This window comes from Antechinus flavipes, chromosome 5 (genome assembly GCF_016432865.1).
Source record: "Antechinus flavipes isolate AdamAnt ecotype Samford, QLD, Australia chromosome 5, AdamAnt_v2, whole genome shotgun sequence".
Taxonomy (NCBI): domain Eukaryota; kingdom Metazoa; phylum Chordata; class Mammalia; order Dasyuromorphia; family Dasyuridae; genus Antechinus; species Antechinus flavipes.
In genome coordinates, this window is record NC_067402.1 from 240,719,089 (window position 1) to 240,791,177 (window position 72,089).

A 72,089-nucleotide genomic window follows, 5' to 3' on the forward strand; every position below is an offset into this window, starting at 1 on the left:
TTGCTGATTCTAGGAAGTCAACATGAAAAGAACTGGCTGCCTCCATCATTTCCCTTTCCCCCAACTTACTACTTACTTTTTAGGTGAGACCTAGAACTCTCTTGGTTACCTGAATTACCTCAATTCCAATGGGGGAAAAACATCTTCAATGTTGCATTGTCTGGTCTATGCTCTCCTATGTATATTTGATTTCTATTTTGCTACTTTCTTGAACAAATGAGTTTTCTTGAGGAGGAGGGGAGAGGAAAGTCAGCTAATTGACATAATTGGCTCAAAGGAAAGTCACTTATTAATATGCATAATAATAATTCTATGAAACATTCCTCTTCATAAACCTAGGGCATACTCTCCCATAAATACACTTGGCTTCCATGTCAAAAAAAGGCATAAATTTAGAGTACACTGGCCCTATTATCAGACCTTGATACTACTTACCATTGTGGATAGGCTTATTAGGTCTGCTCTCACCACAACTCAGTTCTCAATTATCAAGGCTTTTTTTCAAATTCTATTTTCTTTTGGGAAAATCCTTTTGTCCTCCTCTCTGGATCTCTCTTGGCCCCTTCCTGGATACAGTCTCCATTTGGGTGAGTATATCTGCTTCAATCCAATGTCTGATGAGGGCATGGAACCTTTACCATTTACACCTGTGTTGCTGTTAAGAATTATAGGGGTCACATGCCACAAAATTGCTCATATAATTATGTCAACTGGCTCCAGAGCTAGCAAGCAAAACTTTTCAAAAGCCATTAGAGTTATGGCCTATATTCAGCAACCAACTCTGCCCTTTCAACTCCATCAGGGAGTTGTGAAGGGATAACAGAGTATAGGTTTCTCTTTATAATTCATTTTAATGAAGTAATTATTTTGTTACCTGTGCCTCTCCAATTTCATTAGCCACCATTCCTTTTCTACAAAATGTATCTGTGTATATGTGGCCAATTTGTTGAGTCTCCACAAGCAACTTAATGAAATTTCAAGATGCTGATTTTTTTCTGAAAAACATCTTCCAAAGAAGTAGACAATCATTCAAGACACTTTGCTAACAGGCCAAAGGTTCTTAAAATGTACAGGGTGTTCAGGAAAGACTAGTACTTTTGGTATGAAGGCTACTTTCCACTTTATTAACCACCTGCTACCCAATTCATCTATGACTATAAGAAATGGTAGCATGCACAGCAGCCAAACCTTGGAAAAATAACTTGTCATTGAGCTGGGTGGGGACTGTATAACTCAAAGCATGTGAAAACTTCCACAGTGGAATAAGATGGTATGAACAATTTATTCCATATGGAATGAAGATAATGGAAGCAGGTGCCATAGAACTTTTAGAGCTTGGGTAGACAGCAACACACACTAGTGTCATTTATTGCATCCTAAATGTTTTGACTTTGGTTTTTTCCACTGGACTCCAGGGACTCTGGAAGAGAGAGGTTAACTATTTCTCAAAACTCTCTCACTTAAATACATTTTATGCTCAAAATATAGAAAAGTAAAGATGGAGATTTAAAAGATTGCTTCTTCCTCTATTGCTTGCTCTTCTACTTTTAAACTCTTAGTAAGGGTATCTCCACTCAAGAAGCAAATCCAATCACTCAACCCAATTCTTAGTCCATTTTCCCTACCAGTGAATCAATCAAGAGTCTTCAAAGGGGAGCCTCCTTTTGTTAGGTCCCCATTACTTCCTATAATTTTGTCAAATGAATTGGAGTGTGGAGAAGGAAAAACTCAACTGATCAATGGCTAGCTCTCTAAAAATTTCCTGTGGTTAATTATATCTGACTTATTGTGACCCTATTTTGGTTTTTTTCTTGGCAGATACTAGAATGGTGTGCCATTCTCTTCTTAAAGAAAATAGGGTTAACTGATTTTGATTTAATTCTACTTTTAATGATCTTTTTTTTTAGCAATCAATAATCAGTGTTAGAGGACAGTGCCTTTAGTACCATAACTAAAGAAGATCAGGCTTAATAAGGAGGTCATAATAACCATTAAGGATTTGCAAAGCTATTAAGTGGAAATGAGTAGATTTGTTTTGCTTTCCTCTACTGGAGAGAATCAGCTGCAATGGATAGAAACTGTAGTGGGGAATGGTACTTCAATTAGCTACTTCTCAGAGTGGTTGGAAATAAGAGTACTTCCTATATCTTAAAGGGTTATGTGTTAATGTTTGCTATGTTATTAGAAATTAATGTTCTCAAACTTTCTATTTTTTGTTCTAACTAGATAATTTAGTATTAACATATGGCTTTTAAGCTTTTCATACTGTTTCACATGTTATTTCATGTGATTCCCACCATTGCTCTGTGAAGTAGTAGTAATAATAATAGTAATAGCATCATCAACAACCTTCATTCTTGAAGTGGACCATGATATAAGAAAGATGATACCATGACTTACAAGTGAATTGGATTTAAGTAAGGTAAAGCTGTGCAAAGTTACCAGCCTCACTCTCTTTCAGAGACATCTGGATACAGTGGCAAGATATAGATTATCATTCCTAGAGATGTCCCCAAATGCAGTGGGAGAACTTAGTCTTTTTAAGCTAAGGTCTCAGGTTTCAGTTTAATTGAGGTAATACCCATTTAGTGATTAAAAGTAGGTAAGAGATGAGGCCAAAAAAAAGTCAATCTAGAAATAGGTACTTTTGCTAACCCTATTTTATAGATGAGGAAACAAGTTGAGAAACTTTAAGTGACATGCCTATGCTCACATGATTAGTATTTAAGAATTTAAATTCAAATCATCCTGATTTCAAGTCCACTCATGTTATTATCTTTCCACAGAGAGATGTTTTGTTTTGTCCCATTCCCATTCTTTAGTCTCAAATTGTAATGAAAAGAACTCTTCATTTGGAGGCAAGACAATAGGTTTGGAATCTGGATCTGCCACATATTAGCTATATGTTTACCTTGAAACTCATTTATTATTTAAGATTCAGTTTCCTTATTTGTAAAATGAAAGAATGTACTGATGGCTTCTATATGTCCTTCAGACTCCCAATCATCTTAAGAATCAAAGAAATGAAGAGTTCCCAAAAACCTCTTAGCCTCTGGTTTATTGAATACATTTGTAGTGTATTGACAAGAAAGTCAAGATGCCAAATTAAGACCTAAGGTTGTGATTTTGCAAGTCTCTGAATTGAAAGGTAAAGAACCTGAAACTCTTAGAATTGAAAGTGTTTTGCTCTCTAAGGTTTTTTTTTCCTATTCTTTATGCATTTTGAATGTACCTCTAGACCATTAAAATGTAAGCTCCTCGAGGGCATGGAGGACTTTTTCTTTGCATGCCCAGACATTTGGCATATTTCCTAGGACAAAGTATTTAATTAATATATGCTTAACTGTCTATCAGTAGATAAGTGGAAAATCTAAACCTATGTCACAAGACCACACATTAAGAACTTAATGAGACTTTTGATACCATTTAGTCCAATCCTTGCATTATACAGAGGCACAGAGAGATTAAGTGAATTGTCAACTGTCGTATCATTAATAAATATCTGAAATAGAGGAAAGCAATTCTTGAACCTATTTCCCTATCCTACCTGTTATTAAGACTTGCGTTATTGGCAGAGATTCCAAACATGGCTACCATGTGAGGACCCTCTGTCCACTGGACCCTCTGTCCAGTGCCCTCCTTATCTCTACCTTTGCCTATACTTTAACTTTGCTTACCCAATAATAAACCTCTTTTATCAATCTAAAAAAAAAAAAAAAGACTTGCGTTATTGCTGTTCTAATTGTCATTTAGGAAGATCCAAATTCAGATGCTGTCCCATATTATTACTAGCTGTATGACCCTGGGTAACTCATTTAACTTCTCTCAATTTCTTTCCTTTGCCATGAAATGATACAAAAGCACTTATCTTACAAAATTTTTTTATAAGAAACTGTGATACCAAATATGTTTTGCAAACCTTTAAATGTTTATATACCACCTAGCTATTGTTTTGTGTTATTTTTATTCTTCTTCTCCTCAGGGCTTTGTGTTGGGGTTTCAGTTTCTACCCAGCTCAGTCCTTAATCATTCTGTCAAACTGCATCACTTCCGAAATCATTTCCTGCAGAGCCCTGGAGGTTCCAGGATGGGGATTTGGGAGTAGAGAGGCCATAAGACTTTAAGGAAATGAGAAGCGTGGAGATGACGTAGGTATGAGGCTAGAACTATGAAAGAGTACTGGAGAAACAACCAGAAGTTGGATTTCAATGTTAGATATGAACAAGGCTCCAAGACAAGCACACGAGTGCTGAAGCTGGAACCAACGAGAGGGAGAGGAAGCCATAAAAGCCAGAGATGAGGCCGACAATGGGCAGAGCCTAGCAAAGCCTGGCTGAGACGGAGTCAGGGCGTGGAACTGGGGTGGGTGATGTGAGGGGCGGGACTAGGGTGTGGTCAGGATGGATGGAATGCCGTTGAAGGGCAGTTAGTGGCTGTTGGAGCTTATGGAGTTGTTCCAAAGTTGGTCCAAGATCTCAAATACTCAATTCCCAACCCAAATTGCTAGCCATGATGTTGGATCAGACACTTCCCTGGCTATGGGCCCTGATCTTGAGCCATATTATGGTCACACTACCATCCTCTGATCTGCAGTACCAAGTTCCACTCATCACGGATCCCAAATTTATCGAGGATTGTGTCAGCAGCCACAATGATGTAAGGAGGAATATATCTCCGGCTTCTGGAAACATGAGATACATGGTGAGAAAGAATCCAGATGGGATCATAATTAATCATAGCTAACATTTATCTAGGATTCTATGGTTTATTTTGTTTGAACTTCAAAACGAACCTGTGAGGTAGGAGCATAGATATTCTCAGCTTTGTTTTACAAATGAAGTAACCAAAGCCTGGAAAGAAGCAAAAGTTAATAATTTCATAGACTTTGAGCTGGAATAGACCTTCAAGGACATTTTAGTATAATTGTTTTGTTTTGTTTTTTCAGATGGGGTCAAGGCTGAGAGTGAATGCTTTGTCAAAAAAATCACACAAGCAATAAATTATAGAACCAGGATTCAAACTTGCCTCCACCAGGTCCAAATTTAGCATAGTGCATCACACTATATGATAATATCTATGATAGGAAGGAATTTTTAATGTTCCCTATTAATGCAGCCTCTTCATTTTTAAAATGAGGACACTGAGTCCTCCCAAGGTTGCACAAATAGTGTCAAGTCTTTGTATTCATGCCTTGGATTCCTGATTATATATCTACTGTTCTTTCCATTATATCAAAGTATCACAGGTATCTAACTTAGATGGGTTATGTACTCTTCCCCCTTCCACTCCCATAATTTAATTGTATCATCACAGTTATTTTGCAACAACTATTATATATATATGCATAAAGTGGAAACACTTGTCATTTTTTTTTTGTTTGTTTTTCGAGTTTCACACTTAAAATTTTTTTTTTCAAGAGTATGTTTAGTGGCTCTCTTCAACAATGAAATAATTCAGATCAGCTCCAATAATCTTGTGATGAAGAGAGCCATCTACACCCAGAGAGAGGACCGTAGGAACTGTGTGCTTCACAACATAACATTTTCAAAATCTCTTGTTGTTTGTTTGCATTTTTTCCAGTTTGATTTGATTTTTCTTGTGCAAGATAATTGTATAAATATGTTTGCATATATTGGATTTAACATATATTTCTACTATTTTTTAATATATATTGGACTACTTGCCATCTAGAAGAGGTAGTGAGGGAAAGGAAGGGAAATTAGAACACAGGGTTTTGCAAGGGTTAAGTTGAAGATCCATGCATGTGTTTTGAAAAATAAAAAAGCTTTAATAAAAATAGTATGTTTAAATAATTGACTACTAATCTTGATTGTATGCCATATTTTTTTTCCGATATTATTATACTTTCTTCTCATTTATCATAAATTCTGATCTTTGCTCTGTGGATGGTTGGTCTAAAAGTTTATCTTTTAGACATCTATCAAGCCAACTTAAAAATTGCCATTTCAATAATATCTCCCTTTCTTACTTTTTCACATCTTTGCATTGAAATCATAAAATATCAAGAGTGCTTGATAGCTTGTTATCAAAGTGCTAAAAAGTTTATCAAGTTCTTAATCCAATTTCTTTGCTGCTTCATTCTCAGCAACCTGCATTGATAAAACTAAGCTACAGTTATTTTAATGATAGTCCTTTACAAGTACTTATCATTAGTAGTGTAATATTTAAAGACCAAATATCTCATTAGATAATGTTTCTTGTAGTTCGGGGACATAATGATGAGCTTAAGGGTAGCAATTCCTAATTCGAATGTGATATATTAATAATGGTCATTTCCTTTGCTAAAATGTATATTACTTAGGAAAAAATAAGGTAAAATAAACACCAGGAGTGGTAAATACAAAATAGATATGGAAAAGCACTAGGGTTACCAATTTTGGTAAGATTTTGGAATATGCCATGAGGCCTGAATATGCCATTACCTGGCTGACTAAATCCATAGAGGAGTTTGGCAGACTAACCAGAGTTAGTTATATAGTAAGGAGAAAGATGACATTAAAGGGAAGGTACTATGAAGAGGGAGAGAGAGAGAATACCTCATAGTGAGCTTAATTCTGAAAAAAACTTGACCTTCATAGTGGGCAAATCTTTTATAGGGGAAATATAAACTTGGGGTTTTCTCGGGGGATAAGGGGAACTATCAGGAAAGAATTTTGTAGAGTACCTGGCAGACCATGTCCCTGACCTGTCTAAAGATATGCTAATCAATATCTCAAAAGTAGTTTAAAGATGCCCAAAAGATTGAGGGATAGACAATGGAGACTGATAAAAGAAATAAAAAATCATACTATACAAACAGGATAGTCTGGGTCTTAGTTATGCCTGATAATTGCTGGTTGGGTTTCTTGGCAAGGAAAGAGAGTAAACTCAAAATATATATCAATAGGACTAGATCTACTCAACTAATTCTTTTTTTTCTCTTCTTTTTTTGGTCTCTGCAAGAAGTGTTTGAGGGCCATCCTTCCCTTCATCTGCAACTTTCTTCCTTTTCCCAGTTTTGTTGATAGCAAGAATACATAGAATTTAGTTTCTCCAATAATTGTCCTCTCATTTGTCATTGAGTTTCCAAGAGTTCCCAACATTCAAAATTCAAAAAGGATGTGGTTCTCACCTGCCCTTTACCCCTCCATATCCTTTCCCACCAACTCTATGGCCATCATTGCAAAATATCATATATAAATACACAAATTGCAATTATAGATTACTTAAGATTTTCAAAGTTATTATTATCTCTACAGAAGAGGAAATTGAGGCAAAGTAAAGTCAAACTGGCACAGAGTCACATAACTTAATGTGTCTAAATAAAGTAAAACTGAAACACAGATCTTCCTGATTGAGAATTCAGTGTTTTATATATTACACATAGGACTATGTTTATATATATTTTTTCTTTTTTTCATGGGTTGCCATAGCCAAAAAAATTCCATCACTAGTTGATTAATATATTTATGATGTGCCTCTCCATAATAATTTAATGTGGCAATTAAAAATATTCAAGAGACAGAATGAAGTGGCAAAATAGGTACCAGAAGAGGTAATATGAAATAGACTTGGGAGAGCAATAGATTTGGAAGAGTGTAATTATAAAATATTATATAAAAATTGTATTATAGAAATGCAGTTACCATTCAATCAACCTGAGGAAAACCAAGTTAGGCATCCATCACAGCTTAGAAAGGTTTGCTATTTATGTGAAAATACAATGCTGGAGAAACTGAGGCAAGATAGACTTTAGAGAGTTTTTAATATTTTATTTGAAAGGGAGAGATTTACTGGGACTAAATGGATTCATGGTCTGGTCTCAGGGCTGAATGAGATTATCATCTCCAAGAATCCAGCAGTCAATATGAATTCTCAAATATATATATGTATATATATGTATATATATATATATGTGTATATATATATATGTATATATGTATATATATATATATATATATATATATTATATATATATATATATATATATGTATATATATATATGTATGTGGCTCCAAGCTATCAGGAGGTATTCAGAAGCAGGGGCAGAGTCAGAGCATTGAGAGTGGAATGGACTATCAATCCAGTTCTGACAGGGTTGGGGAGAAGCACCAAACATTCTGAGAAGTTGGGATCAAGAAGAACAATGACAGAATGAGGGGAGGCTCCAGACATTCTGATAAGTAGGGATGTCTAAGATAGAAGGTCTTTCTCCTTATCTGGATCATGATGATTAGGAGGGAAGGGTGGTGTTGCAGGATTGAGCAGAACAATTAGGAACTGAGAAAGAAGAATTCAGGGAAATCAAGTCAAGACAATTTAAGGAAACAATCAGGGCAATTAGGGAAACTGAGTCAGGACAACAAAAGAGAACTGTGGCACAATATTCCACATTCTCTCTTCTGAATTTTCAAATCATTGAATTACCTTCCTCTAGATACTTGGAAGGTCTTAGCACCATAATTTTAATTAACCCTATGTGAGGCAAATAAACCAAAAGAAAACTAGAAAAACATAAGGACTTATGGCAAGGACAAATCTCTCCCTGACAACACCAGAGTTAAGAGCGGTACAAAGGCTCCCTGTTCTCTACAGTTGGAGCACCATATCAGCCAGAAAATCCAGTTTGAGGTGGATAATTCACTGTGAATTAGATCTGTCGTCATTTGTGCACTTAACATACCCAAAACTACTGGTCAGGAGAGCTTTGGTGCTAAGGACAGTGGTGTCTGCCAGCCCTAGCTCTACTATGAGGGGAAGGAAAGGCAGAGCACATCTCTGTCTGATAGACTCCAGAGGGAAAAATGGGAATGAAAGTGGCTCCATCCATCCCCTCCTGGGAGAATAGACAGACTAGGAAATCCCACTACAAAACAAAAACAAAACAAAACAAAACAAAACAAACAAACAGAAAGGATCCAGATTTCTAAGCAGAGTTATCAGAGGATGCACAGTTAGACCATCAAGGCAGTCAAAGCCCAAACTTTTAGAGGGCTGATATCAAACTGCAAGGTCCTTTGAGAATGCTGAAATACTAATTAATGGGGTTACAGGACTGAAGAAACAAATCATCCTGCTAGTCCCAGGACAGGTTTCTGTATCTTGGAGATTTCCTTAAAAAACAGGCCCCAAACTGAGTCTGCCAGGACAATTCCAACAGAATTGAAAAATAACAATATTCATCTGAAAGAACAAAAGGGTCAAGACTTTCAAGGGAACAAATGAAAGAAAAATCAAATGAAGGTGGCCTAACTGTACCAGATCTAAACTATATTATAAAGCAGCAGTCACCAAAACCATTTGGTGTACTGGCTAAGAAATAGATTAGTTGATCAATGGAATAGGTTAGGTTCACAGGACAAAATAGTCAATAACTTAAATAAAATACAAAATCCATTCCTAATAAAAACATTTGAGAGGATAGGAATAAATGGACTTTTTCTGAAAATAATCAGGAGCATCTATTTAAAACCAGTAAGCATCATCTGTAATGGGGATAAACCGGAAGCATTCCCAGTAAAATCAGGAGTGCAACAAGGTTGCCTACTATTACATTATTCAATATTGTATTAGAAATGCTAGCCCCAACAATAAAAGTTGAGAAAGAGATTAAAGGAATTAGAGTAGGTAATGAGGAAACCAAATTATCACTCTTGCAGATGATGTGATGGTATACTTAGAGAACTCCCCAGAGATTCTACTAAAAAGCTATTAGAAATAACTCACAACTTTAGCAAAGTTGCAGAGTACAAAATAAATCCACATAAATCCTCAGCATTTTTATACATCCCCAACAAAATCCAACAGCAAGAGATACAAAGAGAAATTCCATTCAAAATAACTGTCAATAGCATAAAATATTTGGGAATCTATTTACCAAAGGAAAGTCAGGAATTATACAAGCAAAATTACAAAACACTTTCCACAGAAATAATTTAAATAATTGGAAAAATATTAAGTGCTCTTGGATAGGCTGAACATATATAATAAAAATGACAATATTCCCTAAACTAATCTATTTAGTGCTATACCGATCAGACTCCCAATAAACTATTTTAATGACCTAGAAAAATAACAACAAAATTCATATGGAAGAACAAAAGGGAATTTCAAGGGAATTAATGAAAAAAAATCAAATGAAGGTGGCCTAGCTGTACCTGATCTAAAACTATATTATGAAGCAGCAGTCACCAAAACCACTTATTATTGATTAGTTTAGTTGATCAGTGGGATAGGTTAGGTAAACAGGACAAAATAGTCAATAACTGTAGCAATCTAGTGTTTGACAAACCCCCAAATCCCAACTTTTGGGATAAGAATTCACTATTTGACAAAAACTATTGGGAAAACTGGAAATTAGTATGGCAAAAATTAGGCATGGGCCCATACTTAACACCGGACACCAAAATAAGATCAAAATAGGTCCATAATTTAGGCATTAAAAAACGAGATTATAAATAAATTAGAGGAACATAGGATAGTTTATATCTCAGACTTGTGAAGGAAGAAGGAATTTGTGATGAAAGAAGAGCTAGAGATGATTATTGATCACAAAATAGAATTTGTACAGATAAAACTAATGCAAACAAGATTAGAAGGGAAGCAACAAACTGGGAAAACATTTTTACAATTAAAGGTTCTGATAAAGGCCTCATTTCCAAAATATATAGAGAATTGACTCTATAAGAAATCAAGCCATTCTTCAATTGATAAATGATCAAAGAATATGAACAGACAAGTTTCAAATGATGGAATTGAAACTATTTCCACTCATATGAAAGAGTGTTTCAAATCACTATTGATCATAGCAATGCAAATTAAGACAACTCTGATATTCCACTACACACCTGTCAGATTGGTGAAGATGACAGGAAAAAATAATGATGAATGTTTGAGGGGACACGGGAAAACTGGGACACTGATGCATTGTTGGTGGAATTGTGAACGAATCTATTCTGGAGAGCAATCTGGAATTATGCCAAAAAAGTTATCAAACTGTGCATACCCTTTGATCCAGCAGCGTTACTGCTGGGTTTATATCTCAAAGAGATACTAAAAAAGGGAAAGGGACCTGTATGTGCCAAAATGTTTGTGGCAGCCCTTTTTGCAGTGGCTAGAAACTGGAAAATGAATGGATGCCCATCAATTGGAGAATGGTTGGGTAAATTTTGGTATATGAATGTTATGGAATATTATTTTTCGGTAAAAAAATGACCAGCAGGATGAATACAGAGAGGCTTCGAAAGACTTACACAAAGTGATGCTCCATGAAATGAGCAGAACCAGGAGATCATTATATACTTCAACAACAATACTGTATGAGGATATATTCTGATGGAAGTGGATATCTTCGACAAAGAGAAGATCTAATTCAGTTTCAATTGATCAATGATGGACAGAATCAGCTACACCTAAAGAAAGAATACTGAGAAATGAATGTGGACTTACTTGCATTTTTGTTTTTCTTCCCAGGTTATTTTTACCTTCTGAATCCAATTCTTGTGCAACAAGAGTACTGTACGATTCTGCACACACATATTGTATCTAGGATATATTATAACATATTTAACATGTATAAGACTGCCTGCCATCTAGGGGAGGGGTTGGAGAGAGGGAAGGGAAAAGTCGGAACAGAAGTGAATGCAAGGGATAATGTTGCAAAAATTTACCCAGGTATATGTTCTGTCAATAAAAAGTTATAATAAAAAAAAGGAAAAAAGAAAAAGAAAAGAAAAAAATTGTAAATATCAGAGATTCAGAGAATCTTGGGACTTCACATCAATGTTCTAGTCTTAGCAGTTTCCTAAAACAACGTTCTATGAATCGTCAATATATGTGTCAGCATCAGAAAGCAAAGACAAACTGGACACATTGAGGAAAGAACATTGTAAGACTCTACAAGAAAAGTCATGTGACATATTATGGGAACTCCAAAAGTACCCTACAAAGCAATCAAGACTGAGAATTAATTTCTTTATCATGTGTTTTCCAAAATTGTGCTCCTTACCCAAACTCTCTTTCTGGGTGAATGTTAAATAAATTTGAAAGGGGAATGATATTGTGCCAACTGTTCTTAAAAAATATTGCCTTTTTAAATCTGATAAAAAAAAAAAAACAATCTAGTGTTTGACAAACCCCCAAACTCCCAGCTTTTGGGATAAAAATTCACTGTTTGACAAAAACTGCTGACAAAATTGGAAGTTAGTATGGCAGAAACTAGACATTGACCCACATTTGACAAATGAAGAAATTGAAACTATTACTAACCATATGAAAAAAATACTCCAAGTCATTATTAATAAGAGAAATGCAAATTAAGAACTCTTGAGATACCACTACACACCTCTCAGATTGACTAGGATGACAGAAGATAAGCTAAATATTGGAGGGGATGTGGCTAAACTGGGACACTGATACACTGCTGCTAGAACTGTGAATTAATCCAGCCATTCTGGAGCACAATTTGGAACTACTTGCTCAAAAAGTTATCAAAATGTGCATACTGTTTAATCCAGCAGTATTACTACTGGGCCTATATCCCAAATAGATCTTAAAGAAGGGAAAGGGACTTGTATGTGCAAAAATGTTTGTGGCAGCCCTTTTTTGTGGCTAGAAACTGAAAATTGCATTTATGGCCATCAATTAGAGAATGGCTAAATAAATTGTGGTATATGAATGTTATGAAATATTATTGTTCAGTAAGAAATGACCAGCAGGAAGATTTCAGAAAGGCCTGGAGAGATACATGAATTGATTCTGAGTGAAATGAGTAGGACCAGGAGATCATTATATACTTCAACAACAATATTATATGGTGATCAATTCCAAATCAGTTCCATTCGTTCAATAATGCTATACCAGTAAAAGAACTCTTGGGAAATGAGAGTGAACCACTACATAGCATTTCCTTTCCCTCTTGTTTTTATCCACTTGCATTTTTGATTTCATTCTCAGGTTAATTTTACTTTATTTCAAAATCTGATTCTTCTTGTGCAGCAAATAACTATGGATATGTATACATATATTGTATTTAAAAGATACTTTAACATATTTAACATGTATTGGTCTACCTGCCATCTGGGGCATGGGGTGGGGGGAAGGAGGGAAAAAGTTGGAACAGAAGGTATTGCAAGAGTCAATGCTGAAAAATTACCCGTGCATAAAAAGCTATTAAAAAAAATCAGGGGACAAAAAAAAAATCACAGTTCTTTTCAGCAAGGGCCAAGAGGCTGCAACTTGACAAAAAAAATGTGGAAGGGGAATCAGATAACATCTTGACAAGGTTCTTTCTAAGGCCACCCTTCCACCCTTCTTCCCTTTAGCCCTTCCACCCTTCCGCCCTTCCCACCCCATGTGGCATTTCTTCTAACTTTGGAATCCTACTCAACATTTTCTCTTTCCCTCTTGCTACATACTTTAACCAATTTCCAACAACCTTTCTAATTATATGCTCCATTGCTGAAGTAGCAGAAAGCAGTGTGTGTGTGTGTGTGGGGGGGTGAATTTAAATCTTCACCTTTGAAGACAAAAGATCCCATTTCTCCTATCCCACCCAACTTCTTTTCCACATGCAAATTTTCTTTCTCGTCTCTCTTAAATCAACTTCATTCTCCTTTCCCTTAAAAATTTTTAAGATTCACAATACAGTGACTATCAGCTCAATGACTCCATAAAACCCACATGTACGGCAGAGCTTGATTTAAAGCATAATTTATGTTAACAAATTACCCAGTATGTTTCAGAAGGTAACATACTTTATCTAATTAGAGGCATTTGACCCTTTTCAGGCAAATTAACAGAACTTCAAGTTAAAAACCCATCGTTAAACTCAAGATAACTAAATCTAGCCTGCACAGGCAACAGTAAAATTATTTTCCATCATTTAAAAACTTCCCGAAAGTATACATTTTCTTTTTCACTAAGTTTAAACCATCAATTAGCATAAACTCCTTTGTCCATCAGAGGTATTATCTGCCCAGCCCAACCCAAGCCAAGCTTTTCTGTTCCTTTTACTTACAGATCAGTGCAACAGGTTAAGGAGTTAGAAATCACAAGCAATTTCTATACTAAGCACAGTTGCAACTTTGAAATAACTAATTCTTCATCATTGTTCTTAAAACTTTAACACAGCTCTTTAACCAACAAAACAGACAGATAAGTTACACAGAATACAAATCACACAAGACATAAACTGCACAATTACAACCTTAAACAAAACATTTAACGCTTATAACCAAATAGTGCCTTAAAAAGGCACTCAGAATCATATCAGACCAGATATGTATCATCCAGCATCCTGGAATGATATCATTATCAGAATTTAATGCTATAGGCATTATTATTCTGAGAATGCAGATGTTGGCACAGACAGAACAGATCAGATTATACCCTAAGGCACTCAGATTTACTCTCCTGTGACTGAAATGGAGGTGTCCACTGTTGGCCTTGGGTGCAGCTGAAAACTGCTCTTTCCTGGAGATTCTGAAGAAATCAGGAGGGCTAAACCTCCACCTAACAAAGAGCCCAGATCCTCAGCTGCCCCAAGGCCCAAGGCAGAGACCTGAAGGTCTCTAATCTCTAATCTTGCTCTCATTTCTAATATCTCACTGGGAAGCCTCCAAATGTAATGCTGGAGAAACTGGCCCAAGATAGAGATTAGAGAGTTTTTAACATTTTACTTGAAAGGGAGAGATTTACTGGAAACAAATCGATTCATCATGGTTTAGTCCCAGGGCTGAATGAGACTATCTTCTCCAAAAATCCAGCAGCCAATATGAGTTCTCAGGGATATATATATATATATATATATATATATATAATATATATATATATATATGGCTCCAAGCTAGACAGAGGTAGGACAGAGTCAGAGCATTGAGAGTGGAATGGGCTATCAATCTGGTTGACAGAGTGGGGGGAGGCACCAGACATTCTGATAAGTAGGGAAGATCTGGGGTCATGATGTCTAAGACAGAAGGTATTTCTCCTTATCTGGATCATGATGATTAGGAGGAAGGAATGGTGTTGCAAGATTGAGCAAAACAATTAGGAACTGAAGCAGAACAATTCAAGGAAACCAAGGCAGGACAATTTAGGGAAATTGAGTCAGGACAATTCGGGAAACTGGGTCAGGACAATAAAAGGGAACTGTGGCACAATAAAAATAGTTTCACAGATGAAAGCAAATAAAACTAGGTATGGCAGTCATCCAAAATGAGCAATTTGCATTTTAGGGACTATCCTTTTTAAAGTCTCAGGCGATCAGAGAAAGGATCTAGGAAGTAAAGGGAGGAATCAGGGAAGAGTTTGGGGAGATAAAATTAGGATCAAAATGGAACCAGGTGCAATGCATCCAGCTTACCATGTTCCAGACCTGTCTTAAAGATCTCAAATCAAGATCTCAAAGGTTGTTATGGCTATCTTTAAAGATGCTATAACCAGACAGGTTGGAGTTCTAGACAATGAAAAAATGGGCCAAGAATTTCAGCTTCACATCATTCTATGCAAACAGGACAGTCTGGAAAACTGACCTAATTGTAGTAAAGAAGCAGGATGGATTTATCCTGAGAATAAATTAGCTTAGGATTCACATAAATAATTTCTGGGTAATTTAATCATTTTATCGATAAGGACAGCATGTTTGTTAATAAAAGGATAGTCATTTGGCTGTCTCACTTAAACCAAAAACACCTGGTGGTAGATTCAAAGTTAAGTACTCCTAAAGGGTGAAAATCTCCTCTTATTGGTTAACACAATGGGAGGTAAAATGAGGGTCCTAGGATATATGACTTAGATCCCCCAAATCTTGATCAAAGAGATATCAATTTCCTTATCATCTGTCTGGACAAAAAGGAGAATCAACATTTTGAGCAAACACAATGAGCAAGAATACACCCATTAGCCCTTTAGAATTTCTTTTACTGTCTTTTAATATCTTGGCCTGGGTACATTGTAGAGAGATTTCCCACAGTGGTTGGGTTCTGGGTAAGAAAGTACAAAACGGTAAAAACCTCTGTCCTAATACAATAACTAGTTATTAAATACAAGAAAGAAATATTCATTTCTTTAGGTTCGATTTATTATCAGACTTATACTCAAACTTTTTTCAGCAGGATAGAAAATCTGTTTGTACTCTCAAAGTTGAATTTTGTGGAGAAATATTGACTAATCTAAACTCTGGGATTACACAGAAGAGATTCAATCTTGGAGTATCACTCCTTGGCCCACTGTGTTTCTTCTGGGAAACCTTAGGATATAACTAGCATAAAGTTTATGTCTTAGCTTCTGTATTAGTGAGTAAAAGGATCCCAAGTCTTTTATCAACATTTGGGTTAATAGAATATGCTAGCTGCATAAAAACTTTCATTTCCCACCTTAGCAAATATAGATAAGAAGTACAAAAGAATTGTCAATCTATAATCCTGAGGGATCCCTCAAGTATTGTTTGGTGGCCTTCATCCAGCGGTCCAGGATAAACTTTACCAATATTTTAATGTACCTCATAAAGAGGTTCATCTATAAGCATGATTTCAATTGCTGATTATTCTCAAATTTACATGCCTAGTCCTCACTTCTCTATATTGATGATTTATATTAGAAACAAAGAAGAATAGAAAATTACTCTTAAATTTGCTAACAAGAATGATGCACATTAAGTTGTAATGGGGAACTTGCTCTTTTGGGGAAGTAGATAATGATTCAATTTTTGTTTATGTATTAGTTAATATTATCATGTACATTGAAAGGGAATAAAAATAAATCTATAATTTAATTTTGTGGGCAAACATGGAAGGTCTAATATCTAAAAGCTTTCGGAGTAATTTAGTAACATACCATTAAGGTTTTGATTTTTGTATACTAGATAAATATCATGTGAATCCAAATTAATATCCTCAGGGAACCAAGCATCCAGATAAAAAGTGAAAAGTTCAGCCATTTGTGGGGACTTAACAAATACACCTTTGTGTATTATATAGATTTGTTATCCTTTGCTCTTGAAGAGGAACAAAATAACATCACTATGTTGGAGTCAAGGTACAGTGTGTCTACCTATAGCTGATCAGACCAATACAATCTCAGAAGGCACTCCCCCAGTTTGGGCACAGAGTCTATGTGAACATTTGGAGTGCTCATGTCTCTAAATTTGTAAATCTCATTTTCTTTTGAGTTAGCATAACATTTCTTGTTGGATATTCCTTTTCCAGTATTTCCCTTGTCACAAATCCAGTCCAAAGTTCTTCAGAGAGACCTTCAGAGTGTCTTTCTTTTCCTTCTTCTGACCTCCATGTGAGCACTGGCCAGTCTATTGTAGTTGTACTCTCTGTAGTAGAGTTTGAATGCTCAGCAGTTTAGCTTGAGAAAGGATCTCAGTGTCTGGTACTTTATCTTCCCAGGTGATCTTCAGAATCTTCCTAAGCAATTCAGTTTCCTGACATGGCACAGGTATTTTATCCAAGTTTCATAGTTATACAACAGTGAAGTCAGCACTATAGCTGTCACCCTTCAGTTTGGAAAGTATACCCTTTTCTTTCACAGTTTTCCTTAGAGGTTCCCAAGCACAGAACTAACTCTGGCAAAAAAGGCTTTTACCGTTTTGTACTTTCTTACCCAGACAACCACTGTGGGAAGTCTCTCTTTACAATGTACCCAGGCCAAGATATTAAAAGACAGTAAAAGAAATTCTAAAGGGTTAATGGGGGTATCCTTGCTCATTGTGTTTGCTCAAAATGTTGATTCTCCTTTTTGTTCAGACAGGTGATAAGGAAATTGATATTTCTTTGATCAAGATTTGGGTGATCTAAGTCACATATCCCAGGACCCTCATTTTACCTCCCATTGTGTTAACCAACCTCATCATCTAAGTGTTCATCCCTAGAAAATATATTATCAAGATAAGTGAACTTATCCATAGTGTTCATAATTTCTCCATTTGCAATAACTGATTGTTTTATATGCGGATGGCATGATGCTAGCTGATGAATAAACTATTTTCTTGGTGTTGATTGTTAGGCCAAAATTAGAGCAAGCAACAACAACACCAACAACAAAAAATATGATTCATACTTTGTTACATCTGAGCCTCAGAGACTGCCAGGAGTGTGTAATCATTTGTGAAAAAAATAATTGTGAACCAACTCTCCACATTTGTCTTGGCTTGTAGTCTTTTCAGGTTAAAATAATTTACTGTAAGTGTGATAGTTGATCTAGATGCCATTTTCATCTTTATTGAAGAAGTCACAACATTGCTGAAAACTTCATACTAAGAAAAAGCATGGTGACTGGGAAAGAGTGAGAAAACATCTATTATCTAGAACTAATGAAAGCATGCCTCCATAAAACAAGTATGTAAATATGATGAACTTATCCAGGCAACCAAATTTTGTAATGATTTTCTATAAGTCATTATGACTGATCACTATGTTATTTGCTGTCTAACAATTCCAGGAGAAATGCCAGGAGCAGAACAGATATATGTATACAACATTTGTCAGTCTGATAAAGGTCTTTGATATATTAGTCATAATGACCATTTCTAAAAGTATATTAGCTCTTGGGTAGATAACCATCTTCTAGGTAAAGGATCATCCTATTAGGGAGGACTCTGGCAAGACTCTTGCCTGCAACAACAAAAAGGGCCCCCACCCCTATATGATTGTTATAGGACAATCTCTTTCCTTTTTCTTTATAAAGATGGACAGTCTTAAGTATCCTTGAATTCCTGGGTGATAATCTCTTCTTGCCTTATAATCTAGAAGATTTTAGTCAATTTTTGAATGAGAAGTGGACTCCCTATCTTGTGAATCTTAACTGGAATAGAGATGTCATCAGGTATTTTGCTACAGGAGATGACCCTAATGACATTCAAAAACCTCCTCTTCATTTGGAAGTTTAGCTAGGTATATGGTCAGTGGCTTCAGCATTTATTGATGATGGTCTACTGAGAACACTATGGAAGTGTTCAGCCCATCTCTTTAGGATAATGTTCTTATCACCAATCAATGGGGCTCCATCAGCATTGAGTAGTTGAGATGCACCATAGGTTTTGGGTCCATAATTAGCCTTCAGAGCAACATAAAAGTACTTTTTATTGTTATTTTCAGCATTAAACTGAATAAGAACTGAATTTTTGCTGAGCCAAGAATTCTGTGACTCTCTTTTAAGTTTTGCTTCCACTTTACCTTTGATGTACTCAAATGCTGTCTTTTTAGAGAATGATGATTTTTACTACTGGTAATCTTTGTGGAGTTTTCAGTTTTTCATTTAGTAGCTTCTCAATTTCCCCATCATTTTCCTCAACCTAACCTTGATGCTATTAACAAGCTCAGACGATATTTCTCGCTCAGATGAGTACATGCAGTTCTATGCACCATACTTCTGAATGCAGCCTACTTCATTTCAACTCCATTGTTGCCAATGGAATTGGCTCAGTTTTCCCTCCACATTAGTAGCAAACTTTCATTCTAGGAGAAACATTCTAATCTGTTGATATTAAGACTTCTGGTAGTCATTCTTCCCTTGGGGCCATCACTTCTGTTGAATACAAATATTTAACTTGAAAAGAAGATAAACTTATTATCAATGCAGCACTCTGTATAACAAACATATCACCTTCATCACTCTTACAAATTATCTGTCTCTTTTCCTTAACATGACATAATCTATTAAATGCCAGTGTTTGCTGGGAGGGTGCATCCTTGAAGTTTTATTGCGTTTTGTCAAATGGAAGATAATGATTGGTGATAAGATCACAAGATGTACAAGTCTTCAATAGTAAATGACAATTGCTGTGCTGTTTCTGCTCTTATTCCTCGCAATGACTCCTTGCTTTATCTGAGAGTCTGTGACTACTTTGGTGTTAAAGTTATCCAGAATTATAAGCTTATCTTCTTCTTCTTCTTTTTTTTTTTTTAGCACATTGATGATGAGGGTTTTGAGATCTTTCTAAAATTTTTCTTTCACTTCATCAGAATTCAGTATAGTGGGAGTACTGATAATAGTGGAATGGCACTTTCCTGAAAATGACAATTGCTTTGTCATGAATCTGTCATTCACTATTTTTGGTAGGCATACAAACTTGTTGACTAGATTAGTTTTGATTGCAAAACCTGCATCAGTTCACAATGCTCCCCATTGCTGTATTCACTCCAAAAAAATGGTATATCCAGCTTCAGTAATCTGATCTCATTGGCCAGTCTTGTTTCACTCAGAACTACTGTTTAGATGCAATACTTGATGACTTTTCTTGCAACAAGAGCTATTCTTTCAGGTCTATTGGATTTCATGTTGTCTATATTGTGTATTTTATGTATGGTCAATGAAATCATCTTTGAAAAAATTATTATACATTTGTGTGTTGTATGTATGTTTACATCACAGGATGGGATTCCCACCTACTGTAGAAAGCCAGGTTGGGTGAAGCAGACAATTTTTAGATCACTTTTTCTATCCCCTTAACCATGCTAAGAGGTGATCAGTACAGTCCTTTGGAAAGATTGCTTAGATACCCAGGAAGTTGCCAAATCCCACTGCTGCTTCAGTCCAGTAAGAAGATGATCCTGTGGCCAACTTGTGTACAAGACTGACTACAGATCACAATGTATCTCCATCAACTATTGCCTCACATGCCTGTTGCCACAAGATTTTGAAATAGATAAAACTGGTAAAATAGTGTGGGTTATGTCTTTTGATTGATGCAAAATTGGATTTAAGAGAGATGAGTTGTGCAAATTTGTTAGCTTCACTCTTCCATTGTTTTTAGAGTCCAGTGACAGAACAAAAGTTAAGATTACTGATGATGGCTTAGTACACAGTGGATCACTTTAGCATCTTCAATGTCAGATCAAAATCTAAACCTGCTTCAGCTGCTCTCATGAACATTCAGAACACATTGTTCTCATCCGCCCATTTAACTAGGGAAGTCTTCATATGTTTAGATTAGACACTTTCTAACTTTTCCAAGGGTTTGTGACCTATTTTTTACCCCAAAATGGCTTAGTCCATTAGACAAGATAGTTTTCCAGAATGTGACCACTGAGCATGCTACAGGTTCTTGGAGCCATAAATGAAAGTTGGGTGAATCTGGTAGACAACAAAGATGGAAAACAGCTGGAAAAGGGGCCTGATAGCTTTAATACCACCCAGGTATTAACTAATTTTTTTAAACTTTCATCAATCTTAGTATGTCAACTAGCATTCATTATGTATCCACTATGTATTAGAGAAAGTTCTGAGAATATAAAGGAAGTCTAAAAGACAGTCCCTGCTCATAAGGAGCTCACTGGTTGGTTGAAAAGATAACATTTAAATAAGCACATATGAACAAGACAAATACAGGATAAATTGGAGATGATTTCAAGGAAGATGAAAGCATTAAGGGGAATCAGGAGATCAAGGAAGTCTTTTTGTAAAGAGTAAGACTTTAGATGAGCCTAAAAGAAAACCAGGAGAAAGAAAAAGTTGAGATGATGAGAAACTAAAAGACAATGAGGAAAATCAACTATGAGACCAGGCAAGGATGAAAATGTTGCTGGATCACAGAGTGCATTGAAAAAGGCTGGGGATAATTAAGAATGAGCTATAAGGGAGCCAAGTTATAGAAAGCTTTGAACACTGTCTAAACAGAGTATTTTATATCTCATCCTAGAGGTAATTTGGAACCACAGAATAAAATTGTATGGGGATATTGGGGAGGAAGGTGACATGGTTAGACTTGGGCTTTAGGATGATGAGTTTGGCAGCTTGAGAGGAGGATGACATGGAATAGGAAGAGGCTTAAGACAGAGGGACCAAAAAGCAGACTGTTACAATAATTCCAAGTATAAGGTTATAAGAACAGACACTAGGACTTATCATTCAGTCAGAATTTATAAGCAACTATATGCCAGGCACTGTGCTAAGTATTTAGGATACAAAAAAAAAAAAAAAAGGAAAAACAAAACAAAAAACTCCCAATATCCCCTATGCTCAAAGAGCTTAGTCTAAAGATTAAAGTGTCAAATGACACTTTAATCACATCCTAAAACTGTCCAGATTACTCTTGGATATTAAATTAAGCATAATCATTCTCTTAAGTTCTTAAGGGTATTAGGTATTACTCTCCCCTCCCCCACCAAAAGATTTGAAGCTTGCTATATAATTGTGGAAACAAAATGAACAAATGTGAAGCATGAAAGTATCTCTACAAGTGCTTCAGAGAAGATTTATTGGATTACAAATGTTTAGCGCTGCATTTGCTATTGCCAGTCTCTCCTAATTACCAGGCCCTCAGAGAAATCTCTGGTCATTGTCTATACCAAGCTTATCTCTTTCTGAGGCCTTCAGAAGTCTCTAGCTGCTATTTCACATGATTAGCAATAGAGCACTGGAGAGCAGTTGTATGCAAGCTCAGGATCTTTATTTACATGTCTACATCCTACCCTTTGACCTCGTGTACTCTCTTAGTTCCTACTCCCAGCAGAGCTCCAGGTGAAAAGAGAGTGAGCTCCTCCTCCTTACAGCTTACATAGGTTCTATGAGGTCATACACACAGTCAATCAGGGAAGGAGACACTCCTGTTAAGAAGCTACCTCAGTATGGGCAGAGTTCTTGCTCATGATGCAGTCTCTTTTTGCATACAGAAGTCACTTCCAGGGCTCTCAAGCATTTCTGCTTGTTTACCTCCTGGTTGCACTGAACATGACCTTTGTCCTCTGACCTTAACATTGGACAAATTGGAGGACTTCTTTTTCTTTTGGTATTTTAGTATTATCATTGTATGCTTCTTATTCTAAGACTATCCCACTTCTATTTGGAATCAGATAAATACTATATAATGTCTTTTCTGCTTCCTTCTTGGAAGCAAGTGACTACCAGCAACTTTTCCCAACCTTATTACATACCCTAAGTTCTCTTCAGTCACTTTCTGGGTTGTCATTTTAATTCTTTTGAACTGGCAGTTTTTCGTATACAGTGTCATGATGAGAATGCAGGTTATTTCAGTAATGATTAGTTTGAAATAATTGGTATTTGCAGTAATGAACAATTTAGAATCTTCTAAATAATTATGATTTCTGAAATGCAATCTAACTTGATCTCCTCCTATGTGAATCAAAGGAGAATTCATTGTCTTTCTGCCATGTCTCTCTGAGATACACTTAAGTTTCAAATGCTGATCTTCCAACTGAATGTCACACAATAGCAGTTTCTGTCAATTAAGCATACATCCATCTTTTAAAAACCCGCTTCTAATCATTTAATTCTGAATTTTGTTTCCTGTTTCCTCAACTCTATTTACTTTCTAACAAGTGCTTTTTCCCATCCTAACTTTATTATTGCTATTTGTATATATGTGACCCTCTTTTTATTCAATTTTGTATTTCTTAGATTAAAGTCAATAAACACATTAAATACTAAATATAGTTTTGGGGAGCCAAGATGGCTGAGTAAAGGCAGGAACTTGCCCAATATCTCCCCCAAACTGCTCCAACTTCCTTTAAATAAATGGCATGAAACAAATTTTAGAGCATCACAAACCAAAAAACAGAGTAGAACATTTTCCAGGCAAAGGCAACTTAGAAGCTCAGCAGAAAAGATCTATGACAATAGGATGGAAATCTAGCATGTAGTCCTGGTGCAGGGCACCCCAGTGCAGCCCCAGGCCCAGCCCCAACCCTGACTCAGACCAACCTTTTGAATCAGCAGCAGTACTGGTAGCTTCCAGACCTTTCAGCATAGAGACACCAAAGAGGAACTGGAAGGTCAACAGAAAAGTTCTGTGGAACCAAAGTGGGACCCCATTGTGCAATCCCAATGAAAACCGCAACTCTGCCCCCAGCAGCCCCTAGGACTCCTGCATCTCTGAATCCAGGGACGCTGGGAAGACTTGGAAGGTTAGTGTAGTAGGATCTATGGCAATGGAGTGGGAGTCTAATGTACAGTCCCAGCACAGTCCCAGTCAACATAACATCGGCCCAGTCAACAAACTAGATATTATTGCTACAGTGAGGCAGGGACATCCCTAAACAGCTCCAGGGAAGAAAAGAGTGCTCCTGTCAGATTCTTAGAAGGATTTCCTCCTGAAGCTTGGGACAGTATACTCTCCATCTTGGAAACAGAGTCTTTACTTTAACAAAGAGTTAAATGTTGAGTTATAGAGTAGGAAAATCAGCAGGAAATAAAAGTCTCTGACCTTAGGAAGTTATTATAGTGACAAAGAAGATCAAAACACACACTCAAAATCAAAAGATGATAAAAAAAATCAAAGCTCCTACATCCAAAGCTTCCCCCCAAGATAAAAATTGGGATGAGGCCATGGAAGAGCTCAAAGGGGATTTTGGAAATTAAGAGGAAAAATTGGGAAAAGAAATGAGAGGTGCAAAAGGAAATACAAAAAGCTAATGAGAAGAATGACCTAAAAAGCAAAATTGGCCAATTGGGGAAGGAGGTACAAAAGCTCACAGAGGAAAAATAATTCCTTAAAAAAATAGGATTAAGATAATAAAGCTAATTTTATGAAAAATCAAGATACCATAAAAATGAAAAATAGAAAAATATGAAATAATTCATTGGAAAAAGAGCTGACCTGGAAAATAGAAGAGATAATTTAAAAATTATTGATCTACCAAAAAGTCATGAAAAAAAAAGAGCCTGGGCATCATCTTTCAAGAAATTATCAAGGAAAATTGTCCTGATATTCTAGAACTAGAGGGTAAAGTAGAAATTGAAAGAATCTACCAATCACCTCCTGAAAGAGATTCCAAAATAAGAACTCCCAGGAATATTACAACCAAATTCTGGAACTCTTAGCACAAGGAGAAAATATTGCAAACATCTAGAAAGAAACAAACTATAGTGAAGTCACAGGATAGCACAAGATTTAGCAGCTTTTACATTAAAGAACTGGAGGGCTTGGAATATGACATTCTGGATAGCAATGGAGCTAGGATTACAATGAAGAATTAACCTACCTAGCAAAACTGAAGATAATCCTTCCGAGAAAAAGGTGGTCATTCGATGAAACAGCATTTTCAAGCATTTGTTATGTAAAACTAGAGCTGAATGGAAAATTTAATTTCCAAAAGAGGACTCTGGGGAAGTGTAAGGAGGTAATCAGAAAAGTGATATCATAAGGGATTTAATAAGCTTAATCTGTTTTTATTCCTGCATGGGAGAATGATACTTGTAACTCACTAGAATGTTGTTATTATTATGGAAATTAGGAAGAATATATATAGAGGGCACAGGTATTATGAATGGATAGATCTTTTCAAAAAATGATGAAATTTAGGGATAAGAGGGGAATGTACTGGGAGAAAGGAAAAGCGAGAAATGATGCAAATTATCTGTCACAGAAAAGGTAAAAAAAATTATAATGGAAGGAAGATGGGGAGGACAGAGTGACTGAGGGAGCATTACTCTCATCAGAATTGATTCAAATAGGAAATAACATACTACTCAATAACATACATATTCAATATTCAAAAATCTATCTTACTGTGCAGGAAAATAGGAGGAACATGGAATATGGGAAAGGGGGGAGGGTGATAAAAGAGAGGGCATCTTGGGGGAGGGGAGTGAACAATAGCAAAACACTTTTGAGGAGGGACAGGTGAAATGAAAGGGAGAGTAAATGGGGAGAAATTAGCAATAGTAATTGTAAAAAAAAAATTCAGATCAAGTTTCTCTGATGGAATGTTAATTGTTTTCTCTGGGAAATGATGATCAGGATGCTCTCAGGAAAAAAACAACAACAACCTGGAAACTCCTCTATGAAGAAAGCGAAATATGCTATATACAAAGTAATAGCAATATTCTGGGATATTATTCGCAGTTGTACAATCATCCACAACTACTCTGAAGGAGTTAAAATGAAAAATCATGATTGCGTCTGAATATCCTTAAAATAGGATGCTTATTTAGACTAAAAAAATGAATGCTTCATACTTTAAATTCAAACAAGAGTGCCAAGTACAACATAAATGCTCAACAAATATTTGATTATTTTCTTTAGTAATTTGGATTAAGTAACTTGCCCAAGATCATACAGCTAGGAAATATTTTTTTTTGTTTTAATATTTTATTTTATTTTATTTAATAATTACCTTATATTGACAGAATCAGGGTAATTTTTTTTTAGCAACATTATCCCTTGCACTCGTTTCTGTTCCGATTTTTCCCCTCCCTCCACCTCCTCCCCTAGATGGCAAGCAGTCTTATATATGTTAGATATGTTGCAGTATATCGTAGATACAATATATGTTTGCAGAACCGAACAGTTCTCTTGTTGCACAGGGAGAATTGGATTCAGAAGGTAAAAATAACCCGGGAAGAACAAAAATGCAGATAGTTCACATTCGTTTCCCAGTGTTCTTTCTTTGGGTGTAGCTGCTTCTGTCCATCATTTATCAATTGAAACTCAGTTAGGTCTCTTTGTCAACGAAATCCACTTTCATCAGAATATGTCCTTATACAATATCGTTGTCGAAGTGTATAATGATCTCCTGGTTATGCTCATTTCACTTAGCATCAGTTCATGTGAGTCTCTCCAAGCCTCTCTGTATTCATCCTGCTGGTCATTTCTTACAGAACAATAATATTCCATAAGGTTCATATACCACAATTTACCCAGCCATTCTCCAATTGATGGGCATCTATTCATTTTCCAGTTTCTAGCCACTACATACAGGGCTGCCACAAACATTTTGGCACATACAGATACCTTTCCCTTCTTTAGTATTTCTTTGGGATATAAGCCCAATAGAAACACTGCTGGATCAAAGGGTATGCACAATTTGATAACTTTTTGGGCATAATTACAGATTGCTCTCCAGAATGGTTGGATTCATTCATAACTCCACCAACAATGCATTAGTGTCCCAGTTTTCCCACATCCCCTCCAACATCCATCATTATTTTTTCCTGTCATCTTAGCCAATCTGACAGGTGTGCAGTGGTATCTCAGAGTTGCCTTAATTTGCATTTCTCTGATCAATAATGATTTGGAACACTCTTTCATATGAGTGGTAATAGTTTCAATTTCATCATTTGAAAATTGTCTGTTCATATCCTTTGACCATTTATCAATTGGAGAATAGCTTGATTTCTTGTAAATTTGAGTCAGTTCTCTATACATTTTGGAAATGAGGCCTTTATCAGAACCTTTAACTGTGAAGATGTTTTCCCAGTTTGTTGCTTCCCTTCTAATCTTGTTTGCATTAGTTTTGTTTGTACAAAGGCTTTTTAATTTGATGTAATCAAAATTTTCTATTTTGTGATCAGTAATGGTCTCTAGTTCATCTTTGGTCACAAATTTCTTCCTCCTCCACAAGTCTGAGAGATAAATTATCCTATGTTCCTCTAATTTATTTATAATCTCATTCTTTATGCCTAAATCATGGAGCCATTTTGATCTTATCTTGGTATACGGTATTAAGTGTGGGTCCATGCCTCATTTCTGCCATACTAATTTCCAATTATCCCAGCAGTTTTTATCAAATAATGAATTCTTATCCCAGAAGTTAGGATCTTTGGGTGTGTCAAACACTAGATTGTTATAGTTGACTATTCTGTCTTGTGAACCTAACCTTTTCCACTGATACACTAATCTATTTCTTAGCCAATACCAAATGGTTTTGGTGACTTCTGCTTTATAATATAATTTTATATCAGGTACAGCTAGGCCACCTTCATTTGATTTTTTTTTCATTAATTCCCTTGAGATTCTCGACTTTTTATTGTTCCTTATGAATTTTGTTATTTTTTCTAGATCATTAAAATATTTTCTTGCAAGTCTGATTGGTATAGCACTAAATAAATAGATTAGTTTAGGGAGTATTGTCATCTTTATTATATTCACTCGGCCTATCCAAGTGCACTTAATATTTTTCCAATTATTTAAGTCTGACTTTATTTGTGTGGAGACTTTTTTATAATTTTGCTCAGATAATTCCTGACTTTCCTTTGGTAGATAGATTCCCAAATATTTTATGGTATCTACAGTTATTCTAAATGGAATTTCTCTTTGTATCTCTTGCTGTTGGGTTTTGTTGGTGATGTATAAAAATGCTGAGGATTTATGGGGATTTATTCTGTAGCCAGCTACTTTGCTAAAATTATGAATTATTTCTAATAGCTTTTTAGTAGAATCTCTGGGGTTCTCTAGGTATACCATCATATCATCTGCAAAGAGTGATAGTTTGGTTTCCTCACTGCCTATTCTAATTCCTTTAATATCTTTCTCGACTCTTATTGCAGAAGCTAGTGTTTCTAATACGATATTGAATAATAGTGATAGCGGGCAACCTTGCTTCACTCCAGATCTTACTGGGAAAGGTTCCAGTTTTTCCCCATTGCATATGATGCTTACTGATGGTTTTAAATATATGCTCCTGACTATTTTAAGGAAAAGTCCATTTATTCCTATGCTCTCAAGTGTTTTTATTAGGAATGGATGTTGGATTTTATCAAATGCTTTCTCTGCATCTATTGAGATGATCATATGGTTTTTGTTTGTTTGGTTATTGATATAGTCAATTATGCTAATAGTTTTCCTAATATTGAACCAGCCCTGCATTCCTGGTATAAATCCTACTTGGTCATAGTGTATTATCCTGGTGACGATTTTCTGTAATCTTTTTGCTAACATTTTATTTAAGATTTTAGCATCAATATTCATTAGGGAGATTGGTCTATAATTTTCTTTCTCTGTTTTCAGCCTACCTGGTTTAGGTATCAGCACCATGACTGTGTCATAAAAGGAGTTTGGTAGGACTCCTTCAATTCCTATTTTTTCAAATAGTTTATTTAGCATTGGAGTTAATTGTTCTTTAAATGTTTGATAGAATTCACATGTAAATCCATCTGGTCCTGGGGATTTTTTCTTAGGGAGGTGATTGATAGTTTGTTCTATTTCTTTTTCTGAGATGGGACTGTTTAGGATATTTACTGCTTCCTCTGTTAGTTTGGGCAAGCTATATTTTTGGAGGTATTCTTCTATTTCATTTAAGTTGTCAAATTTATTGGCATAAAGTTGGGCAAAGTAACTCCTAATTATTCCTCTAATTTCCTCTTCGTTAGTGGTGAGTTCTCCCTTTTCATTTTTAAGACTAAAAATTTGATTTTCCTCTTTCCTTTTTTTAATCAGATTTACTAAGGGTTTGTCTATTTTGTTGTTTTTTTCATAGAACCAACTCTTAGTTTTATTAATTAATTCAATAGTTATTTTACTTTCAATTTTATTGATCTCTCCTTTTATTTTTAGAATTTCAAGTTTAGTGTTTGACTGGGGGTTTTTAATTTGTTCCTTTTCTAGCATTTTTAGTTGCAAACCCAATTCATTGACCTTCTCTTTCTCTATTTTATACAAATAGGCCTCTAGAGATATGAAATTTCCCCTCATTACCACTTTGGCTGCATTCCATACATTTTGGCATGATGTCTCATTATTATCATTTTCTTGGGTGAAGGTATTAATTATGTCTATGATATGCTGTTTCACCCAATCATTCTTTAGTATGAGATTATTTAGTTTCCAATTATTTTTTGGTCTACTTCCCCCTGCCTTTTGTTGAATGTAATTTTCATTGCATCGTGGTCTGAAAAGAATGCATTTACTATTTCTGCCTTACTGCATTTGAGTTTGAGATTTTTATGTCCTAATATATGGTCAATTTTTGTATAGGTTCCATGAACTGCTGAAAAGAAAGTGTACTCCTTTCTGTCTCCATTACATTTTCTCCAGAGATCTATCATATCTAACTTTTCTAGTATTCTATTTACCTCTTTGACTTCTTTCTTATTTATTTTGTGGTTTGATTTATCTAATTCTGAGAGTCTCCCACTATTATAGTTTTGCTGTCTATTTCTTCTTGCAGCTCTCTTAATTTCTGTTTTAAGAATTTAGATGCTACACCACTTGGTGCATATATGTTTAATATAGATAGTGCTTCATTATCCATGCTACCCTTTAGCAAGATATAGTGCCCTTCCTTATCTCTTTTAATTAGATCAATTTTTGCTTTAGTTTGATCTGAGATCAGGATGGCTACCCCTGCTTTTTTGACTTCACCTGAAGCACAGTAGATTTTGCTCCAACCTTTTACCTTTAACCTGCATGTATCTCCCCGCTTCAGGTGTGTTTCCTGTAAACAACCTATTGTAGGATTCTGGCTTTTAATCCATTCTGCTAACCACTTCCTCTTTATGGGGGAGTTTACCCTGTTCACATTTATGGTTAAAATGACCAATTCTGTATTACTTGCCATCTTGTTAACCCTGGTTTATGCTTTTCTCCCGTCTTTCTTCTTTACCCCCCTTCCCAGTATTAAGCTTGTGAGCACCACTTGCTTCTCTCAGCCCTCCCTTTTTAGTATCCCTCTCCCCGCCTTAGAGTTCCTCCCCCATCTTACCCCTTTCCCTCCCAGTTTCCATATTCCCTTCCACTTAGCTTATTCCTTCCCTTTTCACTTTTCCCTTCTCACTTTTCAATGAGGTGGGAGAAATTTTACCATAGATTGAATATGTCTAAAATTTTTCTCTTAAAGCCAATTCTGAAGGCAGTAAGATACCCACTATATTCATCTCCCTCCATTCTTTCTCTCAGATATAATAGGTTTCCCAATAAACTGGGAAAACATTTTTACAATCAAAGGTTCTGATAAAGGCCTCATTTCCAAAATATATAGAGAATTAACTCCAATCTATAAGAAATCAAACCATTCTCCAATTGATAAATGGTCAAAGGATATGAACAGACAATTCTCAGATGAAGAAATTGAAACTATTTATAGACATATGAAAATATGCTCCAAATCATTATTAATCAGAGAAACGCAAATTAAGACAACTCTGAGATACCACTACACACCTGTCAGATTGGCTAGAATGACAGGGAAAGATAATGGGAAATATTGGAGGGGATGTGGGAAAACAGGGACACTGATACATTGTTGGTGGAATTGTGAACACATCCAGCCATTCTGGAGAGCAATTTGGAACTATGCTCAAAAAGTTATCAAACTCTGCATACCCTTTGATCCAGCAGTGTTTCTACTGGGCTTATGCCCCGAAGAGATACTAAAGAAAAGAAAGGGACCTGTATGTGCCAAAATGTTTGTGGCAGCCCTGTTTGTAGTGGCTAGAAGGTGGAAAATGAAAGGATGTCCATCAATTGGAGAATGGTTGAGTAAATTGTGGTATATGAATGTTATGGAATATTATTGTTCTGTAAGGAATGACCAGCAGGATGAATACAGAGAGGACTGGCGAGACTTACATGGACTGATGCTGAGTGAAATGAACAGAACCAGGAGATCATTATATACCTCAACAACGATACTGTTTGAGGACGTATCCTGATGGAAGTGGATCTCTTCGATAAAGAAAGCTTTAATTGATCAAAGATGGACAGAAGCAGCTACACCCAGAGAAAGAACACTGGGAAATTAAACTGCTTGCATTTTTGTTTTTCTTCCCGGGTTATTTATACCTTCTGAATTCAATTCTCCCTGTGCAACAAGAAAACTGTTCGGTTCTGCACACATATGTTGTGTCTAGGATATACTGCAACCCATTCAACATGTAAAGGACTGCTTGCCATCTGGGGAGGGGTGGAGGGAGGGAAAGGAAAAATCGGAACAGAAGTGAATGCAAGGGATAATGCTGTAAAAAATTACCCTGGCATGCGTTCTATCAATAAAAGGTTATTTAAAAAAAGATATAATAGGTTTCCTTTGCCTCTTCATGAGATGTAGTACCCCCACTTTACCCTTTTTCTGGTACAATGTCTTTCCACATCTAATTTCTAGAACAAGGTATACATGTATTCTTTATACATCTTTATAGCCAAAATATAGTTCCCAAGATTAATCTTTACTTTTTTAGATTTCTCTTGAGTTCTATATTTGTAGATCAAACTTTTTGTTAAGTTCTGGCTTTTTCATCAAAAATAGGTGAAATTCGCTTGCTTTGTTGAATGTCCATCTTCTTCCCTGGAAAAAGATGCTCATTCTAGCTGGGTAAGTTATTTTTGGTTGCATACCAAGTTCCTTAGCCTTTCGGAATATCATATTCCAGGCCCTTCGATCCTTTAATGTGGATGCTGCCAGATCCTGGGTGATCCTTATTGTGGCTCCTCTATACTTGAATTGGGTTTTTCTAGCCGCTTGCAATATTTTTTTCTTCGTCTGAGGGTTCTGGCATTTGGCCACTATATTCCTTGGTGTTTTGATTTTAGGATCCCTTTCAGTGGGTGATCAATGAATCCTTTCAATGTTTATTTTTTCCTCTGTTCCTATGACTTCTGGGCAGTTCTCTTTGATAATTTCCTGGAAAATAGTGTCCAGGCTCTTTTTTTCATCATGCTTTTCTGGGAGTCCGATGATTCTCAGATTGTCTCTCCTGGATCTGTTTTCCATGTCTGTTGTCTTCCCCAGAAGGTATTTCACATTCTTTTCCATTGTTTGATTTTTTTTGGATTTGCTTGACTGATTTTTCTTGTCTCCTCGAGTCATTCAATTCCAATTGTTCAATTCTGATTTTCAGTGAAGTATTTTCTTCACTCACTTTTTAAAAATCTTTTTCTAATTGTCCAATTGAGTTCTTTTGTTCTATGGAATTTTTTTCCATTTCGCCAATTTTGTTTTTTAGAAAGCTATTTTCTGGTTCCAGTTCACCAATCCTATTTTTCAAGGATTTTATTTCTTTATCCAGTCTCTCTTTAACTGAGTGGGATGACTTCTCCAGACTCTTTTGCCAAGCCTCCCTCTCCTTTTCCTATTTTTCTTCTAGCTCTCTTGTGAGAGCCTTTTTAATTTCCTCTATGAGATTCATCTGTGCTGAGGAACAGATGATGTCCTCCTTTGGGGGTTCACCTGGAGACTGCCTGTTTTTGAGTCTCCTTCGGATTTAGAGTCTGCTCTTTATCTGTATAGAAGCTGTCAAGGTAAAGTCCTCTTCAATTTTTTGCTCATTTTGTCAAAGAATCAAAGACAAACTAGCAAAGAAAAAAAGAAAAAACTGGAGTCTTTCTTTGGGGGAGGGACTGGGTGGTGTTACCCAGCTTCCTCTACAGACTGCGGGGGCAGCAGCGAGGCACTAGCCCTACTGTGCTGCGCCTGCACTCTGAGACTCCGAGAGCGTGCTGAGACACTGTGGGGGAAGGGGTGGCCAGGTCCGGAGAGACTCCAGCTGTTTGGGGTTGTATTCTTCACCCCTTCCCCTCCCCCCCCCCCATGTTTTTAGCTTCTCTGCTGGGCTGCTGACTTGCTGCCAGGGCAACGTATCCAGTCCTGTAGCAAAGCTCTCCCCGCAGAGACGGCTGCAATCACTCCCCACCCCCTCTCCAGTCTGCTCCCGTGCTCTCACTGCCGCTGCCCTCAGTCTGTGCCCGATCTAAAACCGTCCCCACCCTCGAGCAAAAACAGACCTTTCCTGGCAAATCTCAAGGATGGCTTCTCTTGGTAACTATTTGTGGGGTTTTTTTTCAGTCAAGCATTAATTCAGAGACTTGTAATGAAATGGATAGTGAGAGAAAACACGGAGCTACACAGCTATGTGCCTCCTCTCCGCCATCTTGGCCGGGATAGATCACAGCTAGGAAATATTAAGTGTCTGAGGCCAGATTTGAACTCAGGTCCTCCTGACTAAGGGCCAATCCTCTGTCGACAACTTCTCTAGTTTTGAAGGAAATAAAAGACATGGATAAAATGACACTTTAAAACATTTCATGTTTATATGTAGAAAAGTAGAAATTGTAGTTAATTTTGAAAACAGATCCATTAGATAGCAACTGTCTTTGTTATTTTATGGGAAATCTAAAGTTCTTTCCAGAATTGAGAATGTACAGGCACCAAAATGAGAATTTACATGAAGTACATGAGGTTTATTTTAATATATCACATGTCAAAGTATTTTGTAGCTATAAGAAGGATCAGTAGACAAATGTGACAATTAGGAAAGAACACTGCAAACACTGTACAATTACCAGTCTGGTGACGGACAATCTGCCTGCTAGCTATGAACCAGGCTAATTAAGTTCAGAGAAGTTCATCTCTAGGTTGGTTTCAAGGTGATTATTTATTTATGTTTGGTTTTTTTGGTTTATTTGTCACAGCAACTCACCAACTTCATCCATGAGCAGAAGGATTATATGCCTGGTGTTGGTATAGGGAAGATCCCCACTGACACCATGAATCCTTTGGATCAGTTATATAAAACAACTTAGGAGATTAAAGTATGATTTTAAAGAATAAAAAGATAAGACTACACAATTATATTTTAGAAGAATAATAAATGTAAACTTTTAAAATTATTTTAATGTCTAAATGTGTACAATTTCGCTGTTTTTATTTTTTTCTTTCAGACTTGGGATCCAGCTCTAGCAAAGACTGCCAAAGCATGGGCAAGGAGATGTGTTTTCACACATAACATTCACATAGGCAAGAAACATGCATGCCATCCTGTTTTTAAAACTGTAGGAGAAAATCTATGGATGGGTGTACTAAGTAAATATATTCCCAAAAATGCTACTACTGCTTGGTACAGTGAAGGCAATTATTTTGATTTAGGTACCAACTTATGTCTAAGAGTCTGTGGTCATTACACTCAGGTAAATATCTTCTATTTCTTTGACTATTTTGCTTATTGAAAAGTACAAATAAAACAACATTTAAAGAATCAATTTGGGGGAAAAATTGATATGCCTGATAGTGTTTATTTTGTAGAAATTCCAAAATCTTCTTAGAGATGGTTTATTTTTCTAATGATTGTGTACCAGTTTTGTAAAACACAGTTAACCTCATTCCCCAAATCTTTCTTTGGAAATGTTTCATACATATAAATACACATTGTTCTTATGTATACAAAGTCATATGTTCTCTTGCTATTGAAATATTTGCACTATATTTGGGATGACCAAAATAACATGCAAATTTTTGCAAAATTAGCAAGATCAAGATCAAGATCAAGACTTAATCTGAGTTGGAAGGTGTTTCTTAGAATGCTTTTTGAAGAAAAATGTCTAAGAATTGAAGGAAATGATACACAAGGTTTAGAAACAAGGATATTGGGCATACCAAATTAGAAATAACACATAAGCAAAGACACAAGGGCAGAAATTATTAAATTAAGGAACTAAATATTCTGAACATATCCCAAGAATGTATTTTTAAATTTATTTACATTTCAGAAATCCATGCTGAAAATGATTCCAATGATCAAAACTCCTTAAAACTATTTGCTGTGCTTTCCTCATTATGTTAGAATGGGATTCCAAAGGGAAAAGCTTTTCCTTCATTTTTTATTATATCACCATGAATCATAAGAGTATCTTATTTGTATATGAGGGAAAAGAAGGATTTTATTAGATCACTTACAAAAATGACTTTTTTTGAAGTAGAAGGGAGGCTGCAGATGTAGCCAAGAAGCTTTAAGTGGCTCATTTCATGACTCTTCTCCCTGCCCCCCAAATATAGCTTATTCCCAGATAGTCATGTAATGAAGGCATTGTCTTATAATTTTCAGGGTGTTTTATTTTTAAATCTATTTTTTCTCTAGGTTGTTTGGGCATCTTCCTATAAAGTTGGCTGTGCTCTTAAACTGTGCCCTAATTTAGGAAAACGTATAGCAATGTTTGTGTGCAATTATGCACCTCCGTAAGTAATTTTGTTGTTTAAAAATATTTTAGAATGGAAATAAACTGTTATTAAGCATAATAACATTAATAACCATAACAGTTATATAATTAAAGGGAAATAATATCATAAAAAGGTTGGGAAAAGACATATAATAGGTGATATAATAGCTTAACCTTATATAAGACAATCCTCTATCTCCTCCAGAGGTCATTGAGTCATTGTCATAGAGATATTGGAACATCAAACATGGACATGGTAATCTAGAACTATGGTTCTCAAAGAGTGTATAACAGCTTGTGTACTACAAATTTCTTTCCTTAGGTGTAATGCACAATTTTGCCCCGAATACATTCATTTAGAACTTCTAATTTATGACTTACCGTAAAAGTCCAAATCCTTTTGTATTTAACAGACTGCTCTATGAACCATTACAACCCAAACAAAATAAAATATCTAAACTGAAAGAAGTTGCAAAACCTTTTATTATTTTGAAAGGCCTTGGTCTTCTCCCTTACACTTCCATACCCTTATATCAATACCCTAAGACATAATCATTTCTTAGTCATTTCAAAGTGCCTGGTTGTTCTTTACTGTTTGTTTTTCCTGAGTTCATATGAGATTACCTCAACAATTCTGACTTTAGAGAAATACCACTAAACTTCATCTTGTAATATAAAAAAAAAAGTTAAGCAATATTGCCAGAGTAACATAGCCAATTGTGCCTGAAGCCAAGGAGTGTTTTTTTTTTCTCCCCTTTAATCGCCAGGGCCTTGCTTATAGTGAGTACTTAGTGAGTAATTGATAAATGCTTAATTAATTGATTGCCAGAGCACATAATTTTTTATATCCATAGATCCCTTCCAAAAGAAGAGTATGTTTCTTTATCTCTTCCCAAAGGATGACTGTTTTACTAAGGATTACAAAAGGATTACTAAATTTAGAGTGTGACTACCTTTAGTATTCTTTTTGCTTATACATTATTTCAATTATATATTTTGGTGCTATGGTTATATTTAATTTGTCTTCTTACAATTTTAAGTTTTTCCACATTTCTCAGAATTCTTTACTTTGTTATCTATAGTGCTATATATCTAGACACCAAAATTTGTTCAGCCATTCAAAACCAATTTCCACTTTATTTTCAAGGTCTTGCTACTACAGAAAGTGTAATACTGAATAATTTGGCATAGGGGAGCTTTTGGGTATCTCTCTCTCTCTCTCTCTCTCTCTCTCACACACACACACACACACACACACACACACACACACACACACACACCCTTAAAGAGAGACAATGACTTGTAGAAGAAAAAATGCCAGATTTGTAGTGTGGAAAATCTATCTCTGTGGAAGTTCAAACATTAACTGTATGACCACAGCCAAATCATTTTTTCTCATTGAGTCACAGGTTTTTCATTTCTAAAATGGGGTAAAAAATTCTGGCAGTAGCAGCCTCACAGAATTATTGTGACAATCCCATGAAATGATACATAAGAGCAACTTTACGGATTTTAAAGCATAAAAATGTTGCTTGCTTTTCTTTTTAAAATACTTTCTATTGCTTTTTATAGAAATATTAGAGAACACACCAAGAAGCCAAAAAAAAAAAATTCTGATATACGTTAGTTGTGTGACTGGGCACATTTCTTCTCTGCACTTAATTAAAGCTGAGAGCTGCAGATAAGGTTTTGCCAGCCTGCACTGCTAGAGGGAGTTTTCTCACCTGGAATTTCCTTATACTAATGAAATCACAGATGCAAGCTTTTTTCATTTTCCACTACTTCTCAGATAGAAGTTTTTCTGATAAATATTTGTATTCTTCATATAAAGAAAATTTACTTTGACAATTGTTATATATGCTGCCAATAGTTGTACTTTCAAAAAATTAATTTGGTTACAAAGAAATAGTAGGCATAACACCTAAAGATTATTTTAATCCGTGAAACAAGTTATTTCAGCTTAAACGTTACTTTCTACTTTTTATTTACTTATTTAAAACTAAATGCAAAATTTAAAAATGGAAAAGAAAGTCCCAAAAGAAAATTTTTTTTAAAAATTAACAATAGCAACAACAACAACAAAAAGATTGCCATATGCTCTGCAGAACATCAGGGAGGATTCAAAATTTGTAACAATAAATTTCCATTTCAAAAAACCATATATAATAATAGAAGAAAAATATATTCATAACTGTCCATCTTTTCTTTCTTGTAGGTTATTCTTTTGATCTGTTGTGCACTTTTAACTTTATCCTTTTTCTCCTCTATTTATCTCTCCACCTTCCCCCAGTATGTAAACACAGGATATGTGTATGTGTGTGTGTGTGTGTGTGTGTGTGTGTGTGTTCATACATTTGAAGACCTGCAATATGGTTGACATATATAATAATAAATTTCTCTCTTGATTGAATCTATAAAAGTTTTGCTTTGTCTGAGATCAATAATTACCAGCTCTATTTTTTTTTCTAATGAATTTTACTTCTAATCCTTGTATAACATTTATGTATATCTCATTTCCTCTATCTGCTAATTTTTCTATTTTAATTCTGCTTCTTAACTTTCCTTGCTACTATTTAACCTCTCACCATCCATGGATCCCCTGGGATCATTATCTTCTCTTTCCAGCTCTTCCCTCCTCCTTTATCCCATTCCCATTAATCTACAGACCTTATTCCATTCGAATTAATGTAAATACCTTTCTGTGTCTCACCTTTTCCTATGCCATTCTTTCATTCCCTCTTTATCCCTTTCCAATTAATCTATGTATCTTGTAAAATCTACATACCCTTCTCCATTTTATCTTTCCTCTCCCACCTCCACATGTGTGTGTATACACATACATCCTCCTTATTCCCATTCCTGACATGAGATTTTCAGAACTACCAGCCCTCTTCCCCCACAATGTGTCATTTCTTTGTCTGCACCTCAATGGTATAATTATCATTTTTACCTTTTCCTAGATAGTTTTATTACTCTTTAGAATCAGATCATACCCAATTCTGTTCCAAACTGGTATACATTTTTATATTTAAAAAATTTAAACTTGAAACTCTTGAAATCTTTGATGTTGGCTCTTATAATTAAATTTTCTGTTAAGTTTAGGCTTGGTTGAGACAAAGTCCTGAAAATCTGCAAGTTCAGTGAAGATCCATTTTTTTTTTCATTCAATATTATGGTTAGTTTTGCTGGATAGATTTTTGGCTGCAGGCCTAATTCTATTCATTTGTATGTGTGTGTGTATCTGCAGTTTTTTATTGCAATACAATTCTGTACAATTCTAATTGTAGCTCTAGCATATTTGAATTGGTGTTTGATTTTTTTGATTGTTGTTTGTTTCTTATAGAATTTCTGCTTTGATCTGGCCAAATTTGGGCAATAATATTCTTGTGTGCTTTTCATGTAGTACTTCTTTGAAGTGCTGATAGATAATTTTTTTCTATTTCTATTTTTCTCTCTTGTTCTATCAATCCAGGACAATTTTCTTGGATTATTTCTTGCATTATTATGGCAAGGTTTTTTTTTTTTTTTTTTTTTTTTTTTTGGTCACAACGTTCAAGTGATCCAATTATTCTTATATTTTCTCTCCTTGATCCTTTAGATCTGTTATTATGTTTCATATTCTGTTCTATTTTTCACTTTTTATCTCTTATTTTCTTATCTCTTTGTCTCTTAATTCTCCAGGGGCTTCCCCATGCCTGATTATTATTTTCAAAGAATTATTTTTTTCTTTAAAGTTCTATCTTCTTTTCTAATTTATTCACTTTTCCCCCATAATCTTGAGATTTTTTTAGATGGTTCTTTTTGATTTTTGGTTTTGTTTTTCCTCAATCTCATTTTATTTTTGAAATCTTTTTTGAGTTCTATAAATGCTTTCTGGACAGGTAGGCATTTAAAGCTACTCTTTGTCATGGTAGAGGCTTTTTCTTTTTAACTTTACTACCTTTCTCTGAAAATGAATCCCAGTCTTCCACATTCCAATAACAAGTTTCTATAGTTGAGTTTTTTTCTTATTTGCTATTTTTTTTCTTTAATGAGAATTATTAGTATAAGCACCTCTAATGCTGAGGTGAGTGTATGGTGCCTCTGGCTTCACTTCAGCTCTCTCTTCTGACCTGGAACCCCAAACAAAAATTCCACTCAACTGCAAGTCCCCATAGCCAGCAACTTCCCTTCCCCACTGTTTCTGTGCTCACCAGATAAGCTGTTTTTTTTTTTTCCCCTCATCCCAGGCCATGTTTAAGCAGCTCAGTTGGGCTTGGTATTCCTAATTAACAGAAATTTCCCTCAGTCCTTCCAGATTCAGACTTCTAACTACCCACGCTGTTCAGAAGATGAAAACAGCTCCATGAGTCCCAGCTTCCAGTTTTTGCAAAGCTAACCTAAAGGTCTTTACACTTCAGCCTGGTTAAATTGAGTCCTGAGATCGAACTTTGGGGTTTGTCAAATTTTCCCAGGAGGACCTTCATTTTGTCCCAAGTCCTACTGGTGTTTCACTAGTCTATGGGAGGCACAACTTTTATGTGTTTGTAGAGAAAATATGGAGAGCTTAAAATTTTCTGACTTACTTTGCCATCTTCCCAAAAGTCTCTTCCTGACTTTTGATCTCTCTTCATGCACTAAAACCCATTTAAAAGTGCTACAATTTGACAGTAAATCCAAATCTAAGGCAGTTAAGTAAGGCATTACATGGTGTATAGAGCACTCATGCCTAAAGTATGAAGACTAGAGTTCATATCCAATCTCAGATATTTATTAGCTATGTGATCCTGGGAAAGTTAAAACTTAATCCAATTTCCTTTAGTTTTCTCATCTCATCTAGCTCAAAATGAGCTAGAGAAAGAAATGGAAAACCACGCTAGTAACTTTGCTAAGAAAACTCTAAATGGGGTCACAATGAGCTGAACATAAAGGGAAATGATTAAAACAACAAACATCAAACCTATGTTATTAATAATTCTTTCTATATTTTTCAAAATCCATTCCCATCATGGAGAAAATATTATGACAGTATTTTGAGCAATCATGGGAGGAACTCTGTTGTTCTGGGGCTTGACCTAACTGAGAAGAGGAAGGATCCTAGTAATTGGATGGAATCAAATTAGAAGGTAGACTGGATAAAGATTTGGACAGTCAGAAATATAAAGAAAGGTTCATCCTATGGCTGGTATGACAAGTGCATACTATAGCTAAATCCTAAACTGAGGGAACAAATGCAGCTACTGTTTGGGGAAATTGTATCACAATTAATGGCATGGGTTGTCTGTTCTGACTGTTTCACTGGTATCTTTTTCACATTTAATTATATCCTTATGCAGCAATGAGAATGTAACCAAAGAAAACTAACTCCTCATTAGTATATTATAAAATTAATGGGTGAATAATAAAGTATATAATAAGAAGCATATTCTATATTTTAATAAAGTATCTTATAGAACATTTTTGATTAAGATGATATTTATTAAACATAGGATTTTTGATGTATTTTGTCATATCCATTTACTAATTTTTACAAATTATTTTTTATTCTGACAATCATCAACAAACATGAATATCTCCATATGAAAACTGAAAAAGATTATATTTTAAATCATTTATAATATGTGTAAATTTTTTAAGATATATATATATATATACACATATATCCATACAAATATAAATATATAATTTATAATATTATATATATATATATATTTCAATGCAGTAATACCAATACTTTCCTATTTGTGACTTCTAGAATATCCTTCTGATCTTGTTTGTGTTTTTAAATGATCCATTGGAACTTCTTTCTTTCTCTACTCCTCTTTTTTTTTCTTTCTCTCTTTTTTTTCACCTTTTTCTCTTTCTTCATTCTTCCTCCATTTTTCTCATCCCCCCTTCATATCCATATCACTATCCTCCAACTACTCTTTACAACTGTTCCCTTCTGCAAAATACATGCTCTTTTTTGTAATAATTATAATTAAGAAAAATAAATTCACACACTGGCCATATATAAGAAAGTGTCTCATTCCACAAGAATAATCTGTCACTTTACTATGTCATTCAATTTTCTTCAGAGGTCTATCATGTCTATTTTTTTCTAAAATTCTATTTACCTCCTTAACTTCTTTCTTGTTTATTTTGTGATTTAATTTATCTAATTCTGAGAAAGAGAGGTTGAGATCCCCCTACTTGGTATAGTTTTTTGTTGTCTATTTCTTCCTGTAACTCATTTAGCTTTTCTCTAAGAATTATGATGATATACTGTTTTTATGTTTCATAATGTTATTATCTCTTTGTCTATGGTGCCTTTTAGCAAGCTGTAGTTTCCTTCCTTCTCTTTGAATTAGGTATATTTTTGCTTTTTCTTTGTTGAGATCAGGATTGCTACCCTTGTTTGTTTGTTTTTTACTTTGCTGAAGCATAATAAGATTCTTTATACTTTGTGAGTATCTGCTTCAAATGTACAACATATCAGAGGATTCTGATTTTTAATCTAATCTGCTTCCCTTTTTTATGGGAGAATTCATCCTGTTTATATTCACAGTTATGATTACTGAATTTCCTTTCATTCTATTTCCCCCATTTATACTTTTATCTCTTTCACCTTCTCCCTCCTCTCCAATATTTTGCTTCTAAACCCACCTTTCTCAATCTACCCTCTTTATATCAGCCCTTCCATTTCCCCTTCTACTCCATCCTTCCTTCTATCACCCTCACTTTCTTCCCTTTCCTCTCCTACTTCCCTCTAGGGTAAGATAAATTACTATACCCAATGAGATGTGCATGCTATCCCATACTCTTTGAGTCAAAACTAATGAGATTAAGGTTCAAATAATGGTTCATCTCTCTCTCCATTCTTTCTTTCTACTGTAATAGGTCTCTTCACTTGATATAATTTGCCCCCATTTTACTTCACCTTTTCCTCTTCTCCCAGGGCAATCCTCTTTCTACTCCTCAATTTCTTTTTTACATCATCATATCAAATTCAACTCATATCCTCATTCTTTGCTTATGTCTACCTCTGCCTACCTTTTTAACTGCCCTCACAAAGATAGACTTTTCACGATTTAAAAGAATCATCTTCCCTTCTAAAGATGTAAACAGTTTAATCTTAAAAAAAATTAACTTTTTTTTTATGCTTCTCTAGAGTTTTGTATTTGAAAATAAAATTTACTATTCAGCTTTAGTCTTTTCATCAGAAGTGACTGAAAATCCCCTATTTCATTGAATAGTCATCTTTTCCCCTGAAAAAATAATGCTCAATTTTCCTGGGCAGTTGATTCTTGTTTATAATTTAAGCTCCTTTGCCTTCAGAAACATCATATTTCAGATTTTCAAATATTTTAATATGGATGTTGATAAATCCTGGGTAATCCAAGTGTGACTCCTTGATTTTGAATTGTTTCTTTCTGACTGCTTGCAGTATATTCTCTTTTGCCAAATAATTCTGGAATTTGACTACAGTATTCCTTGAAGTTTTCATTTTGGGGTCTCTTTTAGGAAATGATTAGTAGATTTTTTTCAATGACTATTGAAATGACTCTAGCTTCAGAATATCAATGTAGTTTTTTTCTTGAAAGATATTGTCTACTAACTGAGTTTCAATGGATAAATGATGGACAGAAACAGCTACACCCAAAGAAGGAACACTGGGAAACGAATGTGAACTATTTGCATTTTTTACTTTCTTCCCGAGTTATTTTTACCTTCTGAATCCAATTCTCCCTGTGCAACAGGAGAACTGTTCGGTTCTGCAAATATGTATTGTATCTAGGATATACTGCAACATATTTAACATATATAGGACTGCTTGCCATCTTGGGGGAGGGGGGTGGAGGGAGGGAGGGGAAAAAACGAAACATAAGCGAGTGCAAGGGATAATGTTGTAAAAAATTACCCTGGCATGGATTCTGTCAATACAAAGTTATTATTAAATAAAATAAAATTTAAATTAAAAAAAAAAGATATTGTCTAGGCTCTTTTATTAGATCAGGCTTTCAGGTAGTCCAATAATTTTAAACTTATCTCTTTTAGATCTATTTTCCAGGTCAGTTATTTTTCCCATGAGATATTTTATATCCTCTGCTATTTATTTGTTTGTTTTGTTTATTTATTTATTTATCTTTTTGCTGAAGCAATTGGGGTTAAGGGACTTGCACAGGGTCACACTGCTGGAAGTGTTAAATGACTGAGATTAGATTAGAATGCAGGTCCTCCTGACTTCAGGGCTGATATTCTATCCACTGTACCACGTGGCTGCTCCATATTCTCTGCTATTAAAAAAAAATAATTTGACTGATTCTTGTTGTTTATTGGGTCATTCAACTTTAATTTGCATAATTCTAATTTTTAATGAATTTTTTTCTTCAGTTATCTTTTTTTTCACTTCCTTTTCCATTTGTCCAATTTTGCTTTCGAAGGAGTTGTTTTGTTCAGTGCATTTTCTGTTTTCACCAATTCTGTTTTTTAAGGAGTTGTTATCTTCAATTTTTGTGTTTCCTTTCCCAAACTGTTTACTTGTGTTTTTTTTCATAATCCTCCTGCATAGCTCTCATTTCTTTCCCAATTTTTTTCAAGACTTCTCTAAACTCGATTTTTAAAATCCAATTTTTAGAGATCTTCCAAGAAAACCTTTTGAGCTTGAGACCAATTTTATTCCTCTTTTAGACTTAATACAAAGACATTTTCCATTACTATTCTCTTCTGGGTTTGCATTCTGATCAATCCTGTCACTATAGAAGCTTTGTATGGTCACAGTCCTTTTTCTATTTTTGTTCATTTAAAAAAATTGAACTGAATTTCTAGGACACAGGGGAGACTATCCCAATAGGGAGACAGGGGCCTTTTACTATTTTTGCATACTGGGGCTTGAGGTACTGTTGATTTTACCACTGTGTCTGGCCTAATTTACCTTTTGTGCAGTGTCTGGGGGCTCTCAATTTGCCCTCTGCAGTTGGGTTGGAAGTCTCACAACTGGAATGCTGAGCCATTTTTCTGAATCAGGACAGAGGGGCTTCCACTCCTGTTTTGTGCTGTGACTAATAGTCTTCCACTATATTCCCTGCACCATGCCTGTGTTGGGCCACAATTGCCTTTTATAGAAGCTGAAAAATTGTTTCACTGAATTTTTGTGTTTTTTTTTTCACTTCAGAATCCATTTAGAGGCTTGATTTAATAGTTGTTTCTTTTACTTTTCACTAGCTTTTTCTTTTCAAAACATATGCATGATTAATTGTTCAAGACTGACCCTTGCAAAACTTTGTGTTCCAAATTTTTCCCCCTCCCCCATCGCCTCACCAGATCGCAATACAATATATGTTAAACATGTGTAATTCTTCCATACATATTTCTACAATTATCATGCTGCACTAGAAAAATCAGATCAAAAAGGAAAAAGAGAAAGAAAACAATGCAAGCAAGCAACAAAAAGAGTGAAAATACAAAGTTGTGATCCATACTCAGTTCCAACTGTCCTCTCACTGGGCTCTCTTCATCACAAGACCAATGGAACTGGCCTTAATCATCTCTCAATCATCTAAATATACCATTGCATCATCTACAAAGAATGATAATTTAATTTCCTCATTACCTATTCTAATTCCTTTAATCTCTTTCTCTTACTACTAATGCTAACATTTCTAATACAATATTGAATAGTAATGGTAATAGTGGGCAACCTTGTTTCACCCCTGATCATACTGGGAATGGTTCTATTTTGTCCCCATTACATATAATATTTGCTGATGGTTTTAAATAGGTACTATTGATCATTTTGAAGAAAACTCCACTTATTCCTAGGTTCTCAAATGTTTTTAATAGGAATGGATATTGGATTTTGTCAAATGCCTTTTCTGCATCTATTGAGATATGATTTTTGTTAGTTTGGTTATTGATGTAGTCTCATTAGAGAAATTGGTCTATAATTTTCTTTTTTTGTGTTAAACCATCTGGTTTCCATATCAGCACCACATGTGTGTCATAAAAGAAGTTTGGTAGGACTCCTTCTTTCCCTGTTTTTTTCAAATAGTTTACACAGTATTGGAATTAATCATTCTTTAAATTCACATGTAAATTTATCTGGTCCTCCTACTAGCTTGTTCAATATCTTTTTCTAAAATGGGACTATTTAAGTAATCTTCCTTGTTAATCTGGACCATATATATTTTTCTAAAAAGTATTCCTCCATTTCACTTAGATTATCAAATTTATTGATAATATAGTTGGGCAAAATAACTCCTAATTATTACTCCAATTTCCTCTTCATTGATTTTCTCCTTTCCTTTTTTGAATAAAATTAAACTAAAGATTTATACGTTTTGTTGTTTTTTTTTTCACAAAACCAACTTTTAGTTTTGTTTGTTAGTTCAATAGTTTTACTTTCAATTTTATTTATCTCTCCTTTATTTTCAGCATTTTGAATTTGGTAGTTAATTGTGGGGTTTTTAATTTGTTATTTTTCTAGTTGGTTTTTCTATTGCAAGCACAATTCATTGATCTTCTTTTTCTCTTTTTTATGCAAATAAACATTTAGAGATATAAAATGTTCCCTACTTACTGCTTTGGCATTGGTATGTTGTTTAATTATTGTCATTCTCTTGGATGAAAGGATTAATTGTGCCTGTGATTTGTTTTTTCAATCATTCATTCTTTAGGATTAAATTTAATTTTCAATTAATTTTTGGTCTATTACTTCCTGGCCATGTATTACACGTAATGTCATGATCTGAAAAAGATACACTTACTATTTCTGCCTTTCTGCATTTGTTTTTTAAGTTTTTATGTCCTAATACATGTTTTTGTGTAGGATCCATGAATTGTTGAGAAAAAAGTGTACTCCTTTCTGTCTCCACTCAGTTTTCTCCAAAGATCTATCAAACCTAACTTTTCTAGAATTTTTCTTAGCTTCTCTCTTATATATTTTGTGGTTTGACTTGTCCACTTCTGAGAGAACAAGTTTGAGATCCTCCACTAGTATAGTTTTACTGTTTAATTCTTCTTTCAGCTCTTTTAACTTCTCCTCTAGGAATTTGGATCCCTATACCATTTGGTGCATATATGTTTAGTATTGATAGTATTACTTCATTATCTATGCTACTCTTTAGCAAGGTATAGTTTCCTTCCTTATCTCTTTAAATTAGATCTGGTTTTGCTTTTGCTTGATCTGAGATCAGGATTGCTACTCCTGTTTGTTTGTTTGTTTGTTTTTTTTCCACTTCAGCTGAAGCATAATAGATTTTGCTCAAGCCTTTTACTTTGACTCTGAATGTATCACTCAGCTTTCAATGTGTTCTTTGTAAACAAATAATTGTAGAATTTCTGTCTTTTAATTCAGTCAATTATCCACTTTTGTTTTATGGGAGAATTCATTCCATTCACATTTATAATTCAAATTACTAACTCTGCATTTCCTGTGATCTTGTTTGCCCTGTTTTACTTTTCTCTTCCCTTTCCCCCTTTCCCTATTCCCCAGTATTTTGCTTCTGACCACTCCTTGCCTTAAACAGCTCTCGCTTTTTACAGCCCCTTCCCCTCTTATACCTTTTCCCTCTTACTTCCCTATAGGGTGAGACAAGCTTCCCTGTAAAATTAAATGTGTCTGATATTTTCTTAAGAGTTGTTTCTGAGGGAAATTGGGGAGAGCTCAGGCAATTTCCTGGCTTCTGTCTTCCATCTTGGCTCCATCCATACCCCATCCATTTCATTTACTATCCTTTTCCTCAATCATGGCCCTATAGTTATCTTTTTTCTCTTACAGATTTTTTTTTTGTTTTTCCTAGCATTTTGCACCTAAATGGAAACTGTTTTCTTCTTATATTTAGTGAAAATTAAAATATATTTTCTTGTCTTAATTTTTTTTTTGCAAGGCAATTAGGGTCAAGTGATTTGCCCAGGGTCATATAGCTAGTAAGTATTTAAATATCTGAGATTTGATTTGAATGCAAGTCTTCCTAACTTCAATGCCAATAGTCTGTCCACTGCACCATCTAGCTCTAGCTACTCCAAAAGAATTGAAAAGTGTCATGGCCTGTCTAAAGACAAGTTTATTAGAGTTTATTTGTTTTTTTAATAGGGCCTAGTTTTTGTGGTTTGGTAATGTCTTTGCAAAATAATTTTATTTGACAAAAATTTAAAATTCACAGGCTTGAAAATCAGACAAATCTTACTGAAATACACATTTCAAAAAAAATTAGGGGACATCAGAACTTCTGGTCTAGAATATATCATAACTATGTAGCAATTCATCTTTTCTGAAGTGAATTACATTATGCAGAGCTTTCAGAAATAAGCATAATTTAATACATTATATTTAATCATAATGTACTCATAGAATTTTTAAAAGAACATAATTGAAATGATAGTCATTGATATCTATCTAACTACTGAATATTATTGTTTTTATAGAGGGAACTTGGTTGGAAAACCACCTTATATGAAACAGGAACCATGCACTCATTGTGAGGAAGGAGATACTTGTGAAGATAATTTGTGCAGTAAGCAACAATGATAAACAACAAATCAGAAAAAGAATTAAATGGCATAGGAGAATTTTTACAATTGAATGAATTAAAAAATTTTAGCTTCTTTATAGAAAGCTAGAAGAAGCATCACTGAGTTACAGAATGTTTGAAATGATAATAATATAATAATAATAATAATAAGCAAGCTGTTGTATAATTCTTTAAGGTTTGCAAAGCACTTTATTCATTTCATTTTTATCCTGGGAGGTAGACTATTATTATCTTCATTTTACAGGTGAGAAACAGAGATTAAATGATCTGCTTAAAGTCACACAACTCAGTAAATGTCTTAGGCCAAATTTGAAGTTCTTGACTTTTTGACTCCAAGCCCAGTGCTGTATCTACTGTGCCACTAACCCCTATCCAAAGAAGAATATATACTGCATTATGAGCCACAAGTAAGCCTCAGTACCTTGTTTGACAGAACTTAACTCCCTCTGAGTACATTCCACTTTTGGTTCTAATTGTTAGGAAGTTTCTTATATTGAACCAAATTTTGCCTCTGAAACTTCCATTCATTACTAAGGGTTCTGTAGGATCAAGAAAAACAAGACCTTTATTGTATCTGACCTAAGGATAGGCCAAAGATTTTTATTTTCTTCCAATGATTCCCATATGATGTGATCTCTGGGCCTTTCAATATCTTTGTCCCCTCTTCTAGGGGCTCTCTAGCTTGTCATTTCTAAAATAGTAAATGTAACTATAAGACAGATGAAATCTCTTCAACAATAGAAATGATATTCGTGTCTTCCAAATGTCAATAACTATAATAGTCACTCAATAAATATTTGTTGAATGAACAAAAACATAGTTACTTTGAGTTAATAATGTTATCTCGCCACTCCATCCCTTGCATAATTCCTTAACCCTAGTGTACTTATCTGAAAACAATTCTGTACTTGGAGTCAGGAAAGACAGTTCCAATGCCACCTTCAACACTTAACTAGCTTTGTGAACATGAATGAATTATAAATATTTTTTCATCTGAAAAATGAGACTATCCATACTTGCCTCACAAAGTTATTGTGAGAGTCAAATGGGATCATGTATATAAAATATTTTGTATAATAATAATCCTAAAGTGCTATGTAAATGTCAATTTCTCTATTTTTATTGTGAAGCTAATGGAGAAGGAGAAGGGAAAGAGAGGAGAATAAGCATTCATAAAAGCCTATTATGTGTTAGGTGTTATGTTAAGTGTTTTGAAAGTATTACTCTGGAAAGTAGATGCTGCTATTATTTTTATTTTACAGATGAGGAAACTTAAGGCAGATAAAGGTTAAAGTGATTTGCCTAGGATCATACTGTTTAGTGTCTGAAGCTGTAATTTTGTTAAGGTCTAGATTTGGGGTACCTAAATGAAATTAAAGTTTAGTTAAGGTCTAGTGGCAGGTTTGGGGTACAGGAAGTTAAACAAAGCTCCCCTGCAACCCCCTTGGATTCAGTGCAAGGATACAAGGGTAAATGGGGTCTAGTAGCAGCACAAGTCCCCAATAAAAGCATTTATTGGCCCAAGAGCTAGATTGATAAAAGAGGTTTGTTATTGAGTTTGGAAGTAAGGAGATAGGCGAAGATAGAGATAAGGAGGGCACTGGACAGAGGGTCCAGTGGACAGAGGGTCCTTACATGGCTAGCATGTTTGGAATCTCTGCAAATAGAGAGGTTCCCAGCGTGGCCTTTTATATATAATTTATATATATATAATAGGAGATTTAGCTCGAGGGGCTTTTGGGTGTAGCCCCAAAGTTGGCTAGATCCAGGTGGGGGCTGGGGCAGGTCCGGATCTTCTATTGGAATTCAAAGGCACCAGGATTTGTGAGTCAAAGGGTAATTACATTCACTAGGAATGTAATTTCTAGGAATTTACTAGGAATTACTAGGAATTTCCCACATCATTTCCCCCCCTCAAGCAGTTGGAACTTAAATTCATTTAAGGAAAAAGACATGGGGCAAAGTCTCTTATTGAGACAGAATTGAAGATTTTCTCCTTCCAGGATTTTCCAAGTTCAGGGTTCCCCTCTTTAATTTGAACTCTTTTATTCCTAACTCCAGGTCCATTGTTTTACCTACTATACTGCCTACCGCCCTTTGGAAAGAATTTTTACACATTATGATTAGATTTTTCGGGGAAAAATTTTTTTAATTTGATCAAGTCTTTCACTTTTCAAGTGACACCACACAAAAGACAGCTTATTCCTTTATGTGTTGGTTCCACCTTCCCTTATACATTTCTAGAGACAACAAGAAATAACTATTGAAGATAGAATTTTTGCTGACTTTCAAATTATATACAAAGTATTATTTTTCATTAAATCATTCCCACATTCTGTCATTTGGTTAGTGAGGATGATGTTCCTGCTAAATTGAGTGGAATATATAAACCTTTCGAAGGGGCAAAGAGGTAGAGAGATTCTGGAAATTTGGATTAATGGAGTACTCAGTGGGCCTTAGGTGCTAGTAGGGCCTTAATGCCACTATGTTTAAAAAAAGGAATGGGGGATGAGAGGTACTGATAAAAAACTGATATGTACATCTAAAACCTTTTAAACAAATATTTTCTGATTCACAGCTGCTGTCAATAATTTGAAAGCATAAACTTTATTCCTCTAAATTTTTATATGTCTAAAAATAACTAAAATTAGCTTCCAAATGATAGCCGTATTTTAAAAGTAGGGGAAAAAACCCTAAAAACCTTTTGATTTGTATTTTTTTTGTCTTTCTAGAAAATCCAATACGTGATAAACCCTTAAGTATGTATATATTAAAATATTTAATTATTAATTAAGTTATTTGTTGAGTGTGACATTATTCCAACTATTCTGTGCTGTTGTTGTTTGTAACAGGTTACCCATATTGGAATCCAAGTTGGGAAATTCCTCGTCAGATTTCATGTAATCCATTCTGTCAAATCTGTGTGTCAATTAGATTGGTAGGACTTGTACTAGCAATTGTAGGTATTTTTATACTACAAATCAAATATCCAAACATGCACTTGGTGACTTAATTTATGACTAAGCCTGAACTACCATCAATCCAATTCTCAACTAAATCTCCATGCCTTAAATGTCTCTTCCATTTGAATTTAAAAAACAGGCCAGAGGAGATGCTGTAAAGAAAAGAATGGAGTCATGGAATCAGGTAGTACAGCTGATACAGTAGCTTATGTGAATTTAGCATTATAACTACATAAATGTGAAAAGAGAAAAGATTCTCATATATTCCTGTTGCCCAAAAGAATTTTGAGTGCTATTGTATTAAAAGTTGCTGTAAACTAAAGATTGATGTGTTTTGCTTTGACTCCAAAAAAACATGGAGAATATCCCCATAATAAGGATTTATATGGGCATTTTCAGTTAGATGTGTGACATAGGGGTTGCCCATCATATTATACAAATATATTTTTAAAGCAATATTAAAATCTTAAATTGACATTGCAATTCACAATGCACAAGAATTTGCAAATGAAATGTGCCATTCTGATTTAATTCATCAAAGGGGAAGTCTCCACACTGAAGATAAACTTATAATAATAAGTCATATAATTTGAAACTCAAAATCATATTTTAGAACAAACAAAAATTACCTTATTCAGACCAAATTAAGATAATAGTATATAAATTTTAAATCTTTTTAAACCTAAAAGAAAAATTTGAGTAAAAAATAAACCTCTGCTCTGAGATGAACAATGACTTTATTACTGATAAAGCCCCAAGAGTTGTTACCATTTTCCTATATAGTGACATAATTTTCATTCAGTTTTTAAAATCTCATTGTTTGAGTTCCAAATTGACTTAATTTTTGTCACTGTTAACCAATATTATTTTTAATGTAGTTTATAAAATGAATTTTTGTGAAACAAATAGTATTTTTCCATTAATTTCCATTACAGTATAAAAAGTATAAAAACTACATTCCTGAAAGGGAGCAAGGGGAGTAGATTCCCTGACATTGTATAGTTAGCCCAAATACTAATGTCTCTCAGCTAGCCAGTGTCTTTATTGGTTATTTCTATATAATACAAACATTAGTATTAAAGTTTAAAAATGGCAATCTGCAATATTTTTGTTTCTAAGTATCTGGATATTTCCATTTATCTGAGTAATTGATGCAACATAAGCATGTATGTTCAGGTTCTTTAATTTAAAAAAAAATTTAATCTGATTTTTGGTATTGATATGGTTGTTATCTTCATCAGGTTATTAAAATTTGAGTTAACAATGATTGAGTTAAATATGTTTTTACATAAGACAAGATAAAATCACATGAAAGCAATATAGTGTTGGAATTCAGATTACTTTTCTACTTGTCTAATTTCTATCACAATTTTTTTCATGCTATCTTAAATTTCTGCTTAAAATTAAATGTACTATTAAAATATTGTTTTAGAACAGGTTTTAATTGCTCTGATTATATTTAAAATTTGTCAGGTTATTTGATATATTGTAAAGAAAGACATATGTATGCATATATATATATACATATATATTAAAGAGAGAGAGAAGAGATTAATAACTTAATTGGTCCATATAATATGATAGACTATATATCATCATACATTTATTCATTTTTATATATATAATATATATGTATGTGTATATGTATACATATACACATACATATACATATATAATCTACAACATAATTTAAAATAACCTGATTTTCATTGGCTTTCTTAAAGGATTATATTGGAGTTGACATTTTCTTAGGAATTACTGTTAAGATTTTTTACTTTAAAACATTAATAACTATAGAATTTTGAAATACATAGGTTTTAATCATAGTACTTGGGTCATATAATTAAGTTGCCATATTCATTGTTCATAAAATATGCAGTAATCTACGTCTTTAACAATTCAAATATATTTATCTAAATGTGTTCTGTAACCCACTAATAAGATTAATGTACACAATAAAATGCTCACAAAGCATAATGAACAAGTTCTTCATTTCTGAAGGTTAGAATTTGCTATTTATGAATTATGTGATCAGCAAGATAATTAGCATTAGTTCTTTATATCTTTCGAAGCTAAAAGCTTGTAGGAAAAGTGAAAATATTCACCAAATCTAGAATCAAAGTTAAATTCATGAGATAAAAAGACAATTACTACAAAAGGTAGAAGCTTCATGATATAACATTAGAGGCCCCTATTCCAAATTCCTCCTTCAAGCCTAACCTGACTAGGTTCACTTCAAGCAAACTCACAGACTTGTTAATGCCTGCTTTTCCTACTGTAAGAAGTCAGGATAATTTATTCTCTTTTCCACAAGGACAGAAAAATAATGATTCTGCCAGTCCATATGAAATAAAGGGAGTATCACTGTTTAGTCCAGTAATTGTCATGTCATCTACTCTTCTTTTTCCCCCTCTTCACATCAATAGACAAAATTTCCAGTTGAATACATAGATTCTGATGGTAATACTAGAGCTATGTAATTAAGTTACCATATTGTTCATAAAGTATTTCTTCCCCCCTCCAAAAAAAAAGTGATTATCTTCAGGACTTCATGGGGAACTTTTGGCACAAGAAGCCTAATAGTTAATTAGTTCCTAAGTTTCTAGTTTCCACTCAACCTGGTATTTATGAACAGAGACTTCCAAAGAAACATAAGCACCCAGGGAGGAGGCTGCAAGGTAGTCTGCTTTAGGTCTTCAAGAATCCAAAAGAGGCACTCATAGAAGTAAGTCGGGAAATAAGGGCTATCAAAATAGCCAAATAGATAATGTGGGTTCTCTAAAACACAAAGTCTAATAAATAAGCCTTCTTTTATCAATTGAGGAAAGCATATCTACATTTTTCTGGACTGTGTCCAGGAGGATTTGGGTTCTCATCTACCACACCCTCAAAATTTGGCAGAGTAGGCTATACCTTGTATTTTCTTAGAAATAATCTGGGATTGTCCTTTGTATGACATATTGTCCAAGTTGAGTCTTGTAAATACTACATCATGTAGTTGTAGATAGTAATTGTACCAGAAGGGTCTTTTTGAAATATATGCTAACCAGATTGTGAAAATACAAATTCTAATTGAAGTAGTACTAGGAAATACTAGACTGCTCCCCATGTGAAAGCCAATTGTTCTTTAACTAGTCTCAGCCATAAGAATTAAAAACGATATTTAAATTGATAACTGCATACCACTCATCAATGGCCTAGACTACTGGCTACATTATATTGATGAGTTTAGAAATAGTCTCATTAATTAACATGGCATTTTTATTGAAAAACTTTTAGTTGATGTAAATCTCCAGGGATCATATGTCTTCCTCATCACAAAGTTATTGTAAGGGCATTCAATGTACTATTTTACCTCCAACTTTAACTCTAAAAAGGAACTAGCTTTTACTCCTAACACGCAATAATAATAAAAGCTCAGGAAATTCCAAGGATTTCCAGTTGTCCCCTGACCACAAGACAATAGTTTTAACATAAAATGTCCGTATTTGTAACAATTTCAAAAATGTCAATGTCTTTAAGGTTGGGAAGATAGAGAAATTGTCCTCCAAGAATCCCCATGGGAATTAGGTTGCTCCATGCATCAGTTGTGGATACCCTGGTTTGACCAAAATTAAGGGCTTTAGTTGGATTGGAGGGCCCTTGATATCCTGGAGTTAAATGTTATGATATAGTTTGACTAGTACCTCCATAAGCCAATCATTTAATGATGCTTTATTAATTCCATATTTCAAGAGCCTATTACCTAAAACTATAACCAAAAAAGATTGTCACCCTCTTCCCATCACTGAGACTCTTCCCATAATCCAAAGAATACTTAACTTGAACTGATACATGGAAGGTTACTCTTATCCCATTCCTACATTTAATTAGTTAACACACAATGGTATAGTAGTATAATAAAGAAGTTCCACAGTTACAATTGAATGATGTGGAAAACAATAGAAGATATTAGAGACTAGAAGGTGCTGTCCACAAAAGGTATATCAAAAGAATGTCAGATTTATAATCTTGAAATCACATATAAACACATTTTAATATTTGATGTTTATTTCTAGATACAGTGGAAGATAAGTATATAAGTATTCAGTATAAAAGTGTCATGTAAACAGCATATATATTAGGTTCTTTCTTAGCTAATGGTTTATTAAAAGAGGGAAATGGAAAATGAAAGGAATGAGCATTTATATTGTACCTACTATATGGTAGGCACTGTGCTAAGTATCCTTAAAATATATATATATATACATATATATGTATATATATATGTATGTATATATGTATGTATATATGTATGTATGTAAATTACCATCATGTCACCATACAATCTGGCCAAAATGGTGGTCTTGTTCCTCATACATGACACTACGTATCTTACATGCATGCTTCCTCATGGGCTGCCCTAAATTCTAGAATTCATTCCTTTCTTAACTTCTTAGAATTCTAGGTCTCTTTCAAAGCTCTGAAGTCATCCTCAGTATAAGATCATTCCTGATACATTCAGATGGTATTATCATATCTTTAACTTATTTGGCATTTATTTTGTACATATATCTTGTCTCCTTGATTGAATTTATTTAAATGCATATTGATTCATGAAATACTCATTTGTTTATGTTCTCAAGACAATTTGAGTGTGGAAGTTTTAAAAGCAAAAATAGAAAAAGCAAATCCTATTTCAGTTTGCTGAAGGAAAAAGTCTGGAAAGACTTGAGAGTTGACAGTTTCTATCATGTTCATCAAAACAAACAAACAAACAAAAAAGAATAGTACTATTAAAAGACAACAAGGAATGGTGGATGGAAAGCAGGCCTGGGAGCCAGAAAAAGCTGAATAAAAACTTTTCCTGAGATATATAGGCCTTGAGACAGTGAGTGGGATTATAAATCTCTAGGTCAATGGTTTGTCAATATATTTTTTTTTTGTTCTGTGAAACTCCTTTGACACAACAAAAATGTATTGTGAACTCAAAGGGTAATTTAATATACCATTGATGAAGAGTTACAATTATTTACTGTTTAAGGAGCCATTAAACAATTTTTAGCATGAACTATTGCCCAATACATGCTCATAAAACTGTTAAGTTTCAGAGAAAGGAATTCTATATATTAATAAAATTATAAGTCCAGGCCTTATGTAGGCTCCATCAGGATATCAGGATAGGTAGAGATATGGTAATAAAATCATAGGTCCAATACACTGAGATACATTGTAATCATGTAGACTCTCAGTATATTAAGTAGAGATATAATGCTTCATGATTATAGAAAATTTGTTATCATGTAGCCCCTCAGGATTATCTTAGGTGGAGATATGCCTCTAATACATAGTAGCTGTTATATAACCTTGGGCGTATCATAAAACATCTCAATGCTCCTAAGCAACTCTCTTTAGACTCACCATAAGTTGTAGAACTATATTGTGATGATAGATGAGAGTAGAGATTTCCATAGATAGCTAAAAATCACCAATATCCTTTTAATTTTATTAATTAATCATCAAAAAGTTATTTCAAATGAGAAAAACTAGGAACAATTCATTTTCTTTTAAAATATATTTACTCTAGGGACAGTTAGGTGGCACACTGGATAGAGCACAAGCCCTGAAGTCAGGAGGACCTGAATTCAAATCTGGTCTCAGACATACTTCCTAGCTGTGTGACCCTGGGCAAATCATTTAACCCCAACTGCTTCAGCAAAATATAATTATATACACAATCATATATATATATACTGAACTTAATAAAAACCAAATAAAATGAATATTTTCAGATAATTGAACAGAAAAAATAGAATTACATATGAAACTGTGAATCTATTATGTATACGTTGATTTTTCTTTTAAATATATATAATACTGGTGATTGAGTGTCACTGAAGAGATTACATTTGACTCAGCCAATATTTGCACTGATCCATCTTTTGCATTCTCTTTGTCTCTGGAGGGTTGGAGTATGAAAAATCACTTTACTCCTAGACTCCAAATAGATAAGTAGATAGATATAATTCAAACTAATGTAATATACCTCTTAGAAATGGGTATGTGGCATGCATGCCCAGGCACTAACTGCCTCCAGCTACTAAGGTGAAAATTAAGGTAAAGAGGTTAGCAGATCCCAGATATCTATAATGACAATGATAGCATTTATATAGTGTTTTAAATTTTGCATTGTTTTACAAATATTAACTCATCAAGGAGCAGAGCCAAGATGACAGAGTAGACAAGTCTTTATCTGAGCTTTCTCTGGTGTCCCTCAAAACTATCAGATCAACCCTCTGAATCAGTTTGAAGTGACAAAACTCACAGATATTTGGAGTATAACAAATTTCCAGAATATATTTTGAAATAACTTCAGAAAAGGTCTGTTTAAATAGGGGATGGGGGGAGGCAGCCCAGCCCACATGCAGGGTATTATGGCAGGCATGGCACAATACTGGGAGGAGAGGCTCTTAGCCAAAATACAACAGCCTTGGCTACTTTGTTGTGCTTATAAGCCAGTGGATCAGATTAGCTGTGAGATAGCCAATGCCAATACAAAAGGAAAATGAGCCTCTGAACCCCAAAATAATGTGGGACCTAGCCACACCTTTCCAACACCGGAAGGAAGCACTGGCCCAAGACAACCTAAAAATTACGGTTGCCTGTAGAGGAAGCTTGGGACAACCTCCCCTTTGCTCTAAGAGCAGATATCAACCTTTTAAAAAATGAGCAAAAAAACTCTGATCATAATAGCTTTTATGGAGAAAAACGAGAGACCTCAAATTTTGAGGATCTTAAATGTAAATTATCTCCAGGTAAAGCCCCAAAAGGTAATATGAGTTGGTTCTAATTTCACAAGGTTCTCCTGAAAGAATTCAAAAAAGATCTTAAAAGGGGAGTTACAAGAAAAATGGCAAAAGGAAATAAGTTTGCAAGAGGGTATGGAAAAGGAAAAACAAATTTATTTGAAGAAAACTCCTTAAAAATTAGACTTGATGAAATGGAAAAAATCATGTAATTCCAAAATGGATATGAAAAAGAAAATTCATTGAAAACAATGTGTGAAATGGGAAAAATACCTCATTTTGGCTAAATACAAAAGATTTTAAAAAAGTTAATTGAAGAAAATAACACACCAAAAAATTAGAATTGAATGGTAGTAAATAACTCAAGAGACTTCAAGAATCAAACAAAATCAAAAAAAAAAAATGAAAAAACTAGGAAATGTAAAATACCTCAGAAAAACAACTAACCTGGAAAATAGATCTAGGAGAGAACCATCTAAGATGATGAAAAAAAGCCTAGACATCTTTCAGAAAATGAAGGAAAACTGCCTTGATGTCCTAGAATCAGATGGTAAAATAGCAGGTGAAAGAATTCGCCAATCACCACCTTTGAAAGAAATCCTAAAATGAAAACTTCAAAGAACATAGTAACTATGAAGGAGAAAATATTGTAAGCAGCCAGAAAGAAACAATTCAAATATCAAGGAGTCACAATCAGAATTACCTAAGTCCTAGCAGCTTCCATTTTAAAGTATCAAAGGGCCTAGAATCTGATATTTCAAAAAACAAAGGAATTTGGATTGCAACCTAGAATCAACTACACAGGAAAATTCAGCATTATTTTTCAGCAAAAAAGATGGACATTCAATGAAATAGGTGAATTTCATTTCTGATGAAAAGACCAGAGCTGAACAGAAAATTTGATCTTCAAATAGAGAATTCAAGAAAAGCATAAAAAGGAAAAAGAAAAAAAAATTAAAAAAATTTAAAAAGCTTATATCCCTATTTGGGAAGATGTGTTTAACTTCTGAAATCTATATCTGTGTTATGGATATACTTAGAGGGTGCAGGTATAATTTGATTTTATATGAAGATATAAAAAACTAGAGGAGATAGGAAATTCTACTGCAAGAAGAGGAAAATGGAGTCAAAATGAGGTAAATTACATCCCATGGAAAGGCAAAAATGACATTACAATTGAGGGAAGGAGGGGAGGGGGATGAGCATTATGTGAGTGTACTCTCATTAGATTCCGCTCAGAGAATATCAGACATGTAGCTTCACAGAGAAACTTGTCTCGCCTTAAAGGGAAATGGTAGGGGAAAAAGGAAAGGGGTAAGGGGGAGGTTAAAAGAAGGGAAAACAGAAATAGAATGGGGAAAAGTATAAGAAAGGGGGAAGGGCAATAAAAGAGGGCTCCTTGAAGGAGGTAGTAGAAGAAAATCATAGGGAAGGAGAAAAAAGGAAGAAAAAATTTTAAAATGACTTGGGGAAAACACGATGGCAGGAAATAATAGTTTTAACTATGAATGTGAATGGGATGAACTCACCCATAACACTGAAGTGGATAGCAGATTGGATTAAAAGCCAGAATTCTACAATATGTTTAAAAGAAACACATTTAAATCAGAGTGATACATTCAGAGCAAAGATAAAAGGTTGGAGCAGAATCTATTATGCTTCAGCTGAAGTAAAATCAGGGGTAGTTATCCTGATCTCAGATCAAAAGCAAAAATAGATCTAATTAAAAGTCATAAGGAAATTACATCTTGCTAAAGGGCACCAAAGATAATAAAAGTAACATCAATACTAAATGTATAGGCACAATGTAATATAGCATCCAAATTCCTAGAGAAGTTGAGAGGTGTAAGAAGAATTAAACAATACTAGTAGAGGATCTCAGTCTTGTTCTGAGAACTAGATAAATTGAATCACAAAATGAGGTGATAAATTGAATCACAAAATAAGGAGGCAAAAAGAATTCTAGAAAAGTATATTGGATCTTTTTTTTTTTAAAAAATTGGAGACAGAAAGGAATATACCTTTTTCTTGACAGTACATGGAACATATACAAAAACTGACCATGTAGAGCATAAAAACCTCAAAATCAAATATAGAAAATATAAAAGCATCTTTTTCAGAACAAAATGGAATAAAAATGACATGTAATAAAGGGCAAGCAAAAAATAGACCAAAAATTAATTGGAAACTAATCCAATCCTAAAAAATGAGTGGATGAAACAAATCATAGGCATAATTCCATCCAAGAAAATGATGAGAGAACATGCCAAAATAACTGGTATGCAGCCAAAAGCAGTGCTTAGAGGAAGTTTTGTATCTCTGGATAAAATAAAGATTAATAAATTGGGCATGCAATTTAAAAAGCTAGAAAAATCAAAAGCTCCTAGTTAAAAACCAAATTTGAAACTCTGAAAATAAAAGGGAAGATTAATAAAATTGAAAGTGAAACAATTAAACGAAATAGATATTACTTTTCGTCAATTTAATTACAAAAAGGAAAGAAAATTGTTAGTATCAAAAATGAAAAGGGACAACTTTCTACTAATGAAGAGGAAATTAGAGCAATAATTAGGAATTCTTTGCCCAAGTACATGTCAATAAATCTGATAATCTAGGAGAAATGGAGACTTACAAAAATAATAGATTTTCCAGAGAAGAGGAAATAAATTATTTAGTCATATTTTAGAAAAAGACATTGAACAAGTTATTAACCAACTTCTTAAAAAAAATGAACCAAATCAGTTCCATTTGTTCAATAATAAAGAACTCTGGGAAATTAATGTGAACCACAACAAAGTATTAAAAAACAAACAAAAAAAATCTCTAGGGTCAAATTTACATGTGAATTCTACCAAATAACCCAAGAACAATTTTAATTCTATGCAAACTACTTGGAAAAATAAAGTTCTACTAAATTCCTTTTATGACAGATATGGTGCTGATACTAAAACCAGGTAGGGTCAAAACAAGAGAATTATAAACCAATTGCCCTAATGAATGCAAAAATCTTAAAACATTAGCAAAGAGATTACAAATTATTCCCAGGATAATATACCATGACCAAGTAGAATTTATACCAGGAATGCAGGGCTGATTCAATATTAGAGAAACTATTAGCATAATAGTCAATAACTAAACAAAAATCTTATGATTATCTCAATAGATGCAGAAAAACCATTTGACAAAATCCACTACCCATTCCTATTAAAAATACTAGAGAGTATAGGAACAAATGGACTTCCTAAAAATTATCAGTAGCATCTATTTAAAACCATCAGCAATCATATATAATACAGATAAACTAGAACTATTCCCAATAAGATCAAGGGTGAAACAAGGTTCCCACTATCACCATTCCTATTAGATTAATCATTAATATTAGAAATAGATTTGGCAATAAGAGGAGAAAGAGATTAAAGGAATTAGAATTGGTGAGGAAACTGAATTATCACACTTTGCAGATATGATGGTATAATTTCAGAGTCCTAGGGAATCAACTACTAGAACCAATTCATAGCTTTAGCAAACTTGCAGGATACAAAATCCACTGAAATCTTTTTATATATTGCCAATAAAGTCCAACAACAAGAGATAAAGAGAAATTCCATTTAAAATAACTGTAGATAAAATATTTTATAGACTACCTGCCAAGGAAAAGTCAGGAACTGAACACAGCTACAAAACATTTTCCACACACAGATCTAATCACCTGGAAAAATATCAAGCACTCATGGGTAGGCCGAGTGAATATGATAGACATGACAATACTAAGTTAATCTATTCAGTGTCATACCAATCAAATTACCAAGAAATTATTTTACAGAGCTAGAAAAGTTCATCTGGAAAAACAAAAGGTCAAGAATTTCAAGGGAATTAATGGGAAAAAATGCAAATTCAGGTGGCCTAACTGTACCAGATCTAAAAGTATATTATAAAGCAGTGGTACCAAGCCATTTGGTACTGGCTAAGAAACGAGTAGTTGATCAGTGAAATAGGTTAGGTTCACAGGACAAAATAGTTAATGATTTAATGTTTGATATATTTATATGTATATATCATATTGATAGATAGATAAAAAATTTAATGGTTGAAAAACCCAGAAACCCCAGCTTTCTATTTGAGAAAAACTGCTAGGAAAATTGGAATTTAGTACAGCAGAAACACTAGTTACCACTCTAGACCAAGATAAGGTCAAAATATGTTCATGATTTGAACATAGACTGATATAAGAAAATTATAACAAAGGATAATTTATCTCAAATTTGTGGAGAGGGAAGTAATTTGTAGTCAAAAGAACTAGAGTACATTATTGAATACAAAATAGATAATTTTGATATTAATTTTAAAAGTTTTTGTGCAAACCAAACCAATGCAGACAAGATTAGAAGGGAAGCAATAAGATGGGAAAAATTTTTACATTCAAGAGTACTGATAAAGGTCTCATTTTAAAAATGTATTTTAGATACATTTTATTTAGATATTTTCCAAATTTAGATAGCTGAATTTAGATATATTAAATAAAATTGAAGCAGTTTATTCAAATTTATGACTCAAATTTATAAGAATTCAAGCTATTAGTCAAAGGATATGAATAATTTTTTTCAGATGAAAAAATTAAAACCATTTCCAGTTATATGAAAAGGTGCTCTCAATCACTACTGATCAGAGAAATGCAAATTAAGACAATTCTGAGATACCACTACTCATATGTTATCAGCCTGGCTAAGATGACAGGAAAATATGACAGTTGTTGGAGGGGATGTAGGAAAATGGGGACACTAATATATTGTTGGAGTTGTGAACTGATTGAACCAATCTGGAAAGCAATTTGGAACTATACCCAAAGGGCTATCAAAACTCTGCATGCTCTTTGATCCAGCCATGTTTCCATTGGGCTTATTTCTCAAAGAGATCATAAAAGAAGGAAAGGGACCCACATGTACAATAATGATTTTGGCAGCCTTTTTTTTTTTTGTAGTGGCAAAAAACTGGAAATTGAGTGGATGCCCATCAATTGGAGAATAGCTGGATAAGTTATGTTATTAGAATGTTATGAAACATTATTGTTCTATAAGAAATGATCAGCAGGATAATTTCAGAGAGGCCTGGAGAGAGTGAAATGAGCAGAACCAGGAGATCATTATACATGGCAACACCAAAACTATATGATGAATTCTGATGTTTGTGGCTCTCTTCAACACTGAGATGATTCAGGACAGTTCCAATGGTCTTGTGATGAGAGTTAACTGCAACCAGAAAGAGTTGGGAGCTGAGTGTGAATCACAACATAGTATTTCCATACTTTGTATTTTTTCCCTTTTTGATCTGATTTTTCTTGTGCAGCATGATATTTGTGGAAACATATATAGAAGAATTGGACTTGTTTCATATATATTGGTTTGCTTGCCATATAAAGAAGACTCTGAGTCAAAGAGAGGGAAACAATTTGGAACACAAGATTTTTCAAGGGTAAGTGTTGAAAATTATCCATGGATATATTTTGAAAATAAAGAACTTAAATAATAATAAAAAAAATTAACTTATTGACCCGTCCACAACCCTATGAGTTAGTACTATTGCTATCTCCATTTTACACATGAGAAGTACCTTGTACAGCCATTCTCCAATTGATAAATGGTCAAAGGATATGAACAGACAATTCTCAGACAAAGAAATTAAAACTATTTATACCCATATAAAAATATGCTCCAAATCATTATTAATCAGAGAAATGCAAATTAAGACAAATCTGAGATACCACTACACACCTGTGAGATTGGCTAGAATGACAGGGAAAGATAATGGGGAATGTTGGAGGGGATGTGGGAAAACAGGGACACCTATACATTGTTGGTGGAATTGTGAACACATCCAGACATTCTGGAGAGCAATTTGGAATTATGCTCAAAAAGTTATCAAACTGTGCATACCCTTTGCTCCAGCAGTGTTTCTACTGGTCTTATACCCCAAAGAGATACTAAAGAAGGGAAAGGGACCTGTATGTGCCAAAATGTTTGTGGCAGCCCTGTTTGTAGTGGCTAGAAGCTGGAAAATGAATGGATGCCCATCAATTGGAGAATGGTTGAGCAAATTGTGGTATATGAACGTTATGGAATATTATTGTTCTGTAAGAAATGAACAGTAGCATGAATAGAGAGCACTGGCGAGACTGATGCTAAGTCAAATGAGTAGAACAAGGAGATCATTATATATGTCAACAATGATATTGTATGAGGATGTATTCTGATGGAAGTGGATCTCTTCGATAAAGAGATCTAATTCAGTTTCAATTGATCAAGGATGGACAGAAGCAGCTACACCCAAAGAAAGAACACTGGGAAATGAATATAAACTGTTTGCATTTTTGTTTTTCTTCCCAGGTTATTTTTACCTTCTGAATCCAACTCTTCCTGTGCAACAAGAGAACTGTTCGGTTCTGCACACATATATTGTATCTAGGATAAACTGTAACCTATTTAACATGTATAGGACTGCTTGCCATGTGGGGGAGGGGGTGGAGGGAGGGAGGGGAAAAATTGGAACAGAAATGAGTGCAAGGGATAATGTTGTAAAAAAATTACTCTGGCATGGGTTCTGTCAATAAAAAGTTATTTAAAGAAAGAGAGAGAGAGAGAGAGAGAGAGAGAGAGAGAGAGAGAGAGAGAGAGAGAGAGAGAAGTGCCTTGTTCAGTGTCACACAGCTAGTAAATATGGATTTAATCTCAGGTCCTGCTGAGATTCCCATGCATCCACTGTGTCATCTTGTAGATCTGTCTAAAGAAATCCCTTAAGAAAGAGCCTTTTCAATAAATGTATCTAGCAGCAAATAATTGGAAACAACATAGTTTAGAAATTGACTAAATTGTGGCAGATAAATATTATGTGGCAAGAAACACTCCAAAAGATTAAAATTGATCTTGTATCAGTTACTTATTGGTCCTATTTATAGTTAATTGATTTTGTCCTCTGCATAAGTCATGGTTCTCTCTCTAAACTTAGTTCAGAATTAAGTTGGTACATAATAAGTTAAGTTTAGAAATCATATTTTCTTGCTAATGACTCTTCTTGTCTCAATGCATTCTTCTGACCTTGAGGTATGTGGCTTTCCATAATAGTCAGATCTACTGTCTTTACACTACGATGCTGTCCTTCAAATGTCTTGTTTTCTATTCAAAGAAACCCAAGGTCTTATTTTTTGCCTTGCAAAATAGACTCAGACAATGAACATTTTTTAGTCACTGAAGGGAGGGGAGTGAGTTGTTGCTAGATCTTTTTTCCCACTTTCCAACTAATCATATTGTTCCCTATGCATCAACTGTGAAACCAATCATGTGGCCCTTAACCTCTTGTTATCATCTCATTCTGTACTCCTCCAAATCTATCAAAAAGGAACTATCCTTTTTCTATGGGTCTTTACCTTGTAAGTGAGACAGCCATTTTCTCAGTTTACCAGTTATGAGATCATACCCAGAGACACTGCCTCAGTTTTCCTTTTATTAAATTTCACAGTACTATGGATATGAGCACAATCAATATATTGCATGTATCATGAGAGGGGAAGGACAGAAGATATTGAGGAAAATTTTGGAGATGTAAAAAAAATCCATGTAAATGAAAGAATTGTTGTGTATTATCCATATAGAAAATGTGGTTCCCATATGTTTATGTTTAACTATGATTTACAGGGAGGGATGAATAAGTCTAGAGTGCCATTTACTCATCCTCCTACAAAGAAGATTTTGATTTTTACTATGAAGGGAGCAGGAAGTTGAGACCATGAGGCTGGTTATTTTTCTGTCCATGGAGAAAGAGTACCAGAATCAATGTCTTACTCTCTAATACACACACACACACACACACACACACACACACACACACACACGTGTGTGTGTGTGTGTATACACCAATATTATTGGGAATTTTTAATAAGTAATAAAGGGAAATATTTACGTTCAAACCACTCTCCTGATCATCCAGGAAGAAGGGCTCCAAGCTGGATACTCAAAGCTTCATTATCTTCTCACCAAATGCCATCTGGGGGAAAAAATTGACCAAAAAACTCCACATAATAGCAAATCCACTTTCCCAGACATAGAGACAAATGAGAGAGGTAATGCAGATTAGAATAAACTAGAAAATACAAAGAATAAAGGAGATATTCTACTGGAAGTGGGATAACTTAACCATTAGAAAAAGTCTCAGTTCTCCTTAAAGGAATAGTTCTACAGGTCTATTATGAATAAGTAAAAAAAAAAAAAAAAAGTTAGAGAAGGAAATGGCAAGTCATTCTTTTGTCTTTGTCAAGAAATCAGAAAGAGGTGGACATAATAAAAAATGAACAACTAAAAGACATATTTGAAGCTCTGGTTCTGCCACATGTTGAATTTATCAAAGTATTTTTCACCTTTCAGGAATCATTCTTTATTTTTTTTAAATTTTATAATAACTTTTTATTGACAGAACACATGCCAGGGTAATTTTTTACATGATCCCTTGCGCTCACTTCTGTTCCAATTTTTCCCCTCCCTCCCTCTGCCCCCTCCCTAGATGGCAAGCAATCCTATATATGTTAAATATGTTGCAGTATATCCTAGATACAATATATGTATGCAGAACCGAAAAGTTCTCTTGTTGCACAGGGAGAATTAGATTCAGAAGGTAAAAATAACTTGGGAAGAAAAACAAAAATGCAAATAGGTTACATTCATTTCCCAGTGTTCTTTCTTTGGGTGTAGCTGCTTCTGTCCATCATTGATCAATTGAAAGTGAGTTAGGTCTCTTTGTCAAAGAAATCCACTTCCATCAGAATACATCTTCATATAGTATCATTGTTGAAGTATATAATCTGCTGGTTCAGCTCATTTCATTTAACATCAGTTCATATAAGTCTCTCCAAGCCTCTCTGTATTCATCCTGCTGGTCATTTCTTACAGAACAATAATATTCCATAACATTCATATACCACAATTTACCCAACCATTCTCCAATTGATGGGCATCCATTCATTTTCCAGTTTCTAGCCACTACAAAAAGGGCTGCCACAAACATTTTGGCACATACAGGTCCCTTTCCCTTCTTTAGTATTTCTTTGGGATATAAGCCCAGAAGTAACACTGCTGGATCAAAAGGTATGCACAGTTTGATAACTTTTGGGGCATAATTCCAGATTGCTCTCCAGAATGGTTGGATTAGTTCACAACTCCACCAACAATGCATCAGTGTCCCAGTTTTCCCACATCCCCTCCAACCTTCATCATTATTTTTTCCTGTCATCTTAGCCAATCTGACAGGTGTGTAGTGGTATCTCAGAGTTGTCTTGATTTGCATTTCTCTGATCAACAGTGATATGGAACACTCATATGAGTGGTAATAGTTTCAATTTCATCATCTGAAAATTGTCTGTTCATATCCTTTGACCATTTATCAATTGGAGAATGGCTTGATTTCTTATCAATTAGAGTCAATTCTCTCTATATTTTGGAAATGAGGCCCTATCAGAACCTTTAACTGTGAAGATGTTTTCCCAATTTGTTGCTTTCCTTCTAATCTTGTTTGCATTAGTTTTGTTTATACAAAGGCTTGTTAATTTGATGTAATCAAAATTTTCTATTTTGTGATCAGTAATGGTCTCTAGTTCATCTTTGGTCACAAATTTCTTCCTCCTCCACAAGTCTGAGAGATAAACTATCCTATGTTTCTCTAATTTATTTATAATCTCGTTCTTTATGCCTAAATCATGGACCCATTTTGATCTTAAAGGTGTACGGTATTAAGTGTGGGTCCATGTCTAATTTCTGCCATACTAATTTCCAATTATCCCAGCAGTTTTTATCAAATAATGAATTCTTATCCCAAAAGTTAGAATCTTTGGGTTTGTCAAACACTAGATTGTGATAGTTGACTATTCTGTCTTGTGAATCTAACCTATTTTACTGATCAACTAATCTATTTCTTAGCCAATACCAAATGGTTTTGGTGACTTTGGTGGCTTTTTAATATAGTTTTGGATCAGGGACAGGTAGGCCACCTTCATTTGATTTTTTTTTCCAGTAATTCCCTTGAGATTCTCGACTTTTTATTGTTCCATATGAATTTTGTTGTTATTTTTTCTAGATCATTAAAATATTTTCTTGCAAGTCTGATTGGTATAGCACTAAATAAATAGATTAGTTTAGGGAGTATTGTCATCTTTATCATATTCGCTCAGCCTATCCAAGAGCATTTCATATTTTTCCAATTATTTAAGTCTGACTTTATTTGTGTGGAAAGTTTTTTGTAATTTTGCTCATATAATTCCTGACTTTCTTTTGGCAGATAGATTCCCAAATATTTTATGCTGTTGACAGTTATTTTGAATGGAATTTCTCTTTGTATCTCTTGCCGTTGGATTTTGTTGGTGATGTATAAAAATGTTGAGGATTTATGGGGATTTATTTTGTATATTGCTACTTTGCTAAAGTTATGAATTATTTCTAATAGCTTTTTAGTAGAATCTCGGGGGTTCTCTAGGTATACCATCATATCATCTGCAAAGAGTGATAGTTTGGTTTCCTCATTGCCTACATTAATTCCTTTAATATCTTTCTTGACTCTTATTGCAGAGGCTAGTGTTTCTAATACGATAATGAATAATAATGGTGATAGTGGGCAACCTTGCTTCACTCCAGATCTTACTGGGAAAGGTTCCAGTTTTTCCCCATTGCATATGATGCTTACTGATGGTTTTAAAAATATGCTCCTGACTATTTTAAGGAAAAGTCTATTTATTCTTATACTCTCAAGTGTTTTTATTAGGAATGGATGTTGGATTTTATCAAATGCTTTTTCTGCATCTATTGAGATGATCATATGGTTTTTGTTTCTTTGGTTATTGATATAGTCAATTATGCTAATAGTTTTCCTAATATTGAACCAGCCCTGCATTCCTAGCATAAATCCTACTTGGTCATGGTGTATTATCCCGGGAATGATTTTCTGTAATCTTTTTGCTAATATTTTATTTAAGATTTTAGCATCAATATTCATTAGGGAGATTGGTCTATAATTTTCTTTCTCTGTTTTCAGCCTACCTGGTTTAGGTATCAGTACCATGTCTGTGTCGTAAAAGGAGTTTGGTAGGACTCCTTCAATCCCTATTTTTTCAAATAGTTTATATAGCATTGGAGTTAATTGTTCTTTAAATATTTGGTAGAATTCACATGTAAATCCATCTGGTCCTGGGGATTTTTTCTTAGGGAGTTGGTTAATAGCTTGTTCTATTTCTTTTTCTAAGATGGGACTGTTTAGGATATTTACTTCTTCCTCTGTTAATCTGGGCAAACTATATTTTTGAAGGTATTCTTCCATTTCATTTAAGTTGTCGAATTTATTGGCATAAAGTTGGACAAAGTAACTCCTAATTATTGCTCTAATTTCCTCTCCATTAGTGGCGAGTTCTCCCTTTTCATTTTTAAGACTACAATTTGATTTTCCTCTTTCCTTTTTTTAATCAGATTTACTAAAGGTTTGTCTATTTTGTTTTTTTTTTTCATAGAACCAACTCAGTTTTATTAATTAATTCAATAGTTTTTTTAGTTTCAATTTTATTGCTCTCTCCTGTTATTTTTAGAATTTCAGGTTTAGTGTTTGACTGGGGGTTTTTAATTTGTTCCTTTTCTAGCATTTTTAATTGCAAGCCCAATTCACTGACCTTCTCTTTCTCCATTTTATGCAAATAGGCCTCTAGAGATATGAAATTTCCCCTTATTACCACTTTGACTGCATCCCACACATTTTGGTATGATGACTCATTATTATCATTTTCTTGGGTGAAGGTATTAATTATGTCTATGATTTGCTGTTTCACCCAATCATTCTTTAGTATGAGATAATTTAATTTCCAATTATTTTTTGGTCTACTTTCCCTAGGCTTTTTGTTGAATGTAATTTTCATTGCATCATGTCTGAAAAGGATGCATTTACTGTTTCTAGCTCACTGCATTTGAGTTTGAGGTTTTTATGTCCTAATATATGGTCAATTTTTGTATAGGTTCCATGAACTGCTGAAAAGAAAGTGTATTCCTTTCCATCTCCATTTCATTTTCTCCAGAGATCTATCATATCTAACTTTTCTAGTATTCTATTTACCTCTTTGTCTTCTTTCTTATTTATTTTGTGGTTTGATTTATCTAATTCTGAGAGTGCAAGGTTGAAATCTCCCACTATTATAGTTTTGCTGTCTATTTCTTCTTGCAGCTCTCTTAATTTCTCTTTTAAGAATTTAGATGTTACACCACTTGGTGCATATGTTTAATATTGATGTTGCTTCATTATCTATGCTACTCTTTCGCAAGATATAGTGCCCTTCCTTGTCACTTTTAATTAGATCAATTTTTGCTTTTCCTTGATCTGAGATCAGGATGGCTACCCCGGCTTTTTTGACTTCACCTGAAGCATAGTAGATTTTGCTCCAACCTTTTACCTTTACTCTGCATGTATCTCCCTGCTTCAGGTGTATTTCCTGTAACAACATATTGTAGGATTCTGGCTTTTAATCCATTATGCTAACCATTTTCTCTTTATGAGGGAGTTTACCCTGTTCACATTTATGGTTAAAATGACCAATTCTGTATTACTTGCCATCTTGTTAACTCCTGTTTGTGCTTTTCTCCCTTCTTTCCCCCTTAGCCCTCTCCCCAGTATTAAACTTGTGAGCACCACTTGCTTCTCACAGCCCTCTCTTTGTAGTATCCCTCCCCCCACTTTAGAGTTCCTCCCCCTATCATACTCCTTTCCCTCACAGTTTCTGTTTCCCTTCCACTCAGCTTATTCCTTCCCTTTTCACTTTTCCCTTCTCACTTTTCAATGAGGTGGGAGAAGTTTCACCATAAATTGAATATGTCTACAATTTTTCTCTTAAAGCCAATTCTGATGGCAGTAAGATGCCCACTATATTCACCCCCCTCCATTCTTTCTTTCAGATATAGTAGGTTTCCTTTGCCTCTTCGTGAGATGTAGTACTCCCCACTTTACCCTTTTTCTGGTACAATGTCCTTTCCACATCTAGGTTCTAGAACAAGGTATACATGTATTCTTTATACATCTTTACAGCAGAAATATAGTTCCCAAAGTTTCTTTTTACCTTTTTAGGTTTCTTTTGAGTTCTATATTTGTAGATCAAACTTTTTGTTAAGTTCTGTTTTTTTCATCAAAAATAGGTCAAATTTGCTTATTTCATTGAATGACCATCTTCTTCCCTGGAAAATGATGCTCATTCTGGTTGGGTAAGTTATTTTTGGTTGCAAACTGAGTTCTTTAGCCATTTGGAATACCATATTCCAGGCCCTTTGATCTTTTAATGTGGATGCTGCTAGATCCTGGGTAATCCTTATTGTGGCTCTTCTATATTTGAATTGGCTTTTTCTAGTCGCTTACAGTATTTTTTCCTTCATCTGAGGGTTCTGTCATTTGGCTACTATATTTCTTGGTGTTTTGATTTTAGGATCCCTTTCAGTATTCTTTCAATGTCTATTTTACCCTCTGTTTCTATGACTTCTGGGCAGTTCTCTTTGATAATTTCCTGGAAAATAATGTCCAGGCTCTTTTTCATCATATTTTTCTGGGAGTCCAATAATTTTCAGATTGTCTCTCCTGAATCTATTTTCCATGTCTGTTGTTTTCCCAAGAAGTTATTTCACATTTTTTTCCATTGTTTGATTTTTTTGGTTTTGCTTGACTGATCCTTGTTGTCTCTTCGAGTCATTCAATTCCATTTGTTCAATTCTGATTTTCAATGAAGTATTTTCTTCACTCACCTTTTAAATATCTTTTTCTAATTTTCCAATGGAGTTCTTTTTTTCTATGGATTTTTTTTCCATTTCACCAATTTTATTTTTTAGAGAGCTATTTTCTATTTCCAGTTCACTAATCCTATTTTTCAAGGATTTGATTTCTTTATCCACTCTATCTTTAAATGAGTGGGATAACTTCTCCAGACTCTCTTGGCAAGCCTCCCTCTCCTTTTTCCATTTTTCTTCTAGTTCTCTTGTGAGAGCCTTTTTATTTTCTTCTATAAGTCATCTGGCTGAGGAACAGATGATCTTCTCTTTTGGGGATTCAGCTGGAGACTGTCTGTTTTTAGTCTCCTCAGGGTTGGGAGTCTGCTCTCTATCCATATAGAAACTGTCAGTAGTTAAGGTCCTTTTCAATTTTTTGCTCATTTTGTCAGAGAAGAATGAAAGTCAAAGTAGCAAAGAAAAAAAGA

At 34.4% G+C, this 72,089-nt stretch overlaps 1 protein-coding gene across 1 annotated transcript; it reads left to right on the forward strand.

Moving 5' to 3' along the window:
- Positions 1-4,430: 4,430 nt before the first annotated feature.
- On the forward strand, positions 4,431-51,371 carry GLIPR1L1 (GLIPR1 like 1). Its single transcript, XM_051961271.1, has 6 exons — positions 4,431-4,701; positions 34,337-34,582; positions 35,530-35,627; positions 47,993-48,081; positions 50,832-50,858; positions 50,952-51,371. Exons 1-6 carry the CDS (start codon positions 4,510-4,512, stop codon positions 51,110-51,112), a joined length of 813 nt encoding a protein of 270 aa, XP_051817231.1. The 5' UTR covers positions 4,431-4,509; the 3' UTR covers positions 51,113-51,371.
- Positions 51,372-72,089: the final 20,718 nt, after the last annotated feature.

Coding starts and splice junctions, on each gene's coding strand:
- GLIPR1L1 (XM_051961271.1), top strand. CDS start 4,510: ATGATGTTGGATCAGACACTTCCCTGGCTATGGGCCCTGATCTTGAGC. Junction 35,628..47,992: donor GTGTGCAATTATGCACCTCC/GTAAGTAATTTT, acceptor TTGTTTTTATAG/AGGGAACTTGGTTGGAAAAC. Junction 50,859..50,951: donor AATACGTGATAAACCCTTAA/GTATGTATATAT, acceptor TGTTTGTAACAG/GTTACCCATATTGGAATCCA.